Here is a 72,089-nt window from a genome sequence, read left to right as displayed (position 1 = left end):
GAATGTACTAAGTATGTGAGTATACTATGAAATCAAGAACATAAGAGAGACATGAGTAAGCGATATGTATAATGAATGCATGCATTGAACATCATTATAAGAAATCTTAAAACATTCATTTTTGTGGGAAGGTGACCTTAACCGACATTTAAGACCATGAGAGCTATTACATGGAATCCAATATAACCCCCTACGTTGGCAGGAGAGTCTACTTGCTGGGTAGGACTCCGTCAACTTTAACGTTTTTTAACTTTAACTTTATTGGCTAATTGTGGATCCACTAGCCTAAATAGCCTACAAGGACTCCTATGTTGGCGCATAGTTAATGCAACATGAGACTTTAATTAAGAATCCCTTAGGTCGAGTCCCCGTCTACATGCTACATTCGGTGCTAGGTCAATCCCACGGAATAACATGTAAGTATCATAATGACATAGGCATTGTATAATTTTAGATATCACATCTTCATCGGTGGAATAGCTCATTAAAACATTTTATTTGATTCAAATATGTGAGAATTGTCCTTTCACATTGAATCCTTTATTTGACTAAAAGCCCTTACATCATCATTCAATATACGAAGACTAGGTGGGTTCAATTCATAAAGACCTTCAAATACATTTAAAGAATACTTGCATGCATAAGGATGATGGAAATGCATCAAAATACACTTCTTAAAACAACCCACCATATATGCCTTAAACCCTTTTTGAACTTTCATATATACATTTTAACAAATTATTCATTTGATGAAATTAAGAGTCAATATACATCCATATATGTCAATAAGCATAAAATATATCATAACATATGCATTAAGAGTCATTGGGTAAAAGCCCATGAAGGTTCATCATTAGAATTTGAAATATCGAGTTGAGAAAATAATTGAGCTCCATGGGTGGAAAAACCCATGGATGAAAACCCACATACCTTGAGGAGTCAAATCTTGAATGAAAAACTTGAAAAGAGATGGAGACTTGATCTTCTTGATGGAGGAAGAAGGAGACTTTGAGAGCACTTGAGAAGTTAGGGCTTTTTTTATTCTTAGAGTGTGAGTGAGAGTGATTGAGTATAGAAGACTTAGGGGCCTCTTAATAGGTGAAATATACCTACAAAACGACCTCACTTTTGGTTATAACACAAGAGTAGACTAAAATGGCCCTAAAATCTGGAAAATGGGCTAAAAACCCTGCTGGCGCTATAGTGGCGCATCACGCCACTGCAGCGCCAAGCCAAAATAGGCTTAAAACCCTGCAACCTAATAGTGGTGCATCGCGCCAAGGACCAAACTACTGAGGCTGTTTTCTGACGCTATAGTGGTGCGCCGCGCCACTCCAGCGCCAAGCCTAAAATTTTTGAAATCTAGAAATTGGGCTTAAAAAAACCTGCAAGTGTTTTAGTGGCGCGTCGCACCAAGGGTCAAACCACTGAGGCTCGTTCCTGGCGCTATAGTGGCGCGCCGCGCCACTGCAGTGCCAAGCCTAAAATTTCTACAATTATAGACTAGAGTAAAATGGCCATAACTTTTGACTCCAAACTCCAAAACTTGCAATTTTGATAGCGTTGGAAAGAAGACTCAAAGACCTTTAATTTGGTAGTTCGTGGGCCACCCAGTTCATTACATGATAGGAGGTATGCTCATTTGAAGTTGACCCTTATACTAACTCATCCGAAAACTTAATCGATGGGGATTCTTTGGACTTGGTTTAGTGTTAGAAATGCCTTATGACCCTAAACCACATCTAATACCCTTCAAATACTTAGGAATTGATATCAACTCATATATGAAATTAGAAGTCGTCGGGTTCAAGCCTATTCGCCTATGAAGAATGGTTCGGGTCTTGCCATGGAAATTTTCAAGGCGTTATAGTTGTTACTTGATCTTGAGCTTGTTGGTTGTCACATGTTAAGTGCTATGGTTGATTTCCCGTTATTAATTTATTTATAATAATTTTTATTTTGAGTCGGCCGATGATACATACTCAGTACATGTTGTCATGTACTGACCCTACTTATATTTTTCTTTATTTTATTTTGTGGAGTGCAGTGAGTGTTCCATTGATTTCAGTTCGACCTCAACTCTAGCCATTATTTAGCACATCAAATTTCAGGGTGAGCTATTTATTCTTACTTGTGTTGGATTCTCTCGGGCATGGCATGATGTCCTTAGTTTTCAAACATATTAAGTTATTTATTTATTCTGGTGTTTAATATTTTCAGACTTAGTATTTTAGAATTAGATATCCTTGAAGTGATGACTTTTACGTTTTGGAAAAACGTATTTAATAGATTGTAGTGGTTTAATTACTTTTTACTCTCATAAATTGAGCTTATGCGTTATTGTCATATTTTATAAGTTGAAGTTTGTATCGTTGGTTTTCCCACATAGGATGTTAAGTGTGGGTGTCATTTACGACCCATTTTAGATCGTAACAAACTTGATATCAGAGCCTTAGGTTCGGTGATCTCATTACACAAGGACAAGTCTTGTAGAGTCTTACGGAACAGTACGGGAACCCCTTTACTTTTCTTCGAGAGGCTATGGGACCTTATAAAAACTTCATTCCCTCTTTCTTTCATGCTATTACTTGAATAGAATTGGTAACTAGATGATACAAATTGACATCTGACCTTCTTTACTCTATTTTCGAAAATGATCAAAACTAGAATAATAACAACGATTGAACCATTTGTTAGGGTTGATACTAAAGTGGAGTACTGTAGGGAGTATGTGGTATTTGATAAATTGAGTATGTGTACAATTGTAATGGGGATTAGACTGGTTGATTGTGGGTAGCTAATACTTGAAGAGATGGAGTCAGATGAATAGTAATATTTGATATGGGCACTATGAAAGGAGTATCTTGTGTTATTCGACCTTGGTTTCGTACATTCTTATGTGACCACATACTTTATTTAGGATATTTCTTGAAGTATGACTCGCTACATATGCCCGTGCGTGTTTCCATATCTATAGGTGATTTCTTAGTGGTGAACTGGTTGTACCGATCCTGTGATTTTCATCTTGGTAGGGTAACGTCCTTGGGCAGACTTGGGCATTTGAGTTATGGCACATTTGGTGTTGTTTGAGATAGTTGAAATATACGAATGGTTCTATAAGCACCACTTTGCTTATGGGAATATATAAAAGATTTATCAGGAATATTTACAGTTGTTCGACAGTCTTAAGATTCATCTAGTCGTCGAGGTCACATCTCGGTTATGTGTGATTGAATGTAGGGACCATTAAGTCTAGTTTTGTCGCTTTTCTGACTTCTTCATAGAGAAGTTTATCCCCCGGACCTTAAGGAACAAGAAGGGGGATGAGTTCCTGAATATAAAGCAAGCAAAGATGTTTGTTGCAACCTATGAGACCAGGTTTCATACCTTATCCAAATATGCTACAGAGCTTTTCTTCAGTCTAAAAGAGTGGATTTTGCCTCTTGGTAAAAGGATTGAGGTCAGAATCTCTAATGCGATTTTATAGATTAAGTGTATATCAAAAAGGATCATGATATGACTATTATAATGATATCGATGCTTACTTGGTTAGAGTTATGAATTGTGTTACTTCTGCTAGCAACCTAATCTATACTAGAATACATATTATTTGGGCTAGAGATGAAACAGATTGGATTTGGTAATGTTTTATAGTTATTCAATTGGTAGAAATATGTGGGCCATTTGGGTACAATCTTCTCAATAGGTATAATGTGTTTTAGTGTTGGATCTTTGATTTGATTAATGCGTTTAGATTGTCGAGTGTATCCGAGAAATTTTAAATGAGGTCTATAATTTCATCTTAAGATCCAAGTGAGTGGATCGATATAGGAATGCCAAGATTATGGGTAAAGGAAGTCCCAACGAGTAAACTTAGGTAAAAGCAACTGAAAATTTTAGTAAGAAAGTGCATGTAAAACTATGTTAGTTCTTTGAATTTTGTTGGTGTAGCTGGGTTTGAGGTGTCATATCAATGACAAGGGTGACTTATGGTGATGGAAAGGTCTACTGAGCATGATGGAAAGATCCATGGTAGATTGTGATACAACTATATGATAAGAAATTTTGATTAAATAAATTCGATATGGTAATAACGACTTGCGAGAGTATCTAATGTTGTGGTTTTCTACTATTTGGTGAATAGTGATCGTATAGAAAGTTATAGGAAGTGTTTAGACACCTGTCGAATAGATTTGAAAGGACCTAGAGTTATAAATAAAAATAATTTGTGGGATGTAGTTTAACCTTCATAAGGAGGTGAGAAAAATGATAGTTACTCTGATTGCAAGGCCAAAGATGTATCTTCAAAGAGAGTGGAGAATTGAATTCAAAGACAAGTGATTTCATTAGTTTTGCTCTGGTTATGGTGATAGTGTTACGTGTCATTTATATAGGTTAAGATTTTTTCGATAAGATTTGAGAAAGATGTCTACATGCGTTTTGCTCGAGTGTGGTGATAAGTTCTTTTATAGTTTTGAGTTTGGTATCTGATATAGTTGAATTTTTAACGAAGGATATAGTAAGATCGATGGAGGGGCGATCTACGATAAACTAAGATACGTGAGTTCATAAAAATTTTAAGGTATGAGCTAATGATCATAAATAAGGAAATTATATGACACGATTGGAATAAGAATTCAAGTTTTTCATTGTGAGTCTACGTTCGTGGTAATATATTTTGTCAAGGTATGGATTGATAAGGTAAGAAATGATCGATCGCATCGGATATTGAGCATTTAGAAGAAATTGTTCATGGTTTGAATCGTAAATTTGATTACTTTTGATTGTTAAAGAACCTAAGGGAGAGTTTCACTAAAAATTTTGGTTTAGAGTATGAAATAAACTATCATGGATTGCTGATCAAATAATAAGATTTGCAAACAAGATAGTGAAATGAACAAGAGTCTGGTATATTAAAGTGTTCAAGGTATTTAAAATTTTCGTCATGGAAAGAATCTAAGGAAGTAAAGGAAAAGTGCATTTAGTATAGACCCTTGAATCAGAGTTGAAGGTGGTATGGATTTTTGCCTTCAAATTCATATATGACCATGCAATGCAAACTAGTTTGGCACAAACTTACTAGAGGTTTATCAACAAATTTTACGAAGTTTGATTTTGATTTGAGTGAAAAGAAGTGGTGTATTAAAGATGCTACGTTTTTATGTTGGTTTGGATTGTTTGGATTATGGGAGATGACTTATGGGCGCACTATGGTATAGACCTACAGTTCTACATGGTTATTGAGAATTTTAAGAGGATTGAAACTACTCTATTGTTTGGACTAAACAGACTGTTGTAATGAGTTACATAGACATTTAACGGTAAATAGAGGTTTTTGCACATGTGTATTGTCTAATCTATGAGAATCAAGCTTTTCTCATTCCTTTCGGAAAAAATCGGACCATTTAGAGCTTCTGGGTGACGTACACAATATCGACGTACACACACACACACACACACACATATATATATATATATATATATATATATATATATATATATATAGTATGGGTGTCTATGAATTCGTTTACTTACGAATATTGTATACTTGTTAGATTGAAAACGTCCTGAGACATCGAAGAAAAGAAAATCATCGGTGAATTAACTTGCTTGACTTTTGATTCTTCGATTGAGAATATATATATATATATATATATATATATATATATATATATATATATATATATATATATATATATATATAGTATGGGTGTCTATGAATTCGTTTACTTATGAATATTGTATACTTGTTAGATTGGAAACGTCCTGAGACATCGAAGAAATGAAAATCATTGGTGAATTAGCTTGCTTGACTTTTGATTCTTCGGTTGAGATAGGTTATGATTTTATTTCTATATCATAGATAAACTCTTAATAACGATTGATAGTCATTGAGTAATGCGTGAAGTTTACTATGGATTTAATTATCGTGGTTTGGATGGTTGATAAATTATTGTGATTGGTTTGAAATTCCAAAACCATGAAATCCATAATCTTCAACTTGCCCAATCAAAAGTGATGCCTTGAATAAAGAAAGCTTGATGAAATATTATTAATAAAGTGGAAACTAATAATAAAAAATGATAAATTATTTATATTTGGATCGGGTGTTACGTTCCGATATAGGATATTTGGATCGGGTGTCACTAGCCGACACGATATTATTGGATCGGGTGTCACATTTTAATACGGTAATATTAAAGAAAAATATATTAAAATGACTTAATACTACCCAATCTCAAATAACTCATTTTCCAAAAAAATATGGTGTGGAGGCTTGAGTCATCATGTATACTTTTGATATTGTTGACCGATTGTGGAATGGTTCATTGTGTTGTTACTTGATCTTGAGCTTGTTGGTTGCCACATGTTAAGAGCTATGGTTGATTTCCCGTTATTACTTTATGTATATTGATTTCTATTTTGAGTCGGCCGATGATACCTACTTAGTACATGTTGTCTTGTACTGACCCTACTTATATTTTTCTTTATTTTATTTTGTGGAGTGCAGTGAGTGTTCCATTGATTTCAGTTCGACCTCAACTCGAGCCATTGTTCAGCACATCAGGTTTCAGGGTGAGCTATTCATTCTAGCTTGTGTTGGATTCTCTCGGGCATGGCATGATGTCCTTAGTTTTCGAACACATTAAGTTATTTATTTATTCTGGTGTTTGATATTTTCACACTTAGTATTTTAGAATTAGATATCCTTGAAGTGATGACTTTCAGATTTTGGGAAAACGTATCTAATATACTGTAGTGGTTTAATTACTTTTTACTCTCATAAATTGAGCTTATGCGTTATTATCATATTTTATAAATTAGAGTTTGTATTGTTGATTTTCTCACATAAAAAATTAAGTGTAGGTGCTACTTACGATCCATTTTGGATCGTGACAGAATTAATCAGTACCTCTGCAAGTAGCAGAGTCTTATCATTCCACTGGCTGGATTCAGAAATAATGAAAGCACTTATTAATAATAGTCCACACATTATTAATTAAATAATTCATGTCTCTGAATATGATAAGAGTGTGAAAGGGCTGTTCACAAATTTCAATAAGCATTGCGCCTACCACGTTAAAACTTGAAGAAATTGTATTGGGTTTGGGCTTCAGTAGTGGGAAATCCTATTTTCTGATCAAAATAATAATAACTTTTTGATTTCGTTATTTAGTTTTGTATTTATGCACATATGTAGCATTTAAAGTTAGATTTTACAAAATCAAAATTCAAATATTGATGCAAAAATGATTGGATTCCACTTCAGTAATTTTTATCCTATTTCAATTTTTTTACTTAAATTTCAATTATATGTGCATAAATTTTAAATAAAAAATGATTTAAAATCGAGTAAAATGATTGAACCTCAACCATATACAACTAAAACTAAGGCAAAATAATTAAAATTCAGCTATATATGATTGAGGGTTAAGAAATTAGAAAAATGAGATAAAATCATTGAACTATAACCACATATAAAAACGATTAAATTTCAATCATATGCATCTAAATTTCAGATATATAAAACTTCAAATAACACAAGTTAAATGACTATGTCGAAATTGAATAACTGTGTACATGTGTTTTGCTATTGGTTATTTTTAATCTATATAATAGGGGTTAATGGTGGCTTTAATTAAACTACATGATCCTTGAAATTTGTTTCAAAATTATATTAATAGGCGAAGAAAAGGTCAATGCACGGACTGAGGTAAAAAAAACATATTTACTTAATTAAATTACTTATTAGGTAATTATGTATAAACATTTTAATAAATATAAATTATAATTTGTTAAAAATAATAACAGATCTACTATCACAGATTACAATTTATTGATTATAAAAAAATCTTACATTATCAAAAGGGGTATTTCCTTTTTTACACAGTAGTGAGTGGAGTATTATTAGTATTATTTTTTCATTAAGTGGAGTATTATTGGAAACAAAATTGTTTATCAAAAGAATTCCGTGCATTAATTTCCGCTCCATGTTAAAGTAGGGGGGTGAACATAAATACTAAGAAATCAAAAAATTGGATTGAATTGAACTAATTCGGTTCTTCGATTTTGATTTTTTGATTTTTTCGGTTTAGTATTTGTGTTGTTTTTAAACTTCAATTCTTCGATTCAATATTTAATGTAAGGGTCTCGGAACTTTTAATTTTTTTTTTATATATATATATATATATATTATATGGGCATTTTCTTAACTCAAAAAAAAGTCAACAAGCAATTAAATCATTCATGAACAAATTAAAGTACTAATAAATTTACAATTCAGACAGTTATCAATGTACGTTATGTAAAGGAATCCGTTTTCTTTTTTGTTTTTTACGAGTGTTCCATAATGAGACACATCATCACTTAACATGATTTTAAATTTTTAAGTGTCAAATACTTTGATTTTATTCTAATTTTATTTTTCATGCACCAAAAAACCGTTTTAAAAGCATCGAGTCAAATCGAATCGAAGTTGAAAAAAACTAAACATAATCGAATTAGCTCGATTTAATATTTGGTGCATACTTTTTTAAAATCAAAAATCAAAGAATCGAATTAAAATTTGATAATATCGAATCGAAGAGTCAAAAGTAATGAGATATTCTTTTGCATCTTACTTCTTTTATTCAACCATAAGCCTTTTTTTTGAGTGTCACTTTAAATTAAAACATAAAAGTTAGTGCTTATTTAATTTCACGATTCATTAGCTGCTTCTGCTTCTTTTTCCAATATACGTCAAAATCACTTTGTAAAGTTTTTATCAAATTGTATTATCTCAAAGTTTTTATCCTCTTTAAAACAAAAAGAGGACTGCTAATATTACTAGTACTATACGAGTTTGTGGTGCTGGTTCATAAAGTTGTCAATATTGGCCGATCCAATTCATTTTGAAATTTGACAGATGATGTAGGTAACTCATTATTTTGATGGACTTTAAAATAACAAGTTTAACCAATCACTATGTGAGTTGTGGGTCGGATCAAGTCGAGTCAATCTACTTTTTTAAAAGATATATTTTTATGATATTTTAAATTTTAGTTTTAATTTTAAAATACTAATATGAATATATATTGTGGTCGGGCCCTTCCCCGGACCCTGCGCATAGCGGGAGCTTAAGTGCACCGGGCTGCCCTTTTTTAATATGAATATATAAAAGATAATATTACATGTATTACTACTTGCTAACCAATTTTCAAATTCACAAACAAAATAATCCTAATAATATTTTACCCTTATATATGTTAGAAATATAATCTCTCTTAATTAAATATTTATTCTATTAAGGTGTTTTTAGTTTTCAAAAAAAATTATTAATAAAAAATAATAATTAATTTTTTCTTGAACCTATAAAATGATAAATAATTTGAGACGGAAAAAATATTTTGAATCATTTATTTTTAATAAACAAGGTAACTACAATGAACCGGATGGAGTACCATCACCATCATGTGTACGAATTATTTTTACCTGACGAATTATAGCGCACCACCCGTGCTACTATATGTAAATGTTTTGGCTGATCTATTGGACTTCGATTCTGTAGTCTAAAAGTTATATGCAAATTTTAATAGCACAAGATATTATTCTCAAGCTTTTTAAGTATCAATAGTGAAATCATAATTTTTATATATATATGCATAATTTATTCTTATAATCATGTATAATAGTATAACTTTTCATCGAAGACAAGTCAAATAAACCCCTAGCCCCAAACAGACTTCGCCCGTGTTAATATGGATTATAAAAGAAAAAAAGAGATTGATATATAAGAGAGTGAATCCTTGTTTTATTTCAGTGTAAAGGTTAAAATTACACCTGAATCAATTAGCTGTAATGGAGAAAGAAAGAAAGATTCCACCTTCCAGTTGGATCAAATTATGCATAAAAATTCCCTTTTTAAAAAGCAGTAAGCGGATATATACACTTCCTGGGAAAAATTCATATTTTAAATTACTATATTAATTTATTTGTCTTACTTTTTTAAAAAAATTCTCTTTCTTTTTTTAAAATTCTTGAATTTCAACTTTTTAAATAATATGTAAAGATCACAAGATTAAAAAAAATATTCTAGTACATTTTGTATATTTTTAATTAAAAATTATCAGATTTAAAAAATCTTGTTTATTTTATAAAATTTTATGTCAAATCAAAATCAGATAAATAAATTGATATAAATGTCGTAAAACTTTTGTCCCATTCCGAGTGTCAACAGCACAACTTAGCGAATATTGTTGTAAAAGATGTTTGTACTTGCAGTCATGCAAAGTTCGGAAACTTACATCTTAAACTACTCATGTCATCTAAACAAGATGGATTCTCCAAAGTGCCCCATACCTCGTCACCCTGCTCAGTGGCGGAGTTAAATTTTTTTTGAGGGAAATACAAGCAAAATTAAATCTATAGTTATAATAATTAACAATTAACCAATATATATATATATATAAAATTTTGATGAAGAATGTACATCAGATCACTCTTGCTTAAGGTGGCTCCGTTCCTCCGCCCATTTCCCCACCCACAAAGAACCTCCCAAAAATTAAAAGAAAGAAAGGAAATAAGAACCGTTTCAATTTTAGGTCAACGGCTCCGTAGCTATTATCTTTTAAGTCTATTTATTCGGGAAGAAACTATAGTTCTGCATGCTTATAAATTTGGTAAAACTCAATAATTTTGACTTAAATTTTATCTTTGTGTTTAAAAAAATATTTAGTATGTATAGCTAATTTATTTAGAACATAATAAATTACTTTTTCTAAAATTTAAAACTCATTAACTCAAAATTCTAGCTTTGTCCGTTCTAATTTAGCTAGCTAGCTTCGTAAGTTAAATGTTAATCATGTTCAATTGTTGATCATTTCTATTTCTTGTTTTATTGGATTACTTTAATTAATCTAACTTTACTCTTGCTAGTCAAATCCACCTTAATTAAAATGTCAAAATAAATAAGTAGGAAATTAGGGGTTACGATTTATATAGAACTTTAGAAACGACTATTAAAGAATGAAACATAAAAGACAATTGACTTAGTAGAAACAAATAGACATAGTGAAAACGCACTAATTAGCTAGCTAGGAGGATTATTCCATATTAAGTGCCATTTTAGTGAAAGGTCAAATAGTTATTTAAAGTCCGAAAAGAAATGTGAGGAATATGTATTCACAAATTGGGGTTGTAAAGTATGTGTGAAAAGTGTAAAAGAATTTCAACCAAAATTGGCTCCAATAAACTAAAGGGAAAGAAAGTGGATCAGTATATGCCAAAGTTATATTTCTTTTTCTCGTTTTTGGGCCTATGTACGATATTCATATTAAAAATGGATTAAATTAAGATTAATGGCGGAAAATTCTATATCAAAGGTAAATCACTCCCTAAATTAAGGTGATGATTCTGGATTTAAAACTCAAATCTGACATCTCTAATTAAAAATAAAAAAAAGTACTTAATTGCTACTTAATATTACATCCTTGGTAGCTTATATTTTTTTTGTCTCAATTTATGTGCCACGATTGAAATTTTGAGAGTCAACCTAGTTCTTCTTTGATCAAATTTTTTTATATGTCTTTTAAATATTTTAAATTGTTAATTACAGTGATTATAATATTTTTTACGTAGTTTTCAAACATATTAATTTTACTTCAAAAGTCCTAAAGCTTTTATATCTGAATATGCGTTAAAAGTTTAAAAATTTCAAATTTCAACTGTGCCACATAAATTGGGATAAATAAAATACTATTTATTACAGGGTGGTCCAGAAGACTCAAATTTTATTATTAGATGATGGGAGTATATTTAAAAACCTTAAATTATTGCCACATTTGGAAAAAACGAAATGTAAAGAGAAAACTAGATAATAACACTTTTAAGCATGCATGTTGGGTTCATTTTGCCATCCTTATCATTTTGCCTTTAATTTGATTCATCCCAAAAAAGTAGTACCAACTAGCTAGGTCCTTCATGTCAAACCACTTGGCACTACAACATCTTTGTTAGACACAAAGACGGTTTTAGGACATGTTCGAACGAATTCAAGTAGCTTCATATATATATATATATAATACAAAAAGTAGATATATAATATATAAGATCATATTGTTATTTAAAGAAGACTTTAATAATTATGTTTCAGTGCCAAACAAATTGATTTGATTTATGAATTCTTATTAATCATGTTAATTACGAGCATTCATCCTTAAATTGATAGATTTTGCCATTCAATCTGCCACAACCTCTTTTATTCGGATTTGGAACCGACAATATGAGCAAGCTGACCCCAACGATAATGGAGTGATAGAAATAAAAGAGTACTATAGATCTAGCAAATGTATTATTACATTTGCATAAGTTTACAAGTATCCCATCTTTCTTACATATGACTTGTATTTTGGAGTAGGTTAGCTAGTGGCGAAGTCAGAAAATTTATTAAGGGGTGTCAAAATATAAAGTAAAAAAATAAATGCTACTAGCAAGGGTAGAACACACAACCTCAAATAATTTTTGTAGCCCCTTAGACACTACACTAAACCTTCAACTTGTATAAACAAGTATCAATACTTATATATATTTATTAAACTAAATTTTGACTTATATATATAATGTAATTTTTCGACGAAAGGGTATCGCTGACACCCTTTCGGCCAAGGTCCACCCATGAGGCTAGCTACACATAATTTGGTTGTTTTGGTGGAACGAGGGGAGTGGGTTGACAAAGAAGGCTTTGGTTGAGTGAGGAAGAAGAAAAGTATAAACTTCTTAGTTGTTTAAAATAAATAAAAGACCAAATGAAGTGAACCAAAGTCACAATTAATTCTTGAAAACACACGCACACACACAATGGCACAAATAGTGATAAAATGAATCTAGACTCATTTATCACGGGTTTTGGATTGGCTTCTATATATAAATGTGATGTGAATAGTTAGAGGTGGGGTATGTTCATTTTCTGTTTCAGAACAAAAACAAAAGTTAGTATCACCAAAAGGTAATTGTGGAGTGTGAGAATCACATTTGGTAGAGTTTTACTTCAAAATGAAATTTTAACGAAGCCAATCTGAATTAATCGAGCCTCTAAAATGAGTCGAATATCGGAGCGGTAAACCAAAAAAAGTTAGTATAAAATAAAGCTACCTCCACTCAAGTACTTTGCCTGCTATCACAACTACACTCATTTTCAGTTCCTTCATTTTATTCCATTTAATTATTACTTACTTTTCTTTTCAAGAATTCTTTTAAGGGGTTGAAAGAGATGGAAGCTATAAAAAACTCCCAAAAAAAAAGAAAAAGAAAAATATAACAGCTGGAGTGGATTGTCTCATAGTGCACTCTCTTGTCCTTGTAGACAAATAGGAAATGGGCAATGTAAGTGATTTTGCTTTCTATAAAAAAAAAAAATGGACCCCATTTGGTTTGCCATTTTAACATCTAAGGAACTTTTTGTATTTTCTGAATGGAAGCATAAAAGATGATGAGATGGTTTGAGAGTGGCATCTACCTAGCTAGTTGACGTTGACAAATGTTTTGGTTAAAAAAAAAATCCTTTGTCCAAACCTAATTTAGGTAGATCAAAGCCTATAGACAATTATGGTTTTCAACAAATTTCAATTTTGTTCTATTTCAACAATCTTGAGTCATCAAAATCTTTTTGACTAGATTGGTGTCTCACTAGGTCGTCCTACGCGACTAGGGCTTCAAACGGCAAAACTCACGGTCATAGACGTTAGAGATTTGTATATCGATCTTCAGAAGGAGCCTTTAGTCCTTCAATTAGAGTAGAGCACACGAGAGAGCGAGAGAGCAAAACATCTTCATAATCAGAAACACTGTTAGAAATTTCGCTATTTTGTGACAGATATATTCTCATCGAAATATTTGAGATAGCGTTTAGAGACGAGATTTACAATATCGGAAATGACTTGTCAGAAATATTTCTAATGGATATATTTCACGTAAACTTTGGCGAAATTTAAGTAGTGAAATTTATTTACCATCATAACCACAACATATCCACTGTAATCCCACAAGTTTTACGTTGTTGTTTGAATCAATGATTGTTTATGGTGCTCAAGTTTGAAACTTTGAATTGGGAGGGCTATCCGGTACAACTCGATAGAGATATACAAGAGAATTGTTCTTGTGTGATTCTAATCTTGTCAAATACATTAGTGAAGCTTAAAGTTAAAACTAAAAGTCGTGAGTAGAGCTACTAAAAATTGCATAAAATAAGACTTAGAAGAGTAAAGGAAATTCCTTTTCTATAGCCTAATATAGGTATAATTGGTTTACATGGAATCTAAGTATGTGAGAATCGAGAGTTGAAAATGACAATGTCAAACACCATCAAATCTTATAATGGTGAATACGCGTGGAAGAGTGACAAGGACAAGGAGCAAACTCAACATTAATGGTTCATTGAGAATTAAAGAGAATTTTCTTTTCTACAACTAGCTGGACTTGAATTCTTGTGCTACACGTAATGATTTTTTTTTTTTTTTGATACTCTTCTCTTTTGAGGACCTTTTAGGCCACTGTTGCATTTTTTTTCCCACTCGGTATACGGAGCCTCGCGCATTGGAACTTTAATTACATTTGGTTGCGCAATTGCATGAATCATTCGTCGGTGGCTCTCCCAATAGAATTTTTTCCATACTCACGATTCTAATTTAAAACCTCTAATTAAGGGTAAAACAGACACATCACTGCACCACAACTCAATATTGGCAGGCATTGTTGCATTCAATTACAATGTACTAACAATGTACTTCCATTACTGCAGAAAGTACCATGCTGCACTGCAGAATATGATACATCAAGCCTCCACTTTAGCCACTAGGAATAAAGTTGATATTTCGCCATGTAATCAATTGGCTGGACTGAATGCGAAACTTCAAGAATTATACAAGACACGTGCTAATTTTGTTCACACTAAGGACATATACAAACTCTTTTTCCGTCAGTCTCATTCGATGTTCGATATTCATATTAAAGTTCAATTAAATTTGAATTTGGTCATTGCAAAATCATTTTCTAGAATGATGCTTCCAACAAAAAATTTCCTATTCGCAGAAGCTTTAACTCATGATATCTAATTAAAAATATAGAAATCTCAATCATTCCATCACAATTCATATTGATATACAAACTCTATTATTGTTGTACATTTTTGACAAAGACATATGATAGATTTGTCGATATTGTAGTATTATTGTACTTATTACTCACTCAATATTCCGACAAAAGTTATATATTTAAAAATTATATTAAAATATTATAAATAACAGAATAGTTAATATATCAAAGTATTTAAAAAAATTATACTATATATCACATGAATTGGAATAGATGAAGTACTATTTTGTTAATTGGATTCGAACTTGCATACATTTGTGTATTCACTCTTGATGAACCATACACTAAATCCGTCATTGATCTCTAACTCCCAAGTAGCACAATTTCATAATGTTGTTGTTCAGTACTGATTAAAATATTGTTGTCATACATTGTCATTAGGCTTAAGGCGATATCAAAGCAGAGGTATCAAATGGGTTGATTGAACTGAATTTTGATGGATTAAAATATATTAGTTAATAATGAATGGATTATTGATCCGTTTAAAATTTACTTGGGCTGAAATGGCTTTAAAAGTGGGTCAAAACTCAATCCACTTAAGTATTACTAAATTTTAATTGTTTATTTGTTCTTTTATAAGTTTTAGTACCTAATAAATTATTATTTTTCTTTATTATGGCTGATATATAACATATCAAATTCAAAAAATATCTTTTGAAAATATTAACAAGATTTCTCATGAATTAATTTGGACCAAATATCAATCTAGTTTTTAATACCTGAAATAGATTGAGCTAATAAATGAGTGAATTAATAATCAATCCAAACTTAAATAAATTAGATAAATTATAATTTGATGGACTAATTTTATCACTTGTCAATGTTTAGGAATCAACCTAGCAAACAAGAGATAACAAGACATCACTATCGTCAATCAACTAGCATTTTGTTTCGTTATCTCTTTGGTCTTTTCTAGGTAACTTTTAAAATAAATAAATAATAAGATTGAATTTAATTTCAACATTTCAGAACACGCGTTTTTTCACTTAATTATTCTTTGTAGTCATCAGGTGAATAAGGAATTTCTACTTGCACAAACAGAACTACTATTTTTGTTAAGGACTTTCAAATATAATTCAGCTTACGTGAGCTTGTTTATATCGTCTATTTTCAATTCTGAATAATAAAAAAAAATATGATAGACTTGAAACAAAAATAAAGCTAGCTAGTATATGATGAATTCTCATAGTACAGAACATGTTTCTTTACTTGTTTATAATTGAGACATAGTTATTGCTATATAAGAATTTTCGAACTTAGCAAAATAAGACATGCAGCTAATTGAGCTAGGTGAAAATGGGTAATTTAACTTTGGTTTTTGCCATATCACACTACTATAATTGATGAGTTAATTATTACAGAATCGAAAATAGTTGATTTAATGGGCTACCATTGAATCAATTATTACAATAATGGAACACCTTGAATTTGAATTAACACTATGATGAGACTAGAAATTTTCGTCCAGTCCATCGTCCCTTTTTGGATATCTATTTAATTAGTAAATGATCCTTTTTTTATTCTATCATAATTTATAGAGCTTTTGGATCATGACTTAGGAATTTCTTTTCATTAAATTGAAAATCTTATAAAAAGAACATTAAATTGCGATTTAAAATTGGGTCGTTTGCACTTCATTTTTATTTGGTGTTGATTTTTAATTTTGTCCCTTGTAATAATTAACTTTCTCGTGGGTACAAATTTATATTTTTAAATTTATTATATTCCACTAGTTATGTCCACGCTTTACATAACTAAAGTGCAAAATCGATTGACAATCCGTCCAAAAAATTGAGGAAAACCGATCCTTATCCGTCAATTTTGATTTTTCAAAAAACAAATTAATAGAAAATTGTCGGACTTTGCATGAAAATGATAAGTTTTTTTCATTTTAAGAACGCGGATGTAATCCCCTCAATTTTTATTTTTTTAAACATAAAATGACGAACAAGGTCGATTTTTGAAGTGCAAACTTACAGTTTAAGAGTATAAATAAAATGACGAAAAAAATTCATCAAAGAGCAGCTTAATTGTGTGGTAGAATTATTCAAAATCATAAAAAAATACCTGATAGTTGATTCCAAGTTCTTTATGTGTATTTCTAAAATGTTAACACTGTAAGTCGATTTTGATCCTTGATTATCCGCCGACCTATTCAATTCTTGAATAAGACCTGCTATTAATGTGGGTATCTCCGTTTCCAGAGTGGGGTAGTGTTAGCTTCTAAAAAACTTTGTCCCACTAATCATAAATCCAATTACTAAAGGACAAAAACTAAAAATTAACTCATTTGAAAAATAAAAATTAAAAATCAACTCATTGAAATGACAAAATAGATAATTTCATGTTTTAAATTTATAGCCGCCAGATAACCATCTAATATTTTATCGATCACGGAAATTATTGTGAGACCTCAAGTTTTAGACATATAATGGGCCCAATAGAAATGATGGTTCTATTTGGGTTAAACCTTGTACTTATTAGAAGTTGAAAAAATTATTGAGGAGAATATTTTTTAATAAATAATTATTAATTTTAGTGATATTTTTTTTTATAATAATATATAATAATATTATGATATATTTGTTATGTATTAAAAGTGAATTATGTATGTAATATAAATATATTATAAGTGTTTTAAAATATATTATATTTGTTTGGTAAGAAATTGACATAATGTATAATAAATGTATTAAAGTGTGTGATAAATATATTATCCATGAATAAAACTTGTATTATAGGAGTTTTAGAAATTATTCTCGCTAATATGTATTAAAATTATATTAAAACTGTATTATAAGTGTATAAGTGTCCAGTGGTAAAAAATATTATTGCTATAAATGATATATTTTCTTAATATAGTATATTTATGTAAGTTTTTCTTAGAAGTTAGAAGTATAACTCTTTAATACTCCCTTCGTCCCATTTAAGTTGTCATGATTTCCTTTTTACTATATGAACTTTGACTAACATTTTAAGATATATTTTTTTTATCAAATTGATATGAAAAAAATTATAACTTATAATACTTTTCGTATATTTTTGAATATCTAATTTTTTTACTTTATAGTATTGAGTTAAACTAATATAATTTAACTTTAAAAATTAATTAAATTGATTTTTAAAAAATGCAATATGACAATTAAAATAAATTGGAGAGAGTACATCAGAACCGTAACATAACACCTTTTTTTTTTGTTAAAAACTTAGAAAGTAAGAATTAAATTTAAATGGATAGTTTTGTCGTATAATGAAAGTTTTCTGGTGTGAATTTGGTCCCTTCAAAAGGATCCAAATGGCCAGTGCTAAAGATAAGATGTCATATGCAATTGACAAAAAGCAAAAGGACTTAATATATAGACAACTTTTAAATTTTGTTAGTAAATTTCATTATGATATTTAAGAATAATAATTTGTTCTAATTAAAAATTTATACATGTGATTAAAATGTTTATGTTAGACAATTTTTTGCTGTAATAGTATAAAATATATTATCTTCTTTAATGTCATGTCAATTCAATTTTGTTTTCTAATGTAGACTAGTGTCTTTTTTTTTTTTTTTTTTTTGCTCCAACTTGTTGTATATTACAATATAAACCTTTTACTATCCTTTATTATGGGATCAAACAAGTAGTACTATATTGTACTATTTTCTTTTGCATGAAGTTAAGAGTATGGTATTCTTCTTTCTTTTTTTTTTAACCACAATAAACCTATCAATTAGCTGCCTCTCGTTCACAATAAATGTCAATTAGAATTTTTGATTGAAGCAAGTCATTATTTAGATCAATTTATTAAAATAGTATATTTTTTAACAAAAATTAAAAAATTAATATAAATATATTTGACAGTAACGTTTTGGATATTATTTTATTCAATAAAGTTTATGGCAAAAAGATAAATGTCTGACGGAGTAAACATACATAAAATGTTACTGCCAAATACGTTTTATTATTTGTTACTCACAGACACATTTTAAGGTGAAAACATTATTGACAATAACGACTCTTTAGAATTCAATAACGGACATCTTATAAGGCTAAAACATTATTGACAATACTGACAATTTTACTCAATTAGTTACGGCCACCATATACCTTATTGTTAAATTATTTCTTGTATATAGGAAGAATTATTTATCTTTTCAGGACTTTCTTTTCTGTTAGATTTTTAATTTTTATCTATTCAAAATTGTTGATTCACGTGACCTAGTTCTACATTTTCCATCATCAACCTTAGCTTGCCTTAGAAAATCTGTTGGTTTAAATGACTACAAGTAAGTATCTGCTCGTATATTATTTTCGTTTTTTTTATAATCAACCTACTCATTCTTTTTCTGTTTCTTTCTTGTCATTTACAAGTAAAAAGAATAGCTATTTTTGTGTTATTATCAGCTCTCTTTTTGACAATTTTTTTTTTGTTTGCAATGCAAGTCGGATTTTAAGACTTAAACTATTTTTGTGTTATTAAAGATTCATTACTGTCGGTCATGGTGTTTGATAATTTTTAAAGAATTGTAACCTGCTACACCTTTCTAATTATCGATTGATTTTCGAATCGATTGAATTAAAAGCAGATCTATAACCTCGATTAATATTTTTCTCGTAATCTTTTAGTACAAAAACCTTGTCTTATAAATAATTTATTGATTTTGTTTTTAACGAGCAGATCTATTACCTCAGTTAATATTTTTCTCACCTTGACTTATAAATAATTCACAATATTAATAGTACGATGATCATATACAGTATTGATTTTGTTTTTACGGAGCAGATCTATAACCTTAGTTAATATTTTTCTTGTAATCTTTTGATACAAGACCATGACTCATAAATAATTCACAATATTAATAGTACAATAATCATATACAGTATTGATTTTGTTTTTACGGAGCAGATCTATAACCTTAGTTAATATTTTTCTCGTAATCTTTTGATACAAGACCATGACTCATAAATAATTCACAATATTAATAGTACAATGATCATATACAGTATTGATTTTGTTTTTACGGAGCAAATCTATAACCTTAGTTAATATTTTTCTCGTAATCTTTTGATACAAGACCATGAATCATAAATAATTCACAATATTAATAGTACAATGATCATATACAGTATTGATTTTGTTTCTAGGGTCGAGATATGAATTCTTTTTCTAAAATTGACAAAAGCATTAGCGTCGTAATCAATAACAATAACGAATGAACACATTAATTAATAGGAAAATGATAAAGGAGGGCAACATCCGATGTTTCTCAAATTTTAACTCTATATAATAATGCATGTAACTAAAATCCAAATTTTATAAAAGAAAGAATAACAGTTGAACCCGATTAAAACTAATATTCATGATGCCAATATTTTTTGTATAAGAAAAACACAAGTAAAGCAAGTGAAAAAGTTGATAAAGAATCTATTGAACATAGCTTGGATAGAAGACATGATTAAAAAAAGGCAGGGATTACACAAATTCCATAGCTAATTTTATATTTCTATTATTTTTTTCAATTTGCAAAAAATTGGTAGAATCTAGATGCATCCCAAAAACGCCCTAATACATTGCGTCTCTGTTCCGAATACATCCCTCAACGTTCTGATACATCACATCTAGGTTTCGGATACATCACTCAACGTCCCGATACATCATGTAATGTGATGTATCCGAGAATAAAAGAGAGTAGAAATTTTTGTAATTTTTCCGAATGATGACAATTTTAGAGAATATGATAAAATAAGTTGTGTATTTATGTAATTTTTCCTTAACGAATCAAAGAATTATACTCGTAAACTTTGGATTGTAATTTCTCGATTAGTAGACTATGTAACACTACAAATACTAAGAATCATACACATAAACTTTGAATTGTAATTTCTTGACCATTCAACTATATATCAGTAAAATCACTAACTCTTAAACTCTAAATTGTAACTTCTCAATCACTTGACTATATAACCTCAAGACCACTAAGATTTGCACTCATATACTCTGAATGATACTAACTTCTCAACTATTGGACTATATATCAGTGATTGTAGCACTACTCAATTTCTAGTTTCTAAGATATTACTGTATATGTTTCCCATCCACTTGAAAAACTTGCCAAAAAAATATTATCAAATATGGAACTATGTGGACAACCTTTATTAATTGTTGTATTCTGGTATCAGAGTATTCCTATTAGGCAGATATTGAGGAAAGATGTGGGCCTATTGGGCTTAGTGAATAAAACAAGTCTCATAAAAATGCCTTGTTCTATCTTAGATCCAAAAAGTATCAACGTCCATCACCTTTTTTTGGAAAACGACATTAAATAACTTCATAATTTATAGGGGCACGTGGTGTCATGTGGTTGCCTCTAGAACAACTTGAGCCCAATTTTGGAAGGCAATAGTTCCCACATGAACCTAACTGAGTTGGAACCTTAAGAGTGTGTCACCAATGATGTCAAGCTAAGAGCACCTTCATTCTTATAAAAAAAATAATGGTAGATGTATAAATCCACAACGGATCGTGTCCTTTAAGTCACACGTTGCTTTCTACCACATCATTTCAAACGAAGTTTTACCATAACATTCCTCTAAGAACCGGTATGTAATGATTCAATCATGAATTAATCTCTGATTAGTTCCGCCATCCCGATCAGTGAATCATTAAGATTTCCTTTTTAATATAATCTTTTGCATTCACAAGTTCCGTCGTTCCCATCACTTCTTACTCAATGCTGATCTTTGAATAGGAAAAAGAATGGATCTACAGGGTCCCAAATGAATTGGCTTATTCGAAAAAGACCTTGTTCTTTGAAAGATCTATCTCTTGTCTGGTACTGCATGGTTCCACTCTGCAAGAACCCCGAATCATTCCAGTCTCCTATTTATTTATTTTATTGAATTTTTGATTTTTTAAAAGAAAAAAAGGCAAAATAATAGATTATCTCTTTTCATAACATAGTGACAAAATCAGAATTTTTACTAAAGAAAATTAAAATATATAAAAATAAATATAATGTCAATTGACACCCAACGAGAGTGTCTCCGCCAGAGAACACACCTATGCCAAGGAGTGGAAAAGTTGTTTAACTTTCAAACCAATGAACAAATTGCATTTTTGTCTTTTCTAATATGATTGATTTTCCTTCAACTGAACCATGGTATATTGGATTTTTTACATGCTGCAACATGAGGATATATAGTCAAAAACACAAATTAAGTTCTGATACAAGTTTGATACTTAATTATTGTGCAAATTTTACATGATGCCACTACTTCTTAAATTTTTTTTATTGAATTTTGAGTTAGGAAATATTTAGTTTGACAAAAATTATAAGAAAGAGTTAAAATTGGAACTCTCTAATACAACTACTTGAATTTGGCTTCTCAATAATTATAGGGAAAAGAACATATCTTCGATTGATCGATCGAAAATAATTATACATATCATCAAATATTTACAAAAAAAATATGCATTATTATTGAGGAGTGGGAGTTGGCCTGTTGGGGCAAGGGGAATAAAGACGAGGCAATATATTCGCCCTCCCAAAAGTGTCAATGTCCCTCACTTTTTTTTTTAGCAAAAAGACATCTTTAAAAATTGCAGTAGAATGATAATTAATATTCTTTATTTTTAATCAAATATATCGAGTTTGTACTCTAAGAATGACTTTGTCTTTGTTAAAGAATGCCTCACTTCTAAAATGAGACTTCTCGATGCAAATGTAGATTAGTGATGAAAAAAGAAAAAAGAGAAGGACGTGTGGAGAATATCCACATTATTACTTCACAGGACAAGTGTCACTAAGTTGTTGTCACTGGTCTGTACCACAACTTGAGAGAATAGTCTAGATGTTTTTTTTTTTTTTTTTTGGGGGGGGGGGGGGTTAGAGGATGAACCTAACCAATATGGAATTGTTGGAAGGTGTTTGAGGATTAGCTCTATGTTGGACACCTATGCCAATTGCCAAGTTGTGGAAAAGTGAATAATCTTCTACCCAATAACGGTCGAATTAAATTGGCTTCTCAACAATCAAACTATCCTATCTTGAGTTGTTGTGTTACTCATGTTCTAGAAATGATAATAAAATGGATCTTTGAGAGCCTTTATTGTGTTGTGGTGCCATACTATATCATGCAGACATTGAGGAGTGGAAGTGGGCCTGTTGGGCTAAGGGGAATAAAGATGAGGTCATATATGAGCCCTCCCAAAATGTCAATGTCCCTCACCTTTTTGTGGAAAACGACATAACCAAATATCATATTAGTAAGTACTGTTTTATTCTTAATCAGAGGTTTTTAGTTTGAGCTTTGCATGGTAATAGAGTCGCATCATGTAAGGGAGCACATTATCTCTCAAAGTAAAATTTCCTAGCACAAGTTCGAATTAGTCGAATTGCAAAGCAGATACCGAATGTCGAATGACAAACGTATATAAAAAGGAAAGAGAAGTATGGAGAGTATCAACATTATTACTTCACATCACGTTCACAGGGCAAGTGGCATTACGTGGTTGTCAACTTTTCTGTACCACAACTTGAGGAATAGGCTAGATAGTTTTGTAAGAGGATGAACCTACCCAAGTTGGAATTGTTTGAGGGTGTTTTGAGGATTTAGCTCTATGTTGACACCTATGCCAATTGCCAAGTTGTGGAAAAGTTAGTAACCTTCTACCAACAACAATAACAAAAAAATACAAACAATTTTTACATCACATTGTAGTCTTTCTAAATGATTGAACCTTCCAATTTAACCATGACATGATATATAGGATCATTGTCCTCATATAATAATTTCATGTACCATGATTAATTACTTGCAATGTGATAAGACTGCTTGCCTTGATCAGTATAATTCGTTGTTTCTTCAATATGCTAACTTATTACATGTTTAATTAGAAGATACAATAAAATAATAAAATGTAATATTTCAAGATGAACTATCTTCAAACAAATTGCAAGTCTATCCTAGACAATGAAATTCAAACTCATGATACTTTCATTCAAGAATTGATTTCTCGATAATTAGAGTGATCCCTTGAATTGTTACCCCACTCACCCTCTAGAGTTTAGACACGTCGATAAAATAGAACAATTATAAGAACCGTTACCATGGTATCAGAGATTTCATATTCAAACCTAAAATAATGTCGCCTATCTTAAGAATCGTTTTATCTCCGATGTGAGATTCCGATACTAGCTCCAAAAGTGTCAATGCCCGTCACCTTTTTGCAGAGAAAGACAATATGAAAATGATCCCACATTATCACTTCATAATTCATAGGGGACACGTGTTGTTAATTACGTGGTTGCCTATACCCACAACTTGATGTATAAGTTGGACAGCTTGGTTTAAAGACAAAACTGAACTTAGCCTGGAACTTGGAAGATGTTTTGTTTGATGATTAAAAGGTCATATGGGACACCTATGCCAAGTGGTTGAAAAGTTAGTTACCTTCAACCTAATATTGTGAGAAAGATATATACGATGAGCTCAAAAACTGATATCTGATTGAATCCAATCATACTCTCTTAATTGCTTTAGGGTGTTGTTCGGTAAGTTGGAAAAGATTTTCTATGGTAGGGACGGAAATATTTTTTAATTTTTCAATGTTTGACCGATTAAATATTTTGGTAAACAATTTCTCTAAAAAATAAGTTACTTAAAAAATGAAGAAAATAATTTCCCTAATAGAAGTGGAAAAAACAAGTTCTATAAGTAATGATTTCAAATTCATCTTCTCCTTTCAATCAACCCAACTCCGCCAACCCCTATCCCATACCGATCTACCCCATATTATTTTGCTAGAAAATAAGTAAGAAATCCACCTTTATCACCTCATATCAAAACACCCTTATCGTACAAGACCAACTTGGACCTTCAATAAAAAATGAGGAAAGAAATCTAGACTGCCTTAAAAAGTCAACACATTAACATAAGAACTCCTTAGATCTACGGTTCAAAAATTTTAATTTAGAGAAATATCCTACCAGGAAACGAAACTGAATTAAGCTGTGTCTCATAGAAAGGTTGAGGTTTACTTATTTGAGACTTTCTTATGTGGGTCACAAATAGTCCTGAAATAAAAAAATGATCTAGAAATAAAATTTTGGTGTCTTTATTTGATTGACAAGTTTGGGATAACTTATCCCACCATTTATACCATAGTGATGAAATAAGTTATCCCACCTTATACTAGAATAATTAATCCTAGAATAACTTATTCCCAACCAATTGACCCCTAACACTTTTAGGCATTACTAGTTAACGCTTCTGGATCTTAATCAAATTAGAGGGATAGCTAGAAAGAGGAAATACAGCAACGTAGACACAGGTGAAGCGCTTCTGGTTCTTCCATATTGCACATTAACCAGAAATTGACAAGGGACTCGGGAGGTGAATGCACAAAGATCACGTTAAACACAATAATCAAAAAATCAAAGCTTCTTGGAGAAAGACTCATGCAAATAACACCACCCAAGACATAAAACTTCATGCCAAGGCAGGAAACTCAATACATGAACAGCACCAAGACTACAAATAAAAAAGTTTGATTGAATATGGTAGAATCCAGTACCCAAAGTTCTAGATAAATCCCGAGTTTCTCCAAAGACACCTATACGATATAAGTACCTCAATGAACACAAATTTCCATGGTCACACTATCCCAATAAAAGAGCAAAGTAACGAGTCTAGCCAAAAATATGATTCAGCTTCTTCCCGCTAAGAAACACGTTCCAATATGCAACACTACCAAGCAAATTACCAGCGTATCAGGATATCTTCGCCTTCGAGAAGTCCATTTCAGGATGCTGCAGTAGATCAAGAACAATATGAGACAAGTCATACACGAAGAACTGGGTAAAGGAGATGAACAAAGTAATAAATGAAATCATGTTTGCACCTCTGCCATAAATTTCTTGAGAATTTCTTGTTTCTGTGTCTCGTCACTTGTTGGAAGACCCATGGATTTCTGTCGCTGATCAAACTGCAAAAGGAATTTCTCATCAAACAAATAGAAGTAACTAGCATCATCACACACTGAGGGCATAAATTACAGCAAACAGGATTTCTCAAAGAAGCAACAAAAGTTGTGGGATGCAATACAATTTCAATTCTAATCTAATAAATGTAACTGACAAAGAAGAGAACATCTAACTCACCCAGCCCATCAATAAAGTTATCCAACGGGAAGAAGCATAGACATCAAGGATGGCTAGGTGGCAGAAGCAACCTAGAAAAATCAGCACTATCTAGATGATGCGTAACCCTCTTTTCTCATATCCTCGTGCCAAGTGTGAGTCAGTATGTTAATTACCAATATTAGCTTCAGGATCACAGGAGACACCATAATCCAATAGAGAGCATGGGAAAGACTGAGATCTCCAAGCAAACGAACTGAAATTTATGAATCTTACCAAGGATAAAAATTTAAGAATCTGAAAAGAACCTTCATTTTTATCTTTTTGGGGTTCAACTAATCCAAGTTATATTCCATTTCGACACAGAATATTTTCCAATTATATGAAGCTTTTATGGCCTCTGTGGTACTAACTTCTACAGTACTTCTCAGATAGTGCTCAAACAAAAGCTTCAAATTTCTGTAGAAACATTTGATCCAGTTTTTGTACCATTATCTTAGTGAGATACAAGTCCATGCAACAATGCTTACAGAACTAAGCTTCAAGCAAAAGTTTTACACCATCATAGAAGGCATTATTTAGGACCATATATGTTGGCACCCAAATTTAGGTGTCAAGGAAAAACTCATAAGCTTGTGTAAAAGTAAATGTGAAAACATGTATAAACTAAGCACACCATAGCATCTTGAAACCACTTCAAATAGTGTGTATAAAGGAGGAGCACATTATACCACACTTCCAATTAGAACAGTATGTTTGTCAAGTGCACAATTCCACACATGACAAGAGGACTTCATCAGAAACAGTAATAGGAAACCAAAAGAGTGCTGTAATTGGATGTGGGATAGTGAATTGCCAAAAAATTGTGATGTACATGATATGCTTAAAGTATGCCAAAACCTATCATGAGAATCAGGTAAAAAGTCCCATAAGCTATTATGTCAATATAGAGGGGCAAGGACACAATTTGGAACAATCAATTCCAAAGCGAGCATATAAGCATATTGATCTTCATGGTGTATAACATATTGATGAGCAATAGAATCCTACCATCATCTTTTCCACGGTTGATCGCGTCTCGGGGTCCAAATCTGACAGCTTGCTACTTTCAGGTTCTGCTTTCTGTGTATCAATTTCAGGTTCACCTTTCACACAGCATTTCCACCATTCCATTTGGTCCTTCTTGGTTAGGAGAACAGAGATGGATTTTTGGTCCTCTGCAAATATGTTAATTCAGTATCATTTGTCCTTAACAAAGATGACCACTGTAATGGACAAGACTCTACAATAGCTTACTTTGGACCTCATTAAGCATAGCTACAAAGTTCGAGAAAAACAAAACAAAAATAGCAAGCCGAACAACACCAATGAGCCAGAAGATTGAAGTAAATCGCAACAAAATCCCAAGAACACCACCTAGCAAGTCAAAAATATGAGCAACTTACCTAAACTCCAGAAACAATCATCAACTTTCACCGGTCGATATAACTCTCCCTGCAAGCACAAGGGAATGGAAGTCAATATATAGCAAATGCAAATGTTGACTATACAATTTAAGATGAAAACACAGACACACAGCAAATAACAACTTTGACAACCAAACTAAAGAATACACTCACATCAATTATTGGAGGCTGTCCCTTTAGTCCAACTTTAAGACGGTTCCTTGATATATCACAAACAATAAACCTTGATTTTGTTCCAGGAGGTACGGGAATATTAACATTTACTTCCTGTAGTGATTGACCCCATGAGTAGTTCTCAAGGTCAAGGCCATTGTTGTTGTTAGGAGCTGCAGGACCTGAAGATATATCATCAGAGAGGGCAGTGAGAAGTTATGGTAATGCAAAACAAGAAAGCTTGAACTAATAGCAAACAGGGCATCGAGACCAATATAAAATACAGAAAATCGTACCAAAACTTTACATGCAATTCAAGATTTACAGTAATACAAACAATGTCATATCATACAATTAAAGTTAAAGTGCCATCGCGATTTACCTTAGTAGCCTATCAAAAGGTATACCTTAGTAGCCTATCAAAAGGTATACACGTCTAAACTGAAAGTAGTTAACGTCCTCTGATACAATATAAAAACCAAACAGGATAATGAGTAAAAGGAGACGACATAAGGACCCCAATATGAAGCTTATTTCAGCAAAATTTGCACAATATCAAGCAAAATCCAAGTCAATTCCTCGATCATTTTGCAAAAAACAGCACACAGACAGAAACTCTTGTTGTAAGGGGCTATTTGTCAATTCATTTAAGAATAAAGACACATTTAATGAGTTAGGCTTCATCTGTTCTGAATGGTTTAGGCATTAAACCATTAAGTACATTTGTCATCATTAAGATTTAAGCACTTAATTGGTCTGAATAGGTATTGATCATTAATACCTAGAGTATAGTTTTAATATCATTAAGAGGTATTCTTGTGTGGATAATATTCACCATCACTAGCCGCCATCAACCATCACAACCACCACCACCACCAGGATTGTCGACCACTATTGCCGCCGTCCACCACTAACCACCTCTGTCATTGCAACTCCTACCCCCGTCTCTGTAGCCGCCGCCACCTCTTCCATCACTACCATCAACCACTACCATCACTACAATCAATTCCTACAACCAACAAACGTTGCCATCACAACTAGCACCGCTGCCAACTACCATCATATATTCCTCAATCACTACCATCATCTCTATCACCTCCAACACTACTATCAGTCACTACCACCACCGTGGTCAATCTCTACTACCAACCACCTCCATCATCATAACTATCACCTCTGCCAACTACCACAAATACATCATTAACCACCACATTCTTCAGCCACCACCATCAATATCACCAACTACTAACATCAACCAACTTTACTATTACAACCACCAACACCAGTACCAATCGCCACCATTATGACAATCACCACAACACCAACCACCTCCACCGTCATAACGATCACCATCATCGTCGCTAACCACTAACAACAACTATTACCATCACCACCACTACTACAAACTATCTTCACCATCACTAACAAGCATAAGTATTCTACTTTTTATCACATAATGATTTTATTATACTAAGTCTTTTAATATTTAATTAATTTTTATTTGGATTATATATTTATAAATAAATTATGTATATTCAGATGTTGAAAAACAAACAGTATTAATCATTTCAGTGTTTAGATATAGAGACAACATGTTAATCATTCAGATGTGCATTCAAATTCAGACGTCTAAATCTTAATGAAAACAAATGAGGCCTTAATCTACCACTTATAATGCCATAATAAATTTTGAATAAACAAACTTTTTCAATGCAAACTGAAAATAGTACATGACTGCGTAATCTGATAATCCAAAACAAACTCGAAATCACCAACAGTTGTTTAATTCAAATTTAAAACAGCTATCTAACTAGTAATTCATACATTATTTTGATGAACAATTTAATACTATAACTTCTAATAATATTAAAAATCCGTACTTGTTGACTAGAAGGCTTTCGGCTTATAGGATAGCTCACCATTCAAGTCAATCACTTTACACAATGCTTGCTGTCTTCTTTCTAGCCTAACTGGTAGCAGTCCCTTTTTTGTAACTAATCATACACGAAACTCGAATATAATTCAAAGTTATTACCGAGAAGTGAAATACCTTCTCTGTCCAACTTATATGACACTCCTCCCACTTAGGAATATCCCCGAAATGTTGATACTCTTGAAAAGTTTGAGAAATAGAAGAGTATCAACATTTAGCAGTCCCTTTTTAGTAACTAATCATACACTAAACTCAAATATAATTCAAAGTTATCACCTAATAGTGAAATATCTTATCCATCCAACTTATATGACACTCTCTTCCCATTTCAGAATATTCCCAAAAAGTTTATACTCTTCTATTTCTTAAACTCTCACAACTTTCAAGAAATCAAATTCACTAAAACTACTCAAAACAATGAAGTTCGACTACTATGGCTAATAAAATACATGTCAAATTTACTCCATCAACACACCAGTTAACATCTTTAATGCCATATCAATAAACTAGAAAGTACCATGGTATCAACAGGACAGAGGGAGCATGTATATGGTTTCAAGTTCATAAGAACACTAAGGATAACTTTGTTTTAGTATTTGTAACAATATACTACAGGAGATACAAGCTTTTTTTTTTCGTTTCCCAATACGATACTACACGAATACAACATCAATTTCAGTTGACAATAGTAAAAGACAGAAGTGCTCTGTATCAGGAACAATAGATTCAGTAAAGCAACAATCACATTGAAGAGCCCAAGTATTCATTCAAATATCCAGAACATTTAATCCAAAGCCAAAACTTAAATTGGATAGAATTTGCCATTGGCCAATGTAGCAGTATATAAACAATCATTCCAAAAGAAAAAAAGAAAGGTGGTTACTCATCCAGTGTATCATAAATTAACTCAATCTTTCCTCCACAGAAAACGTTACCTTGAGAACCATTCTTCTCAGGCTCCTTAACTTCTTTCCCTTTTGCCTCTTTAGCCTCTTCCTTTGCAGCAGCAGTTGCAGAAACAACTGGAACCTCCTCCTTGACCTTCTTTCCCGCAGCCTTTGTGTTTGATGCTTCTACCTCCACTTTCCTCTTGCGCTCCTCGGTTTCCAACTTGTCTTTCACCATGCGAACAACGGCATTGACATCATTAATCAAGGAATCACTCTTGAAGAGATCGGATTCCCGGCCGACGAAGTCGAACACGGCTTGAAGAAACCCTATGGGGTTAGCAGGATCAAGCACAGCCTTAAAGGGCTTTGACGCCGCCGCCGATGATGGTTTGCTATCTCGCTCCTCGTAATCAGAAATTATCGCCATGGAAGATGGGGATTAGGGTTTTGCTGCTGGATTGAAGTATCTAAAGACTGCAGAATGAACAAGTGTAGAGAGTTCTAGTTCAAACGCAAGACACAGCGGAGAATTCCAGAAGACCTTATTTATAATTATGGAAAAAACAATCTAAAAATTTTAGAAGACCCTATTTATAATTCTGGAAAAACAATCTAAAAAATTTGGATTTTAGAAATTTACATTTGTAATGCCCTTCAAATTTCAATTACTAGTCCTATTGATGGTGATTAACAAGTCCATCCTTCTTCTTTTTATTTTTTAGTATCCCTAAAATAAATCCAACATAAATTAAGAATTATATAGTTGATAGGTTAAGCTAGCGTTTGGCCCCCAAGTTCTTAAATATTCTTGACAAGTAATTTTTGGGTGAAGTTATTTGGCCATAAATTTTTTAAAAAATATTTGACTGTTTCAAAAAATATTATTTTACACCTGTAAGTTCTAAAAATTATTAAAAATACATATAAATTTATATTATCATTTTATAATGAACATGTTCCGTTAAAAAAATCTATAACATAATTGATAACAATCAAGAACAATAGAATAACAATATGGGCAAGAGTAATACTTTAATCAAATTAAAAATAAATTGTTCTTTTTTTTCAATCTTATCACTCAAACTATTCTTTTTCGAAGAAGTTAATAACAAACTATTCTTTTATAAAATCTTTCACGTTCTATGAACAATCTCTTCCGACAATAAATAATGGGTATTTTTATAAAATGTAAAAGTTTGGATAATTTTTAAATTTTTAAAACTTTTCAAGTTTCCAAGTTCTAGAAAAGACTAGAACTTGGGAACTTGGGATATTTGCCAAGTATATTTGTCAAGTAATGACAAATTATATGGTCAAACACTAGTTTTCAAATTTTTTCCCAAAACTACTTGGGGCCAAATGGCAAGTGTTTGGTCTTGAAATACAAAAATAAACCACTTAAACGAAAAATGAGAACAAATTACTTAAGAGTTAAGGGTTTCTTGGCTTGAAGATAAGTTAAAACAAGGATATGGTGAGTACAATAGAAAGTATTTATGCAAAAAATATTATAATGTGTGTGCGTGTTTGAAATTTCATGAGATACTCTCTATATTAAGAGAGATATATATGTGATTTGAAATTTCACGAGATGCTATATAACTGTTGTCTTGGAGATAATTCTTAGTCCAAAAACTTTCAAAGAACAAGTTACGTTCTATGGTCAAGAGTTGATGCAGTCTTATTGTGTCTTGATTTATGAGATGCTTTATAATTCTTGCCTTAAAGGCAAGATTTAGACCAAGAACTTCACAAGTTATGTGCAATGGGCAAGACTTGACACTATTAAATTGTGTTTTGATTTATCATGTGCTCTATAACTCCTCTTAGCCCATGGACTTCCAAAAAGCAAGTTAAGCCCCACGAGCAACACTTGACAATATCACATTGTGTCTTGATTTATGAGATACTTTATAACTATTGTTCGAGAGGTAAGCCTTGTTAGCCGAAGGACTTCCAAACAACCAGTTAAGCCCCACGAGCAACACTTGACAATATCACATTGTGTCTTGATTTATGAGATACTTTATAACTATTGTCCGAGAGGTAAGCCTTGTTAGCCGAAGGACTTCCAAACAACCAGTTAAGCCCCATGAGCAAGACTTGAGAATACACATTGTGTCTTGATTTATGAGATACTCTATAACTATTGCCCGAGAGGTAAGACTTGTTAGCCCAAGGACTTTCAAACAACAAGTTAAGCTCCATGGGCAAGACTTGACACTGCCACATTATATCTTGAGTTATTAGATACTATATACCCTAGGCAAGACTTAACGTAGGACTTTAAAGAACAACTTGCGCCTCATAGATAATATTTTATATCATTTTTACTAAGTCTAATTTATGAAGAACACGATAACTTTTGCTTTAGAGGCAAAGCATAACTTAGGGGTTAAAAAAATTATATCTACCTCATGGGCAATAATTACACTATTTCACTGTGTATAACTTATGAGATGTCCCTATAATTATTGCTTCAAAGGCAAAACTTAAACCAAAAACTTCAAAATAACAAGTTATTTCCTATGGGCAAAACTTGACACTACTAAATTGTGTCTTGGTTTATGAGATGTTCTATAACTCTTGTCTTAGAGACAAGACTTAGCCCAAGGACTTTTAAATAACAAGTTGCATCTCATGGACAATAATTTACACAACTTTCACTAAGTCAACTTACGGGGAACACAATAACTTTTGTCTTAGAAGCAAACGTAACTCAAGGGTTTAAAAAATATGTTCATATGTCTCATGGACAACAATTCACACTATTTCACTATTTCACCTTGTGTAATTTCCTGATTAACACAAGGGCTAGTTTCAAATATATGTAATAAAATAATTAGTTTACAATAAATATAGTCATGTTTTATTTACATAAAAAAATAACCAAATAATACATTGACACTATAACTTGTCAAAAGTCATAAAAAGTATACACTGACTATACAATATAACTTATCTATACATGAGCTATATAATGATTATACATTATGATACACTCAAAAAACTGAATATAGCGTAACTATATATGAAATATACAATGACTATTCAATCTCGATCAACTCAAAATTATATCTAAACAATCCCAAAATTTTAATTATGAAATCTTTTCGATATTTCAAATCTTTTGATATATAATTCGCACAAAATGATTTTACGTTTTGTGGTACGTCGATTTTTTTTAAAAAAGAAGAAGAAGAAGTAGCAGCGAAGAAGAAGGAGGAGCAACTTTTGTAAGGAAAATATGTCGAATGGCAATTTATTGTAATAAATAATTTTTTTTAAATGGCTATTTTTTGTATAAAAAATATAACTTAATGGACATTTTGTTTAATTTACTCTTTAACATAAATGACAAAAAACTCTGTTAGCATAAGAAGTCTTAAGTGGGCCAAAAGCCATTGGTGGGATGAACATGTTAGATGTATAATTAGAAATTTGGAATAAAGTTATTATTGCAAGGATGCTATAAAACATGTGCCAGAAAAAAAAAGTTGTGGATGGGATGAATACATTGCTACTACATAAAAGAGAGAAGAATATGAAAATTGAAAGGAAAACTTACATAAGCCACGGAGCGTGTGGCCCAACCCATTTGTTTCATAATACCTGCCACGGAGCGTATGGCCTGACCTCTTTATTTCATATCATTTTCAGTCTCAGCACAGTATGTCAGAACCAATGCAATCAACTCATGTTCATATGATTCACGATAATAACATGAATACTAATTTTTCCTATCTTACATCAACGTAGTCATTTCACATGTTCAAAATAAATCCATAATAACAACAAATCAATTCCACCATTACATGTCATTAGATCACCATTTTATATCCCTCATCTCCATTTTTAAGGCCAATTATACAGCCAATAATCCAGTCCAATTCTCATTACTCTCCAGTACACATAACACGGAAATTCAAGCATCTACAAGCTTAAACTGAGATTTAGAAATTCACTTGCCTCAATTAAATTGAATAATCACTTTAAAACTTAAGCCTTTCGTAACGCTTCCAAACGATCAAAATCTGTTCAAATACATAATCTTCATAAGAATACGAATCAAATGACACCCATATTGCTATATTTATTTTTGGATAAAAATTGGGTCAAAAAGTCATCTTGAGTCATTGGAGTCAAATCTGAAATTTTCTTTCTGATTATGTTCACTCATGATAAAATAAACTCACATGTCAAATTTCAGCTAAAACGGATCGTTATTCGACCTCCAAATCAAGATTTTATGTGAAGAACCATAGGGTCATATTTTCTTATTTCAGCGTTATTTCTCCACCAATATACCCTAAAAATATGTTCATAATCACATGAAAATTTAATAGAAAGAATGAGAATAATTACCTTGACACTTTGAAATAAAAATCCCTATTTTTCTCTTCTCCTTTATTTTTCTTTTTTCTTTTCTTTTTTTTCTTCCTCCGTATTTTTTTTCCAGTTTCTCTGTTCGCGTTTTCTCGTTTACATCTGGCTTAATGCCATCAGATTTATATATATATATATATATATATATATTTTTTCTTTTATTATTTTTTTTATTTCCTTTTTTTTCTTTTTTTTTAAAAATGATTTTTAACAACAAAATAATAATAAAAAATTCATTAATATGAAAATCATGCCACTCATTCCCACAAGTCATAAATTATTTATAAAAGTTAAGGGTTAAATAGGAAAATCAAAAAGTCACAAAATAAGGTCGTTACAATATTTTTTTTCACTGGACATTATAATACAATTTTAGTACAATTTTAATACATATTAGCAAAAATAATTTATAAAACTAATATAATACAAATTTTATTCATGGATAATATATTTATCACATATTTTAATACACTTATAATACATTGTGTCAATTTCTTACCAAACAAGTATAATATATTTTAATACTTATAATACATTTATATTGCATGCATAATTTACTTTTAATACATGACAGATATATCATAATATTATTATGTATTGCTATAGATGATAATAAATAAAAAGTATCGCTAAAATCAGTAATTATTTATTAAAAAGTGTTTTTCCTAATAATTTTTCCAAATTGAAAGTGCCTAAGCCTCATGAATAATCTAGAAGATCCTCAAGGTTAAATAAATATTTCTTGGTGCTGATTTTAATGAAGTTAAAGTAATACAAATGAATATATTTTCTATTGATGATTTTGAAATGCCCATAGTGTGAAATTGAAAATGAACATTCATGGAATATCTATTCTTTTAGTGTTCATATACTCAATTTTTTTTTTTGATTTTCCGTATTGAAATTCGATTATTTTAAATTAGCATTGTGTAGGATTCCATTCGGAAGTAAACGCTGCCTATCAAGAATTTTTCTATCCTAAGGATTCAAACCTGAAATCTCTAATTAAAGGAGAAGCAGTCTCATCCACTGCACCAAATTCTTTCGTGGTCATACTCAACTACTATTTGAAAGAAAGAGTTAAAGTTGGCAAGGGATTAACAAAGATCCATGAGCTTATTATCAGAGTAGCTTAATTGGACCACTAATCATGCCAGAGTAAGGAATATATGCAAGTGCAATTTTTTTCAGAATATCTCTGACATGCATTTCTATGCTGTGTGACATGAAAGGAAGGCGAAGATTATAGTTGTGTGGATTTAAAATTTAAGGTTTATAACTTTTTATGATAATTTTAAGTTGATATAAGATAATAATTGAGTTTACAATCAAAATATTTTAATAAACACAGAATAACTAATTTTTTATGTATAAATTCTTTAATTTCATAAAATAATTATAATAACTGTAATTCAAAATATTTAAGAAAGATGTAATTAATAAAAGAAATATTGATCAGAAGGACTTTTTAAATATCTTATCCACAAATTATGTTTTATGACATCTTTCTCTTCATTAAATATTTATTTTTATTGATGTATTTGTAGTTTTTGAGATCAATGAATATTTACAACTAAGAATAAAATAAAAAGAAATTATCTGAAGCTTTTTAAATGATAAATAATTTTTAAAATTCAAGACAATTAATTTGATACGAAAGAGTAATGATATTGACATGTAGATTAAAACATAGGGAGTTATATGAAAGTTCCAAAGCTGTACAACATCTTGCCAAAATATAAATTAAAAATAGTAAGTCTGGTCATTTAATTTGATACTCGAAATAAGAATAATAATTTAGGGATAAAATTCAAAAGGCATAATACATAAATATGTCATTTAATTTGGTTTTAGTTGATAACTTGATATGTATGCTCTCCATTTTAGGGTGTGCACAAATAAACACTTAAACTTGTATATAATTGAACAAGTAAACAACATGTCCTACATGACATAATACACGTAGGACGCAAAATTATCATGTGGGATATCATGTAGTATGAATGTGTCTATTTGTTCAAGTTTTAAATAATTAAAGTGCCTACTTATGCACTAATAAAATTAGAGGTCATAGCTGCCAGCTTAAATCAAATTAATGGTCATATTTATGTATTATGCCAATCTAAAATTTCATTATTCCATATTTGATTATGGATTTTAATTAGTTCTGAATCCACCATTTGTATTAATGGTGAATGACCATTCCATATAAAAAGTAAAATAAGATAAATACATAAAATATCTTAACCCATGAGATATTTTTATCTATCCCACCTTGCATACCAAACAACTCCAGAAAGTACACTTATACCCCTATGGTGTCTTGTTTAGTGACAACCTCTTTAAACATCTGGAGGGAGTCTTGTAGGTCATCAAGGAGCTGGTATGGATCTGGAATCACTTCTGGGTCTACAGACATTGATATTGTCATTTTATTACAATAACTCTGAAAATGTATTGTCACAGCCTGCAACAAATTCATCATGAAAAAATTAGCTTACGAAAATATGATTGATTCAATTTAATCAAGTTTATCTTGTTCATTAACGTATTTATATATTAACTTAGTTTAATTTCATCAAACTAAGGTTGATACATAACCTAAAAAAATCTTCTCAAAATATTTTCAGATTTCTCTAATACAAATATGAATTGGTTGATATTTTTACTAATATAGTATTTGAAATTAAGTTGAATTTTTTTGTGAATAAAACCTTAATAAACTCCCAAGAACCTATTTGGTATTAGAATTAGCTTTTAAAATAATTGATTTGTGTGAGAGGTGCTTTTCTATAAAATATTTTTAAAGAGTAATATTTATATTTGACTAACCGATTTAAAAAGTACTTAGCAGTATTTTGTACTAAAAAAGAATCAAGATTTCAAAAGTGCTTCTAGAGTAGTAAAATAACATTTTCAAAAACACTTATTATTTTCTTACAAATTTGATCAACACCTCATAAAACTAATTTTTCAAATATTATTTCAAAAGTTAAAAAACAAAATGTATGGACAAATTAAAGATGTCAAAAATCAATTTAAGGGAATATAAAGTTGGTGAGAATATACTAACATAAGGTAGCCCAAAAGTTGTAGGAGCAACATAAGCTAATTTATGCCCAAAAAATGTGATTTCTTCTTGAGGGCCAACCACGTTTGATATTAAAACGGTGGTGCTCGATAGAACTCTCCTTGTCACCTTTGCCGCTACCTTTCATGTCATGCAAAACAATAAGAATAATAAGAATTTATATTAAACTCATTCACTTGCACGTATATATTAGCGAGTGTTTAGTTTGTAGATTAAATTAGAGATAAGTATCAAAAATACATCTGAACTATCTTCTTTTTTTGAGTTTTATGCTTAAATTATTGAGAGTGAGTTTCATACCTAAACTATCATTTATTAGTTTGAGAAACACACATCTCTCTTTTATTCCACTCTCATCATGGTGTGTGTACTACACTCTCTCTTTCATTTTTAAAAAAATTATCATATCACACTCCACATGGACAAAATATTCCACCTTAACAAAAATTAAATAAATTATTAAAATTAGTTTAAATTGAAGATTAAAGTATTATTATCTCCCACAAAAAACCATGATAAAATAAAATTGATATGGCACCATTTGAAGCCCTCTATGGGAGAAGATGCAGGTCTCCCATAGGGTGATTGGAAGTTGGGAAAGTGGAGCCATTGAGGATTGACTTAGTGAGGGATGCTCAAGATAAGAAACATCCAAGTTAAGCTTCTAGTGGTTCAAAGTCTTCAGAAGGAGTATGTTGATCGCGAGGTGAGATATGACGTTCGAGGTTGGTGAGCAAGTACTTCTAAAAGTATCATCCATTAAAGGGGTGATGAGGTTAAGCAAGAAGGGAAAACTCATCCCTCGCTATATTGGTCCTTTTGAAATTCTTGATTGTGTAGGGCCAATGGCATACAGGTTGGCCTTACCACCTACCTTATCTCAGATACACCCGGTGTTCCATGTTTCTATGTTGAAAAAGTACCATGGGTATAACGACTACATCATTAAATGAGACTCGATATTATTAGATTAGGAACTTTAGTATGAGGAAGATCCAGATGCAATTCTTGATTATGACGTTCGGAAATTGAGGACTAAGGAGATCAATATCGTTAAAGTACAATGGAAACATCGTTCAGTAGAGGAAGCTATTTGGGAGACTGAGAAAAACATGTGAGACAAGTATCCTCAACTGTTCGACGAAACAGGTACTACTCTATCTTTACTTTAGCCTTGGTTTCCCTAGTTAGTCACTCAAGAACAAGTGATGGGTAAATTGGTATCTATTGTAATGATCTATTCCTGTCGTTAGGGATAAGCTAATGGGGAAGGATTTTGGGCCAAAAAATTTCGGATAGTAACTTTGGAAAATTTGAGCCTAGGCCAAACTTGGACGAATTCTGAGTCAGGTGAAGTCTAGGGTGATCACGTGAATGATGGGAGGCAAAATCTATAATTTGATTGGATAAACTGATAGCCAAGAAGATACGGAGCATTTACGGCTTCGCAAAATCGTATTCGGGCGAATAAAACTCTTGAAATCGAATTTGAAGTGAAGGGTATAATTTTAATACATCTTTGGAAAGGGTGTATTGAGAAATGGGGGTTTGGAGCAAAAACTCCAAGCTCACTGTTTCTACTGGCAGATTATTCCCGCGAGAACGAGGCCTCCAGAGCGGGATAATTGCGACTTAAGTCGTGAAAAAGATCAAAAATGATTTTTTCTGCAACAATGAGTTTCTAAAACCCCAAGAGGCGTCCTAGGGCGATTTCCATTGATTTTCCACTGGTTTCCACACTTAAGTTAAGGTTTTTACTCCTAAATTCATACTTTGATTCCTACAAACTAGAAGTATGGGTGATAATCATTGGGGGAACTAAAAATCTATGTTGGAAAATAGTCCTATGGTAAGGTTAGGATCATGAGTTTGACCTAGGGAGTAAAGTTGTGTTATATTTCCTGATAGTTAGACCATTGTATTGATCCTTGATATGTATTTAATGTTTTCTAGACTAAGAACGAGAAGAACAAATCCGAAAAGGGATTACTCTTGCATTGTAAGGTTGTGGAAGCTTGAATTTGAGGTAGTGATGGTCTAATTTTCTGTATGTGTTTCATATACTTGTTAAATTGTTTCATGATATGCATGTGTGTATATGAATAGAGAAACATGCTATATTATGGGTGAAACGATCACTTGTTGGATTGTTATTGTGATGAACCTGTTCTTAACGGTATAAATATTGTAAACATTGAATATTCTTGTGATTGTGATATTTTTGAATTGGGTGTCACATTCCGACACATAATTTGAATCGGTTGTCACGTTGTGATACGTAATTAGTACGGGTATCACGTTTTGACACATACTTGAATCGGGTGTCATGTTCCGACACAAAGTTGATTGTTTGTAGGTTCCTTGAGAAGATCCTTGTGTGAAATTATAGCATGTGGAAGACATTGAGTTATGATATTGAGATGTTGTTGACTTATTCAGTATATGTATATGTCTATTGTGTTGAATTTACTTGTTTATGATCCGTTTACTGGTTAACCACGTGATTCTACTAGTATACCATTATTTTTGTATACTAATACTATTCTTGTTCTGCCTTTTTGTTAAGTACAGGGCATATTCAGACGACTGCGGAAAAACCTCAATTAGAAGATTAAGTTTGTTCAAGTTCAAGGGTGAGCTGTTTGTTTCAAGCTGCCATGGACTCTTCCATGTTCTAGAGCCCGTTTGGATGAGGTTAAAAAAAGTAACTTTTATGTACGAAGTACTTTTAGAATTTTGAAGTGTTTAAAGTTATTTTTATAAATAAGCAGTTGAGTGTTTGGATAAAAGTGCCTATGTTAAAAATAAGTGTTTGAATTTTAGGATTAAAAAAATAAAAAGGGTAGTTTGAGAATTTAGTTAAAATATAAGGGATATAAAAGTAATTTCCATGGTCAAACAAAATGACTTTAAGCACTTAGGAAAAAAAAGTTAGAAATCCCAACTTTTCATTTTTGACTGACTTTAAGAACTTTATGGCTTAAAGTTAGCATTAGGCAAATACGTCCAAAAGCTAAAAAGAGGTTTTAAGTTGGTTTTGACCAACTTAAAGCCAATCCAAACGAGCTCCTAGTCCCTTTTTCGGGACCAAGACTTTAGACACTGTTTTATTATTATGTTTTCTTGTGGGAGTGTTTTCCTTTTCTTTTCAAACATTGTTAGAGCTTTGATATAAACGACTTTCAGTTTCCTAAGTTATTTCCGCACTTCTTGATATTTGATCTTTTTTTGCTGAGTTTATGGGGACTCAGTCATTATTCTAGTTTATATCATGCTTCCGCATATTTAAGCTTATGTACATATTTCGATATTTATTGTTGGACTGTTAAAATGATTCTCCCATCGGAGACTTAGAGTGGGTGCCAGTCACAGCGGGTTAGGGGTCGTGACATATTCTTTTTAAAAATAAAAATAATAATACTTTTTTAGAAAGAAGTGGAAAGGGAGTGAAGTATGAATGTTTTAAAAATATTTTATAAAGAAAAATTAAAAAACTAAAAAATTTAGAAAATAAAAGGACGGAGATTGTGGGGAGGGGGGGGGGTGGTGGCGCGTGAGCAAAAAAAAATAATATATTTTTTAAAAATAATTTTTTTTCTTAAAAGTAATATCTTTTATAAAAAATAATTTCTTTTTTGGGGATAGAAATACTTTAGTTTTTAATTTTTAACTAATATTAATAGTTTATTTAATTTTTGTCAAGGTGAAATATTTTATTCATATAAAATACCACGTGGCAAGGTTTTTTCAAAAAATAGAGAGAACTAAAGTATTTTTCTCAAACTAATAAGTGATAGTTTAGGTATGAAATTCACACTTCCAATAGTTTTGGTATGAAACTCAAAAAAAAGGATAATTTATCTGTGTTTTTGACACTTATCTCATCAAATTATGTAAATAGTTTTGTGATGATTACAATTTTTTGATTAATTTATTTTATTTAGAATGCGGGATAATATAATATCTAGTTGGGTAGGATAAAATAAATATACAGGAAAATTTACTTAAATATATCATATTTTAAAAAATATTTATTATTTATAGTTGTATAATTTTAATATATTTACATATAAATGTATAATTCACTTTTAATACATAATGCAGATTATTTATTAAAATAAACCTAATACATTTTAAGACACTTATAAATTATAATTCATCTATATTGCATACAAAATTACTTTATACATAGTGTAACACATCTATATTATTACATGCATTGTTCGTTTTTAATACATAATGCAATTTTAGCTTTTACCAAAACAAGTATAATATATTTATAATATAATATAATTCACTTTTAATACACAATATAATTGCTATAGATGATAAATACTTACTAAATATGGTACATCTAGGTAATAAATAAAATATATATTTAAAAACAGTAAATATTTTATAAAATGAACTCAGAAAGGTAATTTACCATATATATATCACGATAAATTTATAACATTAAACAAACATAATTAAATCAAATTCAACTTAAGCCTGAGATATCCTACTTTATTCTACGTACCAATTTACCCCTAGGAAAACAAGAAGATACTCTCCCATTCGTAATTTACATATCACTACGTATTTGTTTGTGTAATCTAAAGTAAAATTTAAATATTTATAAATTGTGTATTTATAAATTATTTCATTAGAGATAAAATGAGAACATAAAAATTAAAACTTTTTTCACATGTAGAAAGATGACCTTCCTTCTAAACAAATTTAAAATAAAAGTTTACCTAACAAATTATTTAATCCTCGCTCTGATTTTATCTATGTTATTCATTTTTAATATGTTTCAAAAAAAAAAATTCCTCTGTAAAATTGTGACAATTTAATCATTATTTTTTTTACTTTTAATGATATTTTTGTAATTGTACAAATATTTTAAAATGTTAATTACCACCATAAGTTCCAAATATATTACTTTCTAATTAAAATTGCATGTCAATTAATAAATAATAACCTTTAGGAAAAAGTAAAAAAACTGACCTTGGATCCGAATATATCTTGCGTTAACTTAGCAGTGCTAAAAGAGAATCTGGATTCAAGAGAAAGCTTTTTTCTGTCGATAATGGTTTTTGCTTGTCGGATATAATCCAACGGGTTATCGGGCAAGCTAATGGGTATCCGGGTCAGCACATATCCAATTTTATTGCCCCATTTTGCCTTTGATTTTTTCTCCATCATCTCTGCTAGAGCCTACATGCATTAAACATTTTTTTAATTTTTTTTGACATGTTTATATATATTGCTCAGACTATAGAAATTAGAAAATATCGACAAATATGTGTCAGATACCTAAAAGATAATGCACTTTGAAGGATCCGACATAATTATTACTAAGCAATATATATAGTTGGAGAATATTGCAATTAAAAACTTACTAGATGTAGAAAGAACTAAAAGAAAGTAAGACACATTAATTAATTAAAATAGAGATAGTATATATAAAGGGATTATATTGTTGTTACTTTAATTCCAGTAGAAGGTCTGATGTTAAAAACAATAGATCCTCTGAGACGAATGTTCTTGGGAAGATTATTTGTCTTGCTGCTTCCTTTTCCATTCTTCTTACCTGTAGATACACCACATCTTTATTATCAGTAAAAAAAAATTAACATGTAAAAACCTAGAAAGTACAAATTGAACAAGTAATTAATCTGAAATTCATATCCTTAATTTAGGGTAAACTTACGTGGAGGGAGTACTAAAGAGTAAGAAAGATATCACTACAACAAAAACATTTTTTTAAGACAATAAATTTGTATATCAACAAAAAATACTAAACATTAGTTAATTGGCATTCAATAACGCTATAGGTTTTAGCGGCATTTACAAATAGTACTAAAATGTAATTGTCATTAATGATTGCCTCTAATAAAAATATATTTAGCGTTAATTAAGCTATTGTCGTTAATTAATTGTCACTAAAAATCATTTTTGGTACAGTGAATGCACTTTAAACGGATGGAAGAGCTCCCACTGATTAGGGCTGTTCACAGTTTTGGTTAAAACCAAAATCAAACCGAAAATTTAACCAAACCGAATAAAAAAACCGACATTTGGTTTGGTTTGATTTGGTTTTAAATTTGAATAACCGATAATATTTGGTTTGGTTGTTATAGGAAAAAATAACCGAATAAATAACCAAACCAAACCGATAATTATATGCATAGAATTTATAATTATTTATATGTATAATATTAGTTTTTCATAAATAATTTAAGATATTTTATACCTTTTAATTATTAATTTAATATTAATCTACTTATTTTTAAGGCCCAACAATCCAAGCCCAACTCTCAAGCCCAATTATAAATTCTAATAAACACTAAACAACAGTCCAAGTCCAACAATCTAAGTCCATTAGCCCAACTCTCAAGTTCAATTCTAAATTTTCAATTCTAAATCCTAAATTCCTAATAAGCACTAAGCACTTAAGCAACAGGCAGCAACATAAGATAAAAGTTAAAACTTTAAAACCCTAGTATCTGTTTTCCTTTTACATTTCTGTTCCACTCACGTTGATTTCTCACAAAGTCACAGACTCACAGACTAACAGTGAAGGCTCAAGAGCAACCTCAACTCCTCAACCCCAAGTAGAAGATTGTCAAATTTTGAGAAGGTTTGTAAGAAATTTTTCAAATTTTAAATTGATTTTAAGTTGTTTTCTTTTTTGTTTCGAATGTTTAAGTTGTTTTCTTTTCTGTTTCGAACCTCTGTAGGCCGTGAGGAAAAAAGAGCTTCGTAAGAATTTGAAGAATGTTGAGAGAGAATATTTGAATTGTCTCGGCTAGTCATAAACCGAATAACCGAACCATACCGACAATAACCAAATCTATGGTTATTATTTTACTTGGTTTGATTATGGTTTTAGACATTTAATAGCCGATTAAATTGATTTGGTTATGATTTTAATCAATAACCAATCCAAACTGAACCATGAACACCCTTACCTCTGATCCACAAGAACGGATCTACAGTAAAATTATTTTTTAAAGATCATAAAAGAAAAATATAACACGTAAAATGAATCGGAGAAGGTACTGTAATAATTAAGAAGAAGCACGCTCAAATAAATGCATATATATATATAAGAGAGAGGGGGGAAGTATAGGTACAGTTTGACCTAGAGCTATATAAATAGACAGAAGAGCTGGTAAGGTGTAATTAATTAGGGAGTAGTGGAACAAACAAAGACTGACCATATCTTCTATTGAGATAGCGTGAAAAACCAGCTTGTGCCATGCCCATCACTACATCATTAATCGTCTACAAGATTTAACATAAAATTCAAGCAATAAATAAGTTACCAAAAAATGAAAACATTAAAATACGTTGTTAAAGGAAAAATTCAAATCCAAACTAATTAAGCCTATACAAAAAGAATGGAGAATTGTCTCAAAAATCAGTACGTTTTTTCCAACTATATTCTTATACTTCATTTTCCGAATAATGTTATTCAATTTTCAAGAGACGTTTATTAAATAAGATAGTTTAATAAACTACACAATTCTTAATAAATGTATTTTTTGTTAAGAATACACTTATTAATATAGATAGTACTAGCTAGTGGGAGCTATTAATGAGGATCGTAGATAGATTTCTGTAGCCAAAATCATGGCAGTACCTAAACTGCATCAGAAATTAAGACTAGTTATATCATGTATGTATATATAATTTTTATATATACTGATATAATGAAGAAAATTTAATTTCAAACTGACATAGATGTATACAAGTCTTGAAAATAGCCTCTGGCAGAAATGCAAAGTAAGGCTGTATATAATAGACCCTTGTGGTCGGGCCCTTCTCTGGATCCTACGCATAGCGGGAGCTTAAGTGCATCGGACTGTCTTTTTTTTTTTTAATTCCATTTTTATGAGTAGTCCATATTATAACCTTTGATTTTCGAAGAGACTTTGAGAGAGAACACATTCAAGGATCGGAAAGGGTTCATCAAAAGATTACTCTATATATAAAAGATTAAAATTATTGTTTATATATATAATATATGTTGAATCCACTTAATTTTTTCTTGTGTTTACCTTTTTATATTTTTAACTCCTTTAATAAAATCTTGATTCCGCCAATAAACATATATATGTCTTCTTTTATTTAGATAATCCTTAACATTAGTCTCGTACATCAAATCTTTTCACATAAATTAGGACAAAGAAAGTAACAGATAGTGAATGTGCACATACCATGCTCAAGGCATTCTTTACTATTTTCATATCATCAAGACTGATAGTCACGTGCACAAGTCTCTTAGGACTGTGCTCAACCCCAGCTCCTCCTTTCATCGGTGTCTCCGTGTCCTTAAGAAACAAAACAGTAGCCAAAAACAAAACAGCATCCACAGCCGTATACCAAAACACCATACACAAAAACCAAACATAGTAACAAAACCGTCTAAAAAATCCAACATCATTTTTTTCCTTTTTAGTACTTGAAGGTATAGTAGGCAATGCTTCTGGATCCGAAGCTTTTCGAGTGCACGCCAAAATCAAAGAGATAATTGACATGCCATCACCAATAGAATGATGCAATTTTAAAATCCCTATAGCATTTGCTTCAGAAGTTTTAAAGTTCAAAATGTGAACCTCCCAAAGTGGCTTTGTCAAGTCCAAAGGTATTGTCGTTAAATTCGACGTATAGTTCTCCAGGAATTCGTCTGGTGAATCCATGTCCGGGTCCAAATTCGGACATACTATATGTTCTTCCACATTTATCGTCGTTTTCATCCACTTCCTTACACCTTTCTTTTCATCCACCACCTTTTTTTTATTCAAACAAACGAAAATGGTAACATAAGTAAAGGGATCACAAAGAATGAAGAGACGTATAAACTTCTATAACAATAATAATGTCTTTTGACAAGAAGAGGATCCATGATTTGAAGTTTGTGAGTACCGACACTTATTATATATACATGTTTAGTAGATTTCTCAACAACTACATATACAATATCTGGATCAAAGTTACTAAGTTTTGACGAACTAGTACTGTCCATGTTAGCTCCACCCTTGATTTTAACCTGTTGTAGGACAACTTATTTTACTTTTCAGGTTGCCATGAGAGGCAGAGCTATATATGGTTAAGGGGAATCAAACTCCCTTCAATCAAAGTTATATTGCATATATATATATATATATATATAGTTAAACATTTTAATATAATGTTTTTTGAATCACTTTATTAATTTTTGGACGTGCACGTCAGTATATAGAAGTTAAAATAAAAAAAACTAACTTTTCTACGTACCGGTACACTAGAGAAGCGAGGGTGATTGATAAGAGTGGACTCGAGGCCTTTCTTGATGACATCGCGATTGATCTTTGTAGTGCAACCTAAGATGGCAATAATGTGGCAATTGAGGGTTTTGGTATGGAACAATCGTGTAGCTGGACTTGCTGGCTCTTGCTCTTGTTCTTGTTCTATCACTACTACCGTGCTGTTTTTCTGGCCTATTTTGGTCATAGTGTCAATTGGTCTAAGACCAAGGCTCCCCATTGCTTTGTTGTATAGAAAAATTGAATAACTAATTAGCTTTTGTACGTGAAACTGAAGGATGCCTTAAAGAGAAAATACTTTTTTGTTTATTGTTGTACATACATACATATATAAAAATGGCAATGGCAGTACACCTCAAATTGCGTAAGACAAGACACGTTATTTTTAGTCTGCCAAAAATAGCCAATGGGGACCCTACAACTTATGCATCTATTAAAGATACTGGTTAGAAAGTAGAAATAAATGGGCAAACCATACACTTTTAATTCGGACGGTTAATTAATGTTAAATTATTATGAAAAAACTAAAATTTGTTACAAAACTTTGTTACTAAATTACTAGTAACTAATATAATTTTTAATATAACTTTTCACTAAATATATAGAATTTGTGACAAACTTCTTGTTGTTTAAGTAGTGAATATTTAGTCGCTTAAATTTAGACAAAATAAATCTAACTAAAATATAGTATTTTTTAAATTTCATTTTTTGGGGCAAATTTATATCATGTGTGTCTGGTGTCTTCTTATTAATAATAGAACTAAAAAATAATCCTCAATAGAAATAAATACAAGGAAGGACCAAATGCATAGAATATGATATATTTTAAGTTTATTTACTCCTGTTGATATATATGTATATTGACTCTCAATTTCAAGTGATGAGTTTTTTTATGGGTTTTCATACTACAATTCCAAATGTATAGATTCTTGAATATTTGAAATTTATTTACCTATATTGGCTTATGATGATTCTTATTTACATGAAATGGATGATTTATAAAGGTTCTTATATGAAAGTTTGAAAGGTAGTTTTAAAGTGCATATGGTGGGTTGTTTTTAAGATGTTTGATTTGATGTATTTATATCACTCTCATGCATACAAGTATTCTATAAATGTATTTGAAGGTATTTATGAAATTAACCCACCTAGTTTCCTATGAATTATGATAAAGTAAAGTTGAAATAAAGTTTGACTCCAATGAATGTTATAAAGTAAATGCTTATGAAGGGGAGTCTTTATGAAATGATTGATTAACGAAAGGACTTCTTAGCCAAAGTAAGGTTTCAATGTGAAAGGACAATCTTCACATTGAATCAGATGAAATGTTTAAGGTTATGGTATGAGATGTATGACATCCCTATAGGCCGTCAATGCTTTTGAATATTTTTCTAAAAAGGAAGGTCTGATTAACATGGTACCCGAAATACCATCACTGATTATAGACCTAAATTTCTTATAAATCAAGGTTCATTAGTAGAACAGTAAATAGGGCATGGCGACCATGATGATATTATAAACCAAAGATTTTTATGAGCTATTCCACCGATTGACATTTTAAATGTTAAAGTTATATAATGATTATGTTATATTAATGTTTAAATATTATTTCATAGGATTTGACCTAGCACCAAATGTAGCATGTAGATGGGGACTCGACCGAAGGGGTTCTTAAGTAAAGTCTCATGTTGCATTAGTTATGTGCCATCATAGGAGCCATTGTCGGCTAGGCCTTTGTATCCACCAAATGTTAAAGTTAAAGTTAAAGAATGTTCAAGTTGATCGGAGTTCTACCCTGGCAAGGTAGTCTCCCCTGTCTCGATGTAGGAGGCATCGGCCTGCCCCGATGTAGGAGTCATCAGATTCCAGTAATAGCTCGCATGGTCTTAAATGTCAATTATGGTCATCTCCCCACAAATAAAGGTTTTCAAATATTATATACATGGTTGATTATGCATGCATTGCATTATGTTTCATATTATGCTAATGTCCTATTGATTCTTTAAAGTCGTGTATGCCTACATACTTAGTACATCCAAAGTACTAACGCATACATTTTCCTACATGATATCACCATGTAGGGACTAGTGCTCCTTCTCGATCTCCTCCACATGACTAGCTCGGATTAGGTTGAAGATTTCTTGTGGTGAGTTCCATGTTTCGAAAAAAATATTCCTTTTATTCTATCTTATGTTATGTAGAACATTAAGACTTATATTAAGGCATTTCTTGGCACTTACTTTGAGGGTGAGCTAGGAACATGTCTTAGCCCGCCAAGTCTATTAGTAGAGGTATGTTTGGACATAAATAAAAAATATTTTGAAGTTGTTAAGGACTCTTGTTCTATGATAGTTCCCCTAGTCCCATTTCCCCTTTTTATATTTGCTTGTTATTGTATGTCATTATCTATTTAAAGCTAAATGAATTCTAAGAGGCTTGAGTGAGGTACTTTTGGGTGTCTCATTCGTCGTGTCACGTCTAGGCCCTTACTATTATTCCATCACCCTTATAGTCCCCACCTAGCAATCTTAATCATTCAATGATTTCACCCAACCCTCACTAGTTGGTCTAATTGTCTCACAATATAAAGCTCATCCATCTCACTACCACACTTTCCTACTCACTTGAGTTCTATATAACCATTATCCCTATCTCAGTTATTCATAGAGATCAGAATGGTAACACTCTCTGGCAGCTAGAAACCTCAACTTTTAAGTGTATAAATATAGAATAGGATTATACTATATAGATCACATCCAGCCCTAACAGGGCCTATCCTCTTACCCACCAATAAGTGTATCGATGATTATAATCCTCTATATCTAGCACACCTCAAATCAAGAATTTATTTATAGGTCTCAGTCATGGCTCATCTACCACTAACCTTATTATTGTATGAAAATACATAAATCATCAGGTCTTCTCATGGGGCCATCCACACACACATACTTGGCCCTCTCAAGAGACCCAATTCAATCATATTTGTGTCAAAACGTGACACCTGATTCAAGAATGTGTTGGAACGTGACATCCAATCTATATATGTGTCGCAACGTGACACCTGATCCAATCATACCACATTCACAATTACATTCAGTATTCATATCATTTATATCACCAAGAATAAATTCACTACAAAAATAAGTCAGCAAGAGCTCATTTATATAAGGACTAACCTGTCACCTTTATCTATACATGTTTAGGCATATTATAAATAACTCAATTACATATTTAAGATAATTTCAAAAATAATCAGCGTTCACACTACCAAACCTTATGGCCTAACCTCAAAATCTAATAGTTTCACTTTTCTGTACGAGTATCAATGCCTGATATAAATTAACCAGCTGCACATAAACATCACAATCAATAACTTCTTAATTCACTATAGCACCTTTCTACCCAGGTCACATTCGAATTACCCTATCACAATCGGATCTCTGCCCGTAACCTATGATCTACAACTTAGTATATGAATTTTCATTAATTTTCCTTTTATATTACATAGTAGGTATAGGTTTACTACTCGGAAAAAAGAAGCCTAGTCTACCTGGGTGCCAAGCATTCGCGGAGAGATAACACTGCTGAAATCATTGGTTCCAAATATTCCATGGGTAAGACGAGATTGAATTTCACGGGTTGAAGCATTCCAAAAGCTGAGATTTCCTCCCTTCCTCTTCTTCATTCAAAAGCAACCTTTTTGGAGGGTTTTGCAAAAATCCTCGCCTCTAACCTCTACTTGGGAGAAGTGGGGAAATCAAAAAATTTGCGACTTAAGTTCTATCCCATGATTTTCCGCTCGAGCGGCCTTATTCCTGCTCTAGCGGCGCCATCCTGACGAGACCATCTCGCTTTGGTAGGATAGTGGGACCCAATCAAGCTAAATTCTTGTGATTTCATTTAATCAAAATTAACAACGATTTAGGTAGTCACAAGCAGCCTCTGCCACCCTCTCTTTCTCTCCCTCACCTCCGCCTTGCTTCTCCAGCATCTCCTCTCCTCAGCCGTGCGAGCTGCTATCCAGAGAAGACAACAACAACCACATACAAGCAACACTAAATAGCCACCAGTAAACACCACAAAGCCACGCACTCACCACGAAGCCATGCACTCGCTTAACTTTCTCCCTTCTCTCACACCATCTCCCTCTGTTACTCTCTTCTTCTTATTTTCTCCCACTGAACCACCATGCAACAGCCACTGGTAAACAACCATACCCCTTCGCCACTAATGCTTCTTCTCTGAACAACACCACAAAATAAACCTTGATGCCCTGTTCTCGTCTCTCTGTCCACAAAAAATAACAAACCAAACAACGACGACACCACAACTGACTAGGCCTGACCAAAGAGACTCTATTGAGGCCAAGTTTATTTTTTGAAAGACTGATCTGGTTCGAATACTTCTAAGTTGAGGATGTTCAATTTTAAGCAACTAAAGAGAAGAATTGTCTTTGTACTTATTGATGGTGTGGGAGATGTCTCTCTGCCAAGATTTATTTATAAATCCCACTTCAATTGGCCAAAATATCATATCGTTCTTGCTAAAGACGGATCTTACAGATCCATCCCAGGTTTGTTCATTCATCACAAATTCAGTATTTTAGATTTATTATGTGTTTGGGCTGTTAATTTTGTTCAAACTCATTATTTCGTTTGGTGTTTAGTTTGCTTAATATTTTATTAATGCTTATTTGTTTTAATCGGCTTCAAGTCTGCTTGTTACTGTAACACCTCTTAAAATGTTGTATGTAGAGTTTCAATTGTCGATGAAAATGATATCGCTTATGTATTTTTGGCATAACTTTTTATAGGTTGGTTCAAATTAGGTGATTCAAATTTCTGAATAACTCCAATATCTTTACCTACAACTTTCATGATACCATATCTTAAGATTCAGATGCTAAATAGGTCAAATAGATTAATTTTTGCAAGACATAGTATTGTGATGAAAAAGAGTATTTGTAAAAGAAAAATCATATCTCACTGTAGGTTTCTCCAAATTGGATGATTCTTAAACGACATGAAAATAGATTTCTAGATCTACAATTCATATGAAGACACCAAATCCTAATGAAGAAGTTATCTTATTCAAATGCAGATCCGAAAAGGGTATTCCATTAAAAGAAAGTTCATCTCACGAACAATGAAAATATCTAAATCCATTTGAAATCACTCATGACATCAATAGTCCTCCATTTGACATCATCCATTACATCATAATCTTCCATGGAAATTTCAAGATCATCCTTTAAAATTATTTTTATTTATTGTTAGGTCCCTCCTCCACACCTATAAATACCACCTTATTTCTTCATTTTATTCATCAAGCTTTCTCAAGCAACACTTCTCTCTTTACACTTCTTTACTCATTCTCAAATATAGTTTTAGTTTTTAGTAGGGTAGAAATACTATTCTGATGATTCTTATACTCCGGATAGTACACAAAACACTCCGGCAAAGAGAAAAGGCTAGGGGTTCAAAAGTATTCATTGAGTTCTTCAATTCAGAGTAAAGCTTCGGATTCCAGGTATGTAAGACTATTCATAGCATTGGATTGAGTTTGTCTCTGCGCCCAATATTTAGATTCATCGTAATCAAGTTATAGTTGAGTTTTACCCTAATATTGAATTCTAAATGAATTAATTCTTCTTCTATTGAGTTAGATATATTTATGCATTGATATTATTATTATTATTTTTATCTCTCATATTATTGGAATTATTGTTCGTGACTACTTTTCCATGAATCCTAATTGATTTGATAATCATGAATATTTTTACGCGTGTTTTGAGTAAAGATATTGACTTTTAATATTTATTAACAAAAAGAGTAATTTTAATTAATACTATATATGTATTTTATTGAGTCTTGAAAGAGCAAAAGAATTGAGTTTAAATGAATTTAATTAAATGATGTTTTGAGCAAGATATTTTGATGAGATGTAAATGTTGTTTTGAAGTGTAATGATTGATGAAGAGGTAATGAGATGAGTTTGATATTTTAAATAAAATTCCAATAAGACTAGATGATGATGTTAATATGAGCACATATTTTGGGAGTAGTATTGAGAACTGAGTTGGGTAAGAGTTTTATTGACTCAAATCCCAGAACTACGTAGCCAACATAGGATGGAGGCTATACCTCTTAAGTCCAGAAAAGAGGACTTTGATGATTGGATCCAAGATGGTGATGTCCTTTACCCTGGCAATATATTGGATGGATGTGGCAACGACATCACTTTGTTGTATCATCACTAACTCATAAGTGATGGTTGTCGGTTAGAGAAACTCCCAACTGAGTAAGTATTGCTTATTATTATTTTTAAACTTGCATTACATATTGATATTGAGATGATATTGAGTTTTGAGCTGAGTTTTCTTAAGAGGAGTTTCTTGATATCTGCCCTTGCTTATTATTATCTGCCCTTATTTTCACGTCAGTACGTGGAATGTACGAGTATGTAAAATGGCAAGAAGGTAAGGACAGATATCAATAAACTCCTTTCGAGAAAACTCAACTCAAAAACTCAACATTATCTCAACATCAATATGTAATGCAAGTTTAAAATATAAAAATAATAGTAATAAGCAATGCTTACTCAGTTGGGAGTTTCTCTAACCGACAATCATCACTTATGAGCTAGCGATGATACAACGAAGCGATGTCGTTGCCACATCCATCCAATACCTTGCCAGGGTAAAGGACATCACCATCTTGGATTCACTCTTCAAAGTCCTCTTTTGGGATTTAAGAGGCATAGCCTCCATCCTACGCTGGCTATGTAGTTCTGGGGTTTGAGTCAATTAAACTCTTACCCAACTCGGTGCTCAATACTACTCCCAAAATATGTGCTCATATTAAACTCATCATCTAGTCTCATTGGACTTTAATTTAAATCATCAAACTCATCTCATTTCATGTTCACCAATCATTATACTTCCAAAAACATCATTTACATCTCATCAAAACATCTTGCTCAAAATATCGCTTGCTCAAATTCATTCAAACTCAACTCTTTTGCTTTTTCAAAACTCAATAAAATACATATATAGTATTAATTCATATAACTTTTTTTTATCAATGAAAATAATAAAAAGCCAACATCTTTAGTCAAAAAAATGTGTAAAAATATTCATGAACATCAAATCAATTAGGATTCATTGAAAAGTAGTCATGAATAATAATTCCAATAATATGAGAGATAACAATAATAATATTAATGCATAAATATATCAAACTCAATAGAAGAAGAATTAATTCATTTACAATTCAAGATTTGGATAAAACTCAAATATAACTCAATTATAATAAATTTAAATATTGGGCGCATGAACGAACTCAATCCAATGCTATGAAAGCCTTACATACCTTAAATCCGAAGCTTTACTCCGAATTAGAACACTTTTGGACCCCTAGCCTTTTCTTCTCGCCGGAGCATTTTGTGTACTACCTGGAGTATAAGAATCACCGGAGTAGTATTTTTATACTACTAAAACTTAAACTATATTTGAGAAGAAGTATAGAGAGAGAAGAGTTGCTTAAGAAAACTTGATGAATAAAATGAGGAAATAAGGTGGGTATTTATAGGTGGGAAAGAGGAACCTAACAATAAATAAAATAATTATAAAGAAAAATCTGAAAATTTAATGGAATATATTGATGTCATTGATGATGTTAAATGGAGGACAATTTATGTCATGAGTGATGTCAAATGTATCTAGATCTTTCCATGGTAGGTAAGATGAGTTCTTTTTAACAGAATACTCTTTTTTCAGAACTGCATTTGAATAATATAAATTCCTTATTAGGATTTAGTATCTTCAAAAAAATTGTAGATATGGAAGTCTAAATTCATATCGTTTAAGAATCAACCAATTTGGAGAAACCTATAGTGAGATATGAATTTTCTTCTATAAACACTCAATTCTGTCACAGTACTATATCTTGCAAAGATTAATTTATTTGACCTACTTATACTCCGAATCTTAAGATATATTCTTCATAAAAGTTGTAGGTAAGGATGTTGTGGTTACCCAAAAATTTGAATCACCTAATTTGGACCAACCGATGAAAAGTTATGTCGAAAATACAGAGGCTGTATTATTTTCGTCGAGAATTGAAAATACCGACATACAACATTTTAGGGGTTGTTACACCCAATCGCCAGATTGCCGCGCGTTGGTGGCACTTTGAGTGCTTAACGTCTTCTCAAAGTGGAAATATGAACCTCTTACCCATTTTCTCTAAATTTTTAAGACTTAAATCTGTTAGAGTCTTTTAAATTAAGTTTTCTTAATTTTTTTTAAAAATTAAGTGGCGACTCTTTTTTTCTAAAATTGATTTTTTTCTCTAAAGTTGAAATTAATTTTAAATCGCCTATTTCAAACGTAACACATATTAAACAGCACCAGTGCTTAATTTAAGCAGTGAACTTATTAAAATAAAAATGAAACATTATTACTAAGCATAACCATTCAAGAAAAATCATTGTATGGTTATTATTACTAGACCTTATTATATATTCAGTTTCTTTGTCAGTTGCCACTTATATCCAACTTTGCATTTATGGATATATTGAAAATCTCCAATTATTTAGGGAGAAACATTTTTCTCCCAATAACATATTAAATTAATTTTTTTTATACCACATCTGATTTTGCTTGAAAATAATAACACCTTACCAAATTATGTCATTGTGTACATAAATGATTGATACAAATAATAATAATAATATACTTAATATATGATTACAAGTGGAGTCTGAGAAATATGAATATACAAATTTTACCTTTAGTTTTAGAAAGTATAAAAACAATTTTTGATAGATCCTTAATTAAAGAAATAATCTTTTTTCCTAAAAATAGTTTTTGAAAAATGCATAAAAAAATAATCTTTTTTCCTAAAAATAGTTTTTGAAAAATGCATAAGTCATTGATGTTTTGGGGTGGTGGTTGGGCCTCATAAATATGAGGGTGATTTATTTACCTTCATAGGAGGATGATTGGTGAAGCAGTTTTAAAACTTGCTGAAAAACTTACCTTATAAAGTATTAGTAATAGAACTTTCTACGTTCATTAGTTTCTCTTAGTATGTATAATTACGTCACTAGGCAAATATTACTAGTTTAATATTTAATATAACTATAATTTTACATAATTATGAATCACGGCTATAATTTAATAAAATTTGCTATTATACAAATATGAGAGCTCATATACAAATCTGGAAGCAAATTTAGGGGCCCATATATACAAAGCTCTAAAGCAAATTTGTATTTTCTTTTGTATTTGTATATTTCAAGGCTCATATAGAAATTTGTGGACGCTCATGTATATTTTTTTAAAGGTTTGTATTTGTATACAAAGAGAATTTAGAGATTCATATACAAATTTCTAAAGCAAATTTGTATTTGTATATACAATCTTTTGAAAGCCCAATAATGAAGCGGGCAGTGGCGGACCCAGGATTTTACGAAGGGGGTTCAAAAAAAATTAAACACACTAATTAAAAAAGAATGTGCTTATTCGGATTCGAACTCGCGAGCTAAGACAAGCTAAAGCGAAATATTGAACCCCACTTGCCACTGAGCTAGTCCTTTGACTTATGCTCAGGGGGTTCAATATTAAATATATACACATAAATCAAAAATTTTATCTTATATATACAGTGTAATTTTTTAACGAAGGGGGTTCGGATGAACCCCTAAACATGCCTTGGCTCCGCCCCTGGAAGCGGGATATACAAGCGGAGAAGCTCAATTTATATAACACAGCGATATATACAAATAGAAATTGGCATAACAACTGGAACTATAACTATGGAACATAATTAGGCAAGCTAAGGACCCTAATTATATTTTAAATCTTTGCTATTTTTGAAAGTTCCTCTTCATTAGTATTTGTTTAATATATTAAAAATAATTATTTATTTTTATTTTTTTAATTTAAAAAATTAAAAGATAATTTAAAATTTAGTTCCTAATTTATCTTTATTATTAACTATAGTCATGTTTCAATGTATTGAATTTATCTATACTATATTAAAAGTATGAAGACTTTTAAAATGTTGATTGAACTTTGATCCTTTATTAAAAGACTTTGCAATAGACAAAATAGTCATTTACTATAATTCTTATAAAATTATTTAATTATATTTTAATATTTCAACTAAAATAATTAGGAGTTTAAAGTTGATTAAGAGTCTTATACAAATATTTTTCTTATTCATGTGTCGAGAAAGTCTTTTAGAAGTAGGAAACCTATTATTATTATTTTAATATTCCTATAAAAAGAAGAAGTCCAATTAAGGTTGGTTTAACTTAAATGGGAAAAACAACCGTGTAGATTATTAAGTAGTAAACTTATTATAGTATTTACGTGTACTTATTTAAAAAGGTTTAAAATTTTATTAATATTCATTTTTTCTCCATTGATATCCCAGATAAGCTCTTTAAACTATATTTATGTGGTTATGTAACATATGCTAATTTTTTATCAGTTTAGTTCGTCGTTTATTTTTCTTTTAATTTCTTTCTATGGTTTTGAAAGAATTGTTCTTCGTTAGCTTTTTATCCTTTTTTATAGACCATTCAATAAGAAAATTAATAATAGCCGAAGAACACTTCAATTTGTAAAATACAAATTCAAAGCACACAACCCTTTGCAGCTATCCATCCACTCACCTCCACTTGCAAAAAAAACAACAACTTGGAAGTACCCTAATTATTTTTATACATGTCAATTGTTGTGTGAATTTCTTTTATGTATTTTCATTCAAGTGTTTTTGTACTAATTGTAATTTAATTTGTTTCAATTTTTTTTATTTATTTAATTGAAATTGTTGTTCAACGGATTTTTGACTAGGTTCATGACATGAACTTTTGATTTTAGAGTCTTATTTTCGTGAGAAAAAAAGAAAATTGATTCGATTTCGCTTAAATTGTTCACAAGATGGAACAGATAATTTACTTTGTTACAAAAAAATTATGTACTGCTTCTTTTTTGTCAATATTTGTGAGATATTATTTTTTTGATTTTTCATCTGGTGTCCTCTCGCAAAATTATAATAATAAATATTATTATAAATGTGATACAACAACACGATATATAACACTTTGTGAGAATTATATTGAAGGACAAGAGAATTAGAATAACATATTTTGGTGCATTAACATTTAGAGTGTACAAAAATCCTTGTTTAGGATTTTGAAATTTATTTAAGTTATAACTATTAAATTTTAACTTATTTGTTTATTTGTAAGACACAAGAGTTCCTAATATTTAGTACTTGAAAATTGATTAAAATTTTGTGCTTGAACTGCGATATGCTTTAACGGAGCGTTTGAGCACATGATAAAGTATTCTGATTAGACACTTTTTACTCAAATTTTATCACCTCCTTTGATTATACTCATTAGCCTCAACAAGTCATATAATTTTAGGATTGTTTCAAAGGAGGAGACACATTTTATGTGGTTAATTAAACTGTATAATAAACGCTTGAGAATAGATAAAAATAAATAAAAATTAAAAATATTTAATAAGAATATTTTATTATGTGTTACAAATACTATACAACTAATTCAACTAAATCCATCATATTTATGCTTTCAAAAGATATTAAATTCAATCATTGTATCAATATAATAACATTTATTGGTATTATTTAAACTTATGTTGTGTTTATTGTAACATTAATAGCTTTTTCTCAAACAAATTGTTGCTCTTATCGCTTTGTATTAATTGACATAATGTACACGTGCAAAACACGTACTCTAAACTAGTTATTCAAAAAAGTGATACTGTGATATAATAAAATTATCATTTTATTTGTTATTTTTTAAAACGTATGTCAAGTCAATATCAAATACTCCATCCGTTCCTATTTACTTATCAAATATTTCCTAATTTGATTTTCTTTTTTACTTGTAACTTTTGACAAATCAAGAAAGGATAATTTTTTTTTCTTATTATTATATTCTCAATTTATTAACATTGAGTTAATGTCTTTGAAAAATATAATTAGTAAATATGCTTAAAACTTTATTAATTATTAGTAAGGGTAAAATAGTAAACTCATTATACTATTTTTTTTTTTTAATAAGTGTGACGAGTAAAAATTTAATAAGTAAAAAGGAAGGATGTAAGGAAGTAAAAAATGGACAATGAAGAAACTAGTTGCATTAAATTGAATTAGTTGTGTGTGATTGGTAGCATTTAATGTAACGCTATCTAGTCAATGATACTACTTCAATAATTATGTGCATTTTGTATTCTCCCCAGTTTATTTTACTTATCCATATTAACTTCTAACAATTAAAAATTAAGAAGTGTAATTTAAATTAATCTTATAAAGTAGAATTTCAAATTTAAATATTATTATTTTATATAGTTATTTAACACTAAAATTAATATAAAAAAACTTTTTGATTTGTTAAAATAAACAAATTAAAAAAAATTATTTTAATATAAAAATCAAGTAAAATAAAATGAAGGATGTAGTGTTCTATCATTTTTTAGCTTATCTTCTTCTTTAGTTCGATCGGAATGGTCGACCACCAATATTAAAATCAGTTTTGTTTTTCCAAAAATAATATACTTATTTTTTTAATAAAATATTTGATGTGTTTTTATCAAAAAAGAATTTTTTTTTCTACCGTTGGAGAAAACTACAAATTTTTGCTTTCAAAATTAATTTTTTCTAGATAAAACTATTTGATTAAAAAAAATTATATTATTAAACTAACTCTCAATAATTCAATTCATATATCTATCAAATATAAATATGATGCTCTTCTCCCTCTTCGTTTGTGTTGTGTTAACTATTTTTACATGGCTTAAAAAAACTTCGCATATTTTTATTTCATGTTTTAGATTTTAACTAAATAAAAATAGAATAGTTAGTAAAGTCTTTCATAGAATATACTAATCATCCCCCTCTCCCCCGACCCCCACCCCTATATTTAGAGCCTTATCTATATTTGTAATTTGACACTCAAATACTTTTTGGAAAAATTAATCAAACACAATTTATTTCTCAAATAGTTTAGAAAGCACTCCAAATAAATTGGAAACACAAATTGTTTCTCTCAAAACACACTTCTCTCAGAAGTTATTTTAGTATAGTATTTCTAAAAATAATTAATTTAAAAAATTTATAATTATATAGTCGACATTTCAATTTATTTACAAGGGGAAATTATTTCCCTCCAATTATTTCCCTAATTTTGAATCATTGATATTTTCCCTTTTAGTATCCTTTAACATATCTATGATTTTCTCATCCTTCATGTAGACGGTCTATTATTAATCACATATATATATAAAATTTTCGTATAATCAATTTTGCTAGATAGAGCCTAAAGTTAGTAGCTTATGTATCATCTGAATAGTGATCAAACTAGTAGTAGAAATACTTGGTACTACATTGGCAAATTAACACACTTACACGTTTGGGTGATAAAGTACTTGTAATCGACAAATTAAAGCACCAACGATTGTGGTAAATACTCCTTCATCCTTAATCAGAGGTTTAGGGTTCATGTCTTCTTGATATAGAATTGTCTTTATTAGAGAACACTTTACTTTTTGTGGATTCTCCGATGCAAATGTAGATCTAGTCGAACTTCAATACAGTTATCGAAAATCGAATGAAAAATCAAAATCAAAATTTGACAAATTAAAACACTTGTACCTTTTTAAGGAAAAAAAGTACCCCGAACATAGTAAACCTCTCCTTGTAATCGGTATGAGGTGTTGGAGTGATCTTGTGCTAAATTAAGCTATATCCGACCTCTAAAAACTGAGAACGATATATATATATATATATATATATATATATATATATATAGGATTAGTGTATGTAATTTAATTTGTCATAACATATATTTACTGTTTATTTCAGGTCAGCAATTAATAGTATTAAATTTAGGTACTTACAATTACTTTTAGAAAAGGTACACATTTAACTGACCGATCAAAAATAATTGGCGAAACCCATCGGTGGCCCATTAAAATTGGCACCAACTTTCACTTATACACCTAAATCAGGAGATGTTCATTTTAGACACTTTATGTAAGGGTCGAATGTGTCATCTTGATACTTTTTACACCGTTGGCACTTAGAGTGTTTTTCACCCATCTGAGGTGCATAAAAGCTGTTTTTAATCTGATGTGGCATCATATTTGGCCTATAACGGTAATATCTCTCCCATCTATGTATTTATATCCCTTCTTCTTCAATTTTGCCCTAATTCTTAGCTTCTTTCTATGATTTGAAAAAAAATCAGTTTTCTCTCTTCTTCTTTGTTTTTCTCTCTTCCATGTCAAGCTTCTCCTACACTTCCATGTCGAGCTTCTCCAACTCTTTCATGGCCTCTTTGGATGAATGTCGATATTTTAAATATGGTAATGAAGCACTATTAAAGACTTCTTGGACCCAACTAAATTCAGGTCGTAGATTTTTTATTTATAAACTTTCAAAGGTAAAGTAATTCTTTATTTTTCTTAAAGTTAATTATATAGTTAATTGTGGGCTTCTCAATTTTTTTTCAAATTGATTTTGTAGAAAATAGGTGGCTGTGATTTTTTTTATTGGTATGAAGATCAACACCCTCCTCAAGCAAATACGGTGATCTGGGGTTTGTCGAAGAAAGTCAAGGCTTTGATGAAAAAATAAATCAAGCAAGATTCGAATTTAAGAGGAAAATTTATGTATCAGATTCTTATATTTTAAGCTTTACTGCTTCTGATACATCTACAACCTATATCAATACAAGATGTTATGTATCAACCACAATTCAGTTGAAAACTAATACAACAATCTTCAATGTATCAACCCTTAATCTGTCGAATATGTCAAATGCTTATGTATCTGCTATTCTCATGTATCAGATTCAAATTTAAGAGAAAAGTTTATGTATCAAATTCTCATGTTTTAAGTTTTACTGCTTCTTGCTGCCATGTGACCAGGAGGTCACGGGTTCAAGCCTTCGAAACAGCCTCTGGCAGAAATGCAAGGTAAGGCTGCGTACAACAGACCCTTGGGGTCGGACCCATCCCCGGACCCTGCGCATAGCGGGAGCTTAAGTGCACCAGGTTGCCCTTTTTATCAATACAAGATGTTATGTAACAACCACATTTCAGTTGAAAACTAATACAACAATCTTCAATGTATCAACCCTTAATCTGTCGAATGGTTATGTATCACCTATTCTCCTCTATCAGATTCAAATTTAAGAGAAAGATTTATGTATCAGATTCTCATGTATCAAGATTTACTGCTTCTGATATATCTACAACCTCTATCGATACAAGATGTTATGTATCAACCACAATTCAGTTAAAACTAATTCAACAATCTTCAATGTATCAACCTTTAATCTGTCGAATATGTCGAATGGTTATGTATCAGCTATTCTCATGTATCAAATTCGAATTTAAGAGAAAAATTTATGTATCATATTCTCATGTATCAAGGTTTACTGCTTCTGATACATCTACAACCTATATCAATACAAGGTTACAATCCTCAAAGTGTTTATTACGTTATATAGTAAAAAGTATTCAAAGTTGTTGTTGTTGTTACTTCTTCTTTTTATTTGCCATTTGCTGCAACTGGGAGGTAGTGACAACATCTCTATTTTTCTATCTCAAGCCTCTAGGCTTAAAACCAAGGTCTATGCCTGTTGAACTTGCATCCTTAAAATTTAAACCTGTTGGTAGAATTCTTTGACTTGAAGTCCCTGGCTGTTTTTACAGAAAAAGAGAAACCAAAATTAGTAAGTATATACTTGTGAAGATTAGTATGTAACCAAAAGAGAAAACAACATACATTGAGTATTTGAGTTCCACCTGCACTTGTGAATATGTCAAATTCAATATTACTTGATCCACCATATGATGGCTTCTTTGTCCCCCCTTTTGCAGAATCTATCCTTCTTATTTCTTCCAATATCTTCAAAGCCTCTATCAATATCAGCTTCACCTAGTGGTATTTCTTCAAGTACTTTCTTTTTTCTCTTAGGATTAAGATTTCTTTTGTTCCTCCTTTCAGATCTAAAGGATCTCAATTCTTCATTAACATCTAACCCATCTTCATCAGGAATGGCATTTACATCTGAGTCACTACTATGCAGATCTGACTCATTCATATCTGAAACATCCTCAGTCTCATTCACATCTGAAACAGCCTTATTCTCCACATTTCCAACATCAACAGAGTCTGGCCATGCTAAAAGACTAGCTGAAGTTGGCAATTCCTCAAACTCATCAATTTCATGGACCATATAAACATGAAAGTCATCACCATCTATAAAGTCTTTCACATAGTCTAACAATTGAATATCAGAAGTAACTTGGACAAATTCATTGTTAATTTCATTTTGACAGTAAAAACCCTTCACATTTGTGTACCCAAGGTCTTTAGTGTATGAAAGAAACTCGACAAGGCTAAAATAATCTTTATCAATGGCAATGGCAAATACATCTATTTCTCCTCTGTAAGTAGGGTTAGGGTCTGGGATAATATGACCCCCATGATGAAAACATGTTAATATATAGTCGTCCATATCTCAAAAAGAAGACCCCAACTTAAGGAAATACCCAAAAATTTCCTTACTTTATCAGTGCAATTTCCAAAAAAAAACTAGTTACAAAATGCTAAAAGAGAGTGGAAACAACCAGAACATACACTTTCTTCTTCAACAAATGAAACATGCAAACACAAGAAGTAGTTGACAGAAATGTCAAAAAGCCTGGATTGAAGTTCACCCTTGCAATCTCCAACACTTGATTTCAACCTTTAAATCTGAAAATTGGCAACATAAACTAACATAACATTTAATACTAACTAAGAATTGAATGAAAATCAAGGAAGATTGAACTTTCATATTCTTACCTAGGGTTTTGATCGGTGAACTGAAGAAGATGGATTTTTGAACTGAAGAGAAAATGGAGTTGAAGATCAACTTTTGAGCATTTAAATTTAAAGCTAATATGACGTGTAAAGAAGACAGAGTTGGCATGATATAATTGGTCAACTAATCCATGTGGACGAAATTGTAATACACGCGCTTGAGTCCAACGACAGATTATTTAAAAAGTGTCAAGATGACACATTCGACCCTTACATAAGGTGTCTAAAATGAACATCTCCTGATTTAGGTGTCTAAGTGAAAGTTGGTGTCAATTTTAAGGGGTCACCGATGGGTTTCGCCAAAATAATCACAACTACTAACCAATATATACATATATTAAATAATCTATCGGCTAGCTATTTTTGAGCGGGTGATATTAGGCGTATTTATATATCTTTACTTTGTTCGCATTTCTACCATGTTAAATACCCCTACTTATGGTATTATGAAGTATTGTACTAATTGGAGTTTGAATAATGCATGTGTAGATACTTTGAGGACGGAAATTCACTTTTTGAGGAAGAAAATAGTTTGAGAATGAAATTGGAACAATTGGGAAGCAACACGCAAGGCTCAGAGTTAAAGACATAGTGAAAATTGATTGGAGCAAATATTGGCCCGACGCATCTCCCATCCCTCAAGCAAGGGAAGATGAGAAATTGACCAAGTGTTGGGCACCATAGTAGGCGCGCCGCGACCTATATCGAACCTAAATTGACCGCGATGGTTGGACATGGAGCATATAAATAACCCACAAATTCATTATGACTTTCCTACACATATAAATAACCCACAAATTCATTATGACTTTCCTACACATATAAATAACCCACAAATTCATTATGACTTTCCTACACATATAAATAACCCACAAATTCGTCTTTTAGGGGGGAGGGGGGAGGGGGTGTTCAGACTTTGGAGCATTGTGGGAGTCACAAATTATCAATTTTCTTCTATGTTTGTAGTATTAAGTCGTTTCTATGATTTTTAGCATTCGTATTATTGTTATTATGAACCTGAACGACTACTTTTCCTAGTTTTGGTTTGTGGCAAATCATGAATATTGTCATTTGATGATTATTTATGTTCATTTTATCTTGAAGTAATCGATTGTTTCTTTAATTTTGGGTCAAATTGCTTGATCGAAGCGCAAACTCCACCTAGACGGAGATTCATCAGTTCAATCATTTAGTTTATGTCCTAAGTCTTCTATTTTAAAGCGAACACTTATAAAACTAGAAAACTTTTTCTTTTTACTTTAATTTAAGTTTCACCATCACCGTCTTCAAATAAAATATTTTCTACGGTAGCACCATGAATGGCGCATAGCAAAGCAGCGTCCAGGTGCATATTTATTTTCATTATGTCTTTCTTGATTCTGGTTTAGATCCAGAGAGATAAATAACTACAAGTGACGGAGACAAACAATTTAAGTAACAAAAAATCCAATATTTAAAAATTGTATTGAAAATGATTGAAAAGGTGGCTATAATTTGATCATTATGAACAAATTCAAAATCTTTATAGATAGAACACATAATTAATTCCCAATCCTGACATGAATGAAATCCGATACATAAATCAGTTAATAAAAAATAGAAAAAGCTTATACTTTGTCACTTAATATACATGCTCGAGAGAGATTGTTCTCAGACTAGAGAAGGTTTAAAAAGGGCATGATCTAATCCTTAGGATTAGGGCAAGGATTTCCGGGTTGGATAGCTAGGGATATATCTACTTATAATGGTGTTCAACTAAATGTGGTAAATGTATTACATTCTATTTGAATATGCCAGTAGTAGTTTGGAATAATACTACTAGCATTAATAATCCGATTAATTAGCAATCGTCGATAATTTGAATTAAGAGAAAATAGTTTGAGAACTCAATTGGATTGGTGGACCAATCAAAACCTCAGAATATTAATTTCTCTATGTTATTTCTAAATCTTGAAAATCGTGTATTTGATTATTCATTAGCATAAATAAATTAGTTTTTACTTTTTTTCCTGTAGTTATAATCCAAAATCACTCTTGGGGAAAATATTTGGTAAATTAAGTGGTAGTTGTTATGTCTGATAAATTGTTCATCATAAAGTTTTATGAGTTCGATATCATCTGACCCTCCAATTATTATATTATTTGATGACTACATAAGCTTATGTATGCGTTTGGTAGCAACATGATTATAGCTTCATTGATGGAAACTTAGAAATTAATGGCATTATTAGATCCAGCTATTACTATTTCTTTTATCGAGCATTACGTTTTGTCATTTTCGTAGAGATCAGTGATACTTATGTCACTAATTCATCGGGTCACTATTTGACTAGTCTGACTAAACTTTATAAATAATTCACATCAAATTCTGGTTATAAGTTGTCAAATAATCACCTTGTCAAGAACATCTTGTCTAGTAATTAAGCAAATACTTTTCCCATGTTATAATAATTATCCATTATTGACTTGATACAGGAACTAAAAAGCATTAAATAATAGAGGTAATTTTACCAAATCATTCTTATTAAATAAAAATTATTTAAACATTAAAAAATGAATAATATTTATTAGCAAGAATAAAATAGACACATTATAATAAATTATTTATTGATTTTATAAACTAAACACATACCATTCAACATCCCAAAATAATATAGTAGACAAGTAATTAAAGATAAACGAAGGGAGTACTATTACTATTTTATTTTTTAAGAAAGAAAACGAAGTGTCTCTTCGTATGTATATTTAAGGTACACATATCAAATAATCAAACCTGTCGATGGTGATAATTAAACTGACAAGGAAGTCTCTCTCACAAGCGTTAGCTGTTGAAATTATAAAATAATATATTCGTTTATTTTTATTTATTTATTATTTTAAAATTAATTTTTAATTTTATTTTTCACTTTTAACATAACATAATTTTATTTTATTTTTATATTTTATCGTTAGCATTAATTATTTATTTGTTGAATGAACGAAGAGTGTACTAATTTAGTAACCAAAATAAATAACTAATTAATTAGGACTCTCCTATGCTTCAATATTTATAATTTTCGATCTTGCGGCTGACGTACAGATCATACCTAATATTGGATTAATATTTTGATAATCTGTCCCAATCTATCTTTAAATACGATAACTGATAAATTGAAATTGAAATTCATCAATAACTTTTTAAAATTAATATCATTTTTCACTTAAACGCTTTAAATAGACCTTATTCATTTTTTTATACATTAAACACCTCAAATAAAATTTCACCGTGTTATTTTGACACTTTATAGATATCCATGCATAGATTTTTAGCTGGGGAGGCCTTTGACGGTACTGATATATCTTTCTTTAAAGTTATCAGCAAAGACAATTTTAAAACAATAAGGGACACTTTATCATTTAAATAATACATCAATAACATACGCTGATACACATTAAATTTTGATAAGTGAAATTTGGAGAGGATAAAATATACGTAAATTTTTTCATTATTTTATGAAAATAGATTATTTTGAAAGATCCTCGGCTCGAATTTAGCAAATTCAAATACAAAAAAAAAGAAAATTATGTGAAAAAAATATAGCAACTAAGACTGTGAACAACCAAAATATGTAGTGCGATAATCACACTACAAATATTCAAAGTAAAAATTTTAATAATACAACTAAAAAACAAAACAGTACGGAATAGGTACATATGAATAGGTAATACGACGTAACAAAAATCAAAAACTACATATGTATTAGGCTAATAAGACATAAGAAGTAATAAATCAAGAAGAGTGCTTTATTTGCATAATTAAAGCACACGAGTAATGGCAAATAAAGAAATAACTCCAGCAATATTAAGTTTTAGTACTAGAGTAGTACTAGCATTATTTATTTCCTTTTGGTGTCTTGTTTAGTGACAGCCTCTTTAAACATTTGAAGAGAGTCCTGTAGGTCATCACACAGCTGGTATGGATCTGGAATTACTTGTGGATCCACTGCCAATGATATTGTCATTTTATTACAATAACTCTGGAAATGTACTGTTACCGCCTGCAAACCACACAAAGTTCATAATCATTGTTTCGTTTAGCTGAACTCATTAACTTATTAAAATTTTGATTAATATGTAGCCTAAATTAATTTATCAGAATTCTTCTGTAGTATTTTTAAAAATAGACTTATTTTTATTTGAAATGTTACATGTAGAAATATATATATACACACACACTAACCTGAGGGACTCCAAAAACTGTAGGAGCACAAAAAACTAATTTATGCCCAAAAAATGTGATCTCTTCTTGAGGGCCAACCATGTTTGATATCAACAATGTGGTGTGATATAGAACTCTGCTTGTCAGCTTTGCCGCCATCTTCCATATTATACAAAACATAACAATAATAATATTTGTATGATCGTAAATTATCTTAAATTGTATATATAATTAAATACGATCACATAAAATGAGACGGGAAATGACAAAAGAGGAAAAAATAAAAACTCACATCGGTTCCAATTATTTCTTGCAATAGCTTAGCAGCACGAAAAGTGAATCTGGATTCAAGAGAGACCTTCTTTTTGTCAATATTTGTTTTTGCTTGTCGGATATAATCCAACGGGTTATCCAATAACCTAATGGGAAATCGGGTCAACACGTATCCAATTTCATTGCCCCATTTTGCCATTGATTTTTTCTCCATCATCTCTGCTAGAACCTGAACAATGCAACACATTTTCTCTAATTATATGAAAGAAAGTTGAGGCTCAACCAGGCAAAGTTGACGTACCTGCTTCAACAAGGATATTTTTAAAAGAAAAAAAGAATTAATTTTTTTTGGTATCATTTTAATTTAATTAGTGTATAATTTTTTTGAAATTGTGGGACTCAATTTCGAAATATAGATAATTTATTTTAGAGAAAAAATTAAAATAGTATAGTCAAATCTACTTAAAATTTACTAATATCAATAATGTTTATCAGGTAATTCATTTTACATTTAATGAGATAATTTATTATCACTCAAATATGTATAATATAAAAGAAATGCTGTGAACTTAAATATGACATGTAATAAATATAGAACAATATTCTTTTAATATACGTAAAAAAAAGAAAGTGAAATACATAGTAATAAATAAATTTGTGAAAAGGATTGTTTGTTACTTTAAGTCCAGTAGAAGGTCTGATGTTAAAAACAATAGATCCTCTGAGACGAATGTTTTTGGGAAGATTATTTGTCTTGCTGCTTCCACTCCCATTCTTCTTACCTGAACATAGACCACATCTTTATTAATAGTAAAAATTTGAAGTTTTAATTTAAAATCAGCGTCTGCTCATAAAATGCATGTGAACGAAATTTTTGATTTGAAGCTAAGGTTGTAATTATATTAGTATGGAGTACTAGAGAAACTAACCGTATCTTCTATTGAGATAGCGTGAGAAACCAGCTTGTGCCATGCCCATCATTACATCATTAATCGTCTACAAAATTTGATATTTTGATTTTTAATTATACATCGAATTTTATCACATAAATTAGAACGGAGAAAATTAACAGATGGATAGTGAATGTGCACATACCAAGTTCAAGGCCTTCTTGACTATTTTTATGTCGTCAAGGCTGATAGTCCTATGCACGAGTCTCTTACGACTATGCATAACCCCATCTCCTCCTTTCATTGGTGTCTCCGTGTCCTTTAGAAACCAAATAGTTGCCAAAAACAAAATAGCATCCACAATCGTATTCCAAAACAACATACACAAAAACCAAACATAGTAACAAAACCTCCTAAAAAATCCAGACTTATTTTTTTCCTTCTTGGCAATTGAAGGTATAGTAGGCAATGCTTGTGGATCCGAAGCCTTTCGAGTGCACGCCAAAATCAAAGACATAATTGACACGCCATCACCAACAGAATGGTGCAATTTAAGAATCCCAATTCCATTTGCTTCGGAAGTTTTGATGTTCAAAATATGAACCTCCCAAAGTGGCTTTGTCATGTCCAAAGGTATTGTTGTTAGATTCGACGAGTAGTTCTCCAGGAATTCATCTGGTGAATCCATGTCCGGGTCCAAATCCGGACACACTATATGATCATCCACATTTACCCTCGTTTTCACCCACTTCCTTTTACCATTCTTTTCATCCACCACCTTTTTAAAGCAAAAAAAAGAAAAGAAATTGAAACATATAATAAGTAAAGGGATCACAAAGAAATTGAAGTTAATGAGTTTTATAACATATTACTCCCTCCGTCCTATTTTAGTTATCATAGTTTCCTTTTTGAGAGTCAAACTATATGAACTTTGACTAACATTTTAAGATATATTTTTTTATCATACTGATATGAAAAATATTGTAACTTATAGTACTTTTTGTATAATTTTTGAATATCTAATTTCTTACTTTATAATATTAAGTTAAAGTAATATAATTTTATTTTAAAAATTAGTCAAATTGACTTTCGAAAAACGCAAATAATAACTAAAATGGGACGGAAGGAGAGAATATATAACATATTCAAAATTTGGACCAAAAGGTAATGAAGTCGCATTTAATTCCCATGCTAGCTCTACCCCAGGTTTTAACATGTTGTCTCAACTTTTAATTTATTTTACTTTTCAGGTTACAAGTAGGAGTAGAACTATATATGTTGAAGGGGAGCCTTAATTGGTAAAATTGTTATTATGTGATCAGGAGGTCACAAGTTTGAATGTGCGGTGAAAACAGCTTCCTGCATAAACATAGGATAAGACTGTGTACAATAGATCTTTGTAGTTCCAACGTCCGTCGTCCCTTCCTCCAATCCCGCACATAGTGAGAGGTTAGTACAACAGGTTGCCTCTTCTTCTTTTTTTTGTTTTTTTTAAACTTTATCTAAAGAAAACTTTGTAATATATAGACTAGCATTTTTTGAATCCCGTTGTTGATATTTGGACTCGTCACTGATAGCTATAGCAAATGCAAACTTTTGTGAACGATTAACTGTCAGTAGATAGAAGTTAAATTAAAAGAACAAACTTTTTGACGTACCAATATACTGGAGAAGCGAGGATGATTGAGAAGAGTGGACTCGAGGCCTTTCTTGATGACATCGCAGTTGATTTTGGTAGTGCAACCTAAGATGGCAATAATGTTGCAATTGAGGGATTCAGTATGGAACAATCGTGTAGCTGGACTTGCTGGCTCATATTCTGGCTCTATCACGCCCATTTTGGTCTTAGTGTCAATAGGTTTAAGACCAAGGCTCCCCATTGCGTTGGTGTACAGAAAATTGAATAGCTAAGCTTGCAAGTGAAACTAAAGGATGCCTCAAGAAGAATATATTAGTACTCTCTTTATTGGTGTACGTATATATAAAAATGGCAATGACCTAAACATGAAAACACTTAAATTGTATTAGTTAGTCTAGCTAAAAATAGCTGATGGGGACTATACAACTTATTGCATCTTCTACTAAAGATACTGGTTGGAAGTAGGAAGAAATGGGCAAGATAGAAGCGGCTTTAGTGGAGGACAAGATTGGAAAGTAAGACTGAGATGATTCGGACATGTGAATATGAGATGCATGTCTGGATGCCTCAGTGCGCAGAGGTGGGAGAGGCTGACTATGGATGGTTCAGTAGAGGTATAGGTAGACCGACGAAGTATTGAAAAGAGGTGATTATACTGCATATGACACAGTTTTAGCTTATCGAGGATATGATCTTAGATA

General features: G+C 31.0%; 3 protein-coding genes across 4 annotated transcripts; all 3 read right to left on the bottom strand.

The window, feature by feature from the left end:
- Nucleotides 1-25,574: 25,574 nt before the first annotated feature.
- Nucleotides 25,575-31,280, bottom strand: LOC129895759 (protein BOBBER 1). The gene is made up of 6 exons (XM_055971521.1): nucleotides 30,745-31,280; nucleotides 27,877-28,058; nucleotides 27,703-27,751; nucleotides 27,308-27,474; nucleotides 26,020-26,103; nucleotides 25,575-25,927 (listed from the first exon to the last, which is right to left on the bottom strand). Exons 1-6 carry the CDS (start codon nucleotides 31,124-31,126, stop codon nucleotides 25,889-25,891), a joined length of 903 nt encoding a protein of 300 aa, XP_055827496.1. The 5' UTR covers nucleotides 31,127-31,280; the 3' UTR covers nucleotides 25,575-25,888.
- A 5,933-nt stretch (nucleotides 31,281-37,213) lies between these two features.
- Nucleotides 37,214-47,734, bottom strand: LOC129896006 (wax ester synthase/diacylglycerol acyltransferase 5-like). 2 transcript variants are annotated; one of them, XM_055971817.1, is made up of 8 exons: nucleotides 47,444-47,734; nucleotides 46,783-46,956; nucleotides 46,384-46,497; nucleotides 45,382-45,448; nucleotides 43,648-43,751; nucleotides 43,166-43,375; nucleotides 38,159-38,296; nucleotides 37,214-37,552 (listed from the first exon to the last, which is right to left on the bottom strand). In XM_055971817.1, exons 1-8 carry the CDS (start codon nucleotides 47,690-47,692, stop codon nucleotides 37,391-37,393), a joined length of 1,218 nt encoding a protein of 405 aa, XP_055827792.1. In that variant the 5' UTR covers nucleotides 47,693-47,734; the 3' UTR covers nucleotides 37,214-37,390. The 2 variants fall into 2 exon arrangements, with proteins under 2 accessions (XP_055827792.1, XP_055827791.1); XM_055971816.1 differs by having other exon boundaries at nucleotides 46,384-46,956.
- A 20,336-nt stretch (nucleotides 47,735-68,070) lies between these two features.
- On the bottom strand, nucleotides 68,071-71,759 carry LOC129895747 (wax ester synthase/diacylglycerol acyltransferase 11-like). The gene is made up of 7 exons (XM_055971507.1): nucleotides 71,408-71,759; nucleotides 69,955-70,527; nucleotides 69,789-69,855; nucleotides 69,538-69,641; nucleotides 68,879-69,088; nucleotides 68,608-68,745; nucleotides 68,071-68,425 (listed from the first exon to the last, which is right to left on the bottom strand). Exons 1-7 carry the CDS (start codon nucleotides 71,627-71,629, stop codon nucleotides 68,264-68,266), a joined length of 1,476 nt encoding a protein of 491 aa, XP_055827482.1. The 5' UTR covers nucleotides 71,630-71,759; the 3' UTR covers nucleotides 68,071-68,263.
- Between the last annotated feature and the right edge of the window lie 330 nt (nucleotides 71,760-72,089).

This window comes from Solanum dulcamara, chromosome 7 (assembly GCF_947179165.1).
Source record: "Solanum dulcamara chromosome 7, daSolDulc1.2, whole genome shotgun sequence".
NCBI classification, from domain to species: domain Eukaryota; kingdom Viridiplantae; phylum Streptophyta; class Magnoliopsida; order Solanales; family Solanaceae; genus Solanum; species Solanum dulcamara.
This window is presented reverse-complemented; position numbering and strand designations above follow the sequence as displayed.

Bases quoted from the DNA above. Each gene is read 5' to 3' on its own strand.
- LOC129895747 (XM_055971507.1), bottom strand. From the start codon at position 71,629: ATGGGGAGCCTTGGTCTTAAACCTATTGACACTAAGACCAAAATGGGC. The intron at 70,528-71,407 runs GTACGTCAAAAA...TGCTTTAAAAAG, and splicing joins CTCGCTTCTCCAGTATATTG to GTGGTGGATGAAAAGAATGG. The intron at 68,746-68,878 runs GTGAGTTTTTAT...ATAATATGGAAG, and splicing joins AAGAAATAATTGGAACCGAT to ATGGCGGCAAAGCTGACAAG.
- LOC129895759 (XM_055971521.1), bottom strand. From the start codon at position 31,126: ATGGCGATAATTTCTGATTACGAGGAGCGAGATAGCAAACCATCATCG. The intron at 27,475-27,702 runs GTAAGTTGCTCA...ACATATTTGCAG, and splicing joins TGATTGTTTCTGGAGTTTAG to AGGACCAAAAATCCATCTCT. The intron at 25,928-26,019 runs GTGCAAACATGA...GATCTACTGCAG, and splicing joins TCAAGAAATTTATGGCAGAG to CATCCTGAAATGGACTTCTC.
- LOC129896006 (XM_055971816.1), bottom strand. From the start codon at position 47,692: ATGGGGAGCCTTGGTCTTAGACCAATTGACACTATGACCAAAATAGGC. The intron at 45,449-46,383 runs GTATGTGCACAT...TAAATCTTGTAG, and splicing joins TAAAGAATGCCTTGAGCATG to ACGATTAATGATGTAGTGAT. The intron at 38,297-43,165 runs GTCAGTTTTTTT...ATGACATGAAAG, and splicing joins AAGATATATTCGGATCCAAG to GTAGCGGCAAAGGTGACAAG.